Raw genomic sequence first — 60,948 nt, 5'->3', positions numbered from 1 at the left:
TGGATATTTTTACACACAACTAGTTTTATAAAAAAAATAATATCCTTATTTTGTAGTGATTCAAATAGAAATACCTAAAGATATTTGAAATTATCACCAAATGTTATTGATTTTATTAATATTCTCAACGTATAGTATAATATTTACAACTTACTAAAAAATTAGTTTTGTCGGCATCATTAATTTTCAAATTAACAAATAGTTATTAATCAAGAATTTAATATTGGACATAAAAAAATAATTATAATAAATAACAATTCAGTTGTTATAAATTATAACACTCAGATAAATACATCTAATGAAATTAATGTAAACTTCTTTAGTTTTTATTTATTGTAGACACACATAAAGAAATATAGTCATAAATAATAGTGTAAGAGAAGAAAATTTTCAGACATTAAGGCTTAAAAATACTTATAATTTAACATCAGTAACACAACTTTAATATAATAATAATAATAAATGATTATATATGCTAATCATTGTCAAACATTTTAATGAATTGCTAGAGCAATATATTTTTACATAGTCAATTAAAAATTAGAATAATTATATAAATGGTGTTATATACCATAAAAATTCAAAAAATTATAATATAAAATATCACAGATATTATCAGTTATTTAGTCTTCTCAACATATTTGAAGTCATCAGGTTATTTGAATTGCTAATGAAGATTGTGAAGTTGTATAATTGTATCATATACATCTTTATTTAACAAGCAGCTGTTTACCAAACACTTCAATGTCTTAATGTCATCTATGGCACACAGTTTATCCCATACAATATTATGACCTAAAATTGATTTAAATAAACTAATTTTTTTGGATAAAATTGCAGATAATTCAAATTTTGGTTTCCATTGCATTAAACTCAAACAGCTGGTAAGATAATCTACAGATCCTAACACCAAAATTATTGACATCAGCAACTCTTCAAAGTATTGAGAACCTATAAATTTGAAGGTTTTAAAATATTATCTATTTAACTAAATTTTGGCAATTTTCAATGATATAATAGTAAATAGTATTGTACTTACGAGGTTGGCTGTTATTCAGATATTCAATAAATTTTTTTTGTAATATTTTGTAACTATTATAGACAGTGTTATAAATATGTTCTTTTCCATTTTTTTTAACACCATTTATTGGATCTTTACATTTCTTTAGATAAGTGGCTACAGTAACATTACATGTTATCTTAAATGGCTTCATTGTCATGTCTAAAATTCAAATACTGTATAAATTACCTGGTATAATTAATTATGTATCACTACTTACTTATACATTCCATTATTTTTATGGCATACATTTCATCTTGTTGAGTATTCAGATAATTATCAATTATAGGAAATAGACAGTTGACCATGAATTCTACTAAATCTTTAGGATCACAACATTTTAAAAACATGACTACGGAAACGGAAAAATCTATAAAATATGTAATTCTCAATTTATTATTCATAGCATACATATTTAAGTATTATTTGTTTATAAATTTACCAGGTTTGTGTTTATGTTGAATTAAATTTGTTGGCAAATCTGTGGTAAATGTGTAGTTGAAATGACAAGAAAGCAAGTTGATTAATTCTCTTTGGAAAATATCACAACCGACAGTTTCCTCCGAATAAAATTTCTTTTTTGCAATTATGTAGGATAAAGCAGTTATAATAACTGGGTCTAAAAACAAAATACATTATAATTAAACAATTTAAAATTTTATTTAAATAAAATTAAATATATGTATGTATTTTGAAAAATTTAAGACAAAAAATTGTTTAATTTTTTCTTAAGTTATAATAGGGCTATACATCAAATTGCGATGTTTATTAATTTTGTTAAAATTTAGCAAATTGATTTTTTTTATGCGTGTAATATTATTTATTTCTCAGCTAAGTTTTAAGACTGCAAGTAATTTCTTAAAGTCTTAATTAATCAAATTTAACATTTAAAAGAGATATTTTTTTTCTGCATAACATTAAGATTAAAGAAAAACTAATGAAATTGAAAAAAAATTCAAGTATTAACATGTACAAGCTAAACAACTGTTTTTTACAAAGACAAAGGATAGTTCAAAACAGTAATAAAGATGTGGTTAATCATTTATTTAAATAATTTGTTAATAAAACACTTTGGTTTTACATAAGCAACTGTCCAAAATCTAGAATTTTTATGGTCATATAAGTGTTTTATGTAAGACAACATATTATCATCATATTTTTGATATACAGCAATAAAAAAAATGGTAACTAATGATGATTTACTTATTCAAGAAACCCTATAAATCTCTTTATAAATTAAAGTATTGTTTATTTAATGTTACACAAAAAATACAATGTAGCAATTAATTAAGATTAAGATAATGATGTACCTATATGATGTGTTGATTCAGTCTTTCTAAATCATAATTTAGCAATTTTATGTTTTAAAAAAAAAATAATTCATTTCCTTGTTATCATTAATATTAGAACTATCAAAACATTTATAAGTAAGAATACTAATTTAAGACACTTAATAAATTCTTTTTTTTATACTTTTATTCTAAAACAAGTTATGAGAATTTTAAAATCAATTATTAATATAAATAATTTTAAGTTTTGATATTTTTTTAATTACAATTTTGAACTATTTAATTACCTTCTTCATTATTTGTACTTCTTGGTAAGCAATTTTTCCATAACAACAAAGATATAAATATAACACAACAATATTTGTTAGGCAAAAAAACCATTGAATCAAAAATAAATATTTGAAGAGTTTTCAGCATTCTTAACCTAACACAAATGTCAATAAAGTATACTGTTTGTTTTATTAATTGATCATCCTGAAAAGTGAAAATGAATACATTATATAAATATATAAATAACTTATACAATCAACAAGATTATAATAATTATTTTATTGTAACAATAAAATACTGTTAAAAATTGGTATGTTTCCATAATTTCAACTACCACAGTAAAAAAATAATAATAAAAAAGATGTTCATTTGTGAAAGAAATGTCTCATTAGTTTTGTAAAATTTTTTTCCATACATTCACAGTATTAGCATAAAATATTTTTCCATAATTATTCTATATTCTAAATGAAGTAAATTGATTTTTTAATATAATCTTTTTTATCTGTATACAATTTTATATTTTATATAAAAATGTTTTGATTCTTAATTTTGAGGTTAGTTTTTTGATATAATTCAAACACTATAACTATGGAACTTTAAATTTTAACCAAATGTTTATATTAAAATTTTCTAAACATGATAACATTTATAAAATATACTGACTCTTTATAAGATATATTTGGACATCTAAATTTTTTCAAATGTTTTATAAGGTTCATCACAAGTTTTTTATTATAGTCATTGAAAAATACAAAATATGTTAGCATTTATTTAGAAACCATTTGAAGTTTAAATTTTGTAAAAATTTATAATTTTAGTTATTTTGTTAAAATTTTAAAATATTTCTGGTGGGGGTTTGAAACTTTTTCATACATTATTATATACATAATTTATTCCATATTACTAATTGTAAAATAAAGTACTATAATTAATAGTAATTTATTTTTATGATAATATGAAAATGGGCTGATAGGTCTCTATCCAGAATTAATTTTTGTATGCAATGATTTATCATGAAATTCAAATTCAACATATTATCTATTATAATGATTTACTTGTTTTAAGACATTTTTCGTATATTTAGGTACCTACCTAGTTATTTAAACATAAACTTGCCAATGAGCTAGATTATTTTCAAAGTATATAAAAAAGTATAAATTCTGAATTCAAGGCACTAGAAAATGTTCTGTACCCGATCCTTTAATGCCTATTTTTTTTTTACTAATGATCATGCAATTTTAAGCCTTACAATTTTATTTTGACTTAAACCCTTTAGATCAGTAGAAAAACTCTAGTTATTGCTGCATCAGGTGGTAATCGAAATAATGAAAAATTACCCACTAATAATACAAATAAGTATGGAGTAAATAAACTGTTTTACGTACAATTTTATGATCAATATTCATTTGCCTCTTAAACACATTTTTTCGAATAACATTTAAAATAACTTCAATTAATGTATCACTTCTCAACATTTTTACCAATGCTAGAGTGATTGAGGTTAGTTTCATTATTTGTGGACAAAATATATTTAAATTTGTAGATGCCAATATTTTATTTTTCTCTTCATTTTTTAATTTATCATAATTTTCTCTATAGACAGACAATCCATTTATTATTGGTGGACCAATTAATTGTTCAAAAAGAAAAACACCAATTGAACTAAAATTTAAAAAAATATACATTGATATGATACATATTATATAATATTGAATAAAATATATTGTTTAAAATTACCTTGCAATTTCTTCTTCACCAAAAAATCTTAAATTTCTGAATTCTTTGGATTCTAAAATATCATTAAGTGGTTTATTTGATAATATGAATTCTCTCAAGTGAATCCTGATTTTCATATTACTTTTAACATCTATAAAAATTAAATAAATCATTATTAATTATTAATTATTTTCTAGTAATAAAATATTACATAATTATTAAAATAGAACTTTACTTAAAAATTTAATATTAAACACATTATGTAAATATTTTTCTACATATTATATAATAATAGTCTTAAAATTCTAAAATAGATGTACTCTCAATAATATGAATGATTACATGATTAATGTTGCAAATATTTAATTGAAAAGTATTAAAACCAGCAGTGATGTCATATATCTACCAGTAATCTCAAAATTGAAAAACCGTTAATTATATATAAATATTTTTATTTGATTGATAAATATGTACAATATATTAAAACTGATCTATTTACACTTTTATAACCTAATTAATGTCATTAAATAAAATTAAATGTGAATTACCTATAAAAAGAACTGAAAATATATAGAGAATTTTATTTAGTTACAATTTTGATATACTACCATACCATGAATATTAATGTTAGATGAGTTATTTATTCACAGTTTTAAATATTTAATAAAGAACTCAAATCTAGGCTGTTTTTATCGGAGTATTATTTTTCACAAAGAGACATGTTTAAATTATTTAAAAAGTGAAAAAAGGCATCAATTGTGATGAAAATTTAAAAGAAACTACCAGAATAAACAAAAACAAATTATCTCAGATGAACATTTAAAAGAACAGTTACACACATAAACACGTTAATCGCCATATGATCACAGGCGGTCATCTGAAATTCTCAAATTTTATACATTTGTGACTGCTGGCGCCCATTGTTCATCATTACTACCACGCCACATGACTGCCGGCGACCATAAATGAATTAAGTTTTATATTATTAACTTTTCTATGGTGGAGCTACAATAATGCCCCAAAATAAGGACTGTGGCATAGCAGGAATTATTAAAATTTTTTTGATATAAGTACTTATAATACATTATTTTTTTCAAATATTTAGTGTATAAAAATTTGTAAAACTTTGAAAAATATGTTTGGCGTATACCAAACACCTACTCAATGATCGCTAGCGGTCATATAGTGGTTAACATGTTAAGATGCATAAAAAAAGAGGTCTCAGATTTTATAATTAATACATATAGGTAATCAATATAAATTATACTAATGATTATTAAAATAAAATTAACAATATATCATAAGATATTTGAACAGACTGGGTAATTAATTTATAAAGAATAATACTGTAACTCAATATTATTTTTAGGTAAATCTCAACTTTCCATTTTAATTTAATTTTAATTAATTATAGAATGTATTTTATTTTTAAAATTACTTTTAGGTATCTGTAAAGAATTACTTTTTTGTGTTTTAATGGCAGGAATAGAGTGTTTTTTTTGTTGGTTATAGTTATTAATTTCTGATTTTGATATTGTTTCTTCTTTGGTTGAATTTGATTGCTTTAATTCTGGATTTATGTTTTTTACACCTAAAAAAAATTGATAATTATTATTTAAGTTTTTTAAGTGCCTAAAATACTTACCATTTAATTTTTGCACAAAAACAGAATTCTCAATAATAGTTGGGTTATTAAGTTTATTAGTTTCTTGGTTTCCATCATTTAATTCTGTTTTCCAACATATAGGAACATTGGTTGGAATTGATTGGTTAAAATTAGAATTTTTATTTTTTTCAACTAAAGAAAAAAATGTATAACAATTTGTATTTAAATATAGGAATATAAATCATATTTGTTATAATACAGCTCAAATATTATAATATATAAATGTTCCCTTAACAAGTATATAGGATTATTTAAAATATATATGTATGAGGTGTGACAATAAAATAACAACTTTTTTAATAAAAATGATTTATTTTTAAAATCTTATAATTTAATGATTGTCACCTTCAAAGTACCTTCCCTCAGCATCAACACACTGTTGCATACGTTGCTGCCATTCTTGAAAACAATGTTGTCAATCGCTTTCAGTCAGCCCTTTTAGAAGTTCTGCCATTTTCATTTTTACGTCATCAACTGTTTGAAAATGGGTTCCTTTTAATAAACTTTTAATTTTTGAGAATAAGAAGAAGTCACAAGGAGCAAGGCCTGGCGAGTACGGGGGACGTTGGAGTATAGAAATATTTTTTTCAGTTAAAAAACATTGAATTGAAAATGCACTGTGAGCTGAAGCATTGTCTTGGTGAAGAACCCAGCCATTCTTCCATAGATCTGGTTGCTTTTTTCTAACACGTTCTCTTAATATAATCAATACCTCTTTATAATAATATTGGTTGACAGTTTGCCCACTAGGAACCCATTCAATAAAAATTATTCCCTCAATATCAAAGAAAACAATGACCATTGTTTTGAATTTCGACTAGTTCATTCGTGCTTTCTTCATTCTTGGGGAAGTTGGTGTCTTCCAATGCATGGATTGCCTTATAGTTTCAGGATCATATGTAAATATCCATGTTTCGTCACACGTAATAATATTATTTATAAAAGATGGATCATCTTTGATGATTTTTAATGTGTCAGAACAAATGTCTTTGCGACTAAATTTTTGATCAATTGTCAAATTTTTAGATACCATTTTAGCACACACTTATTCATATTTAAATTTTCAACTAAAATTTTACGAACACTTTCTCTATCAATAATTACAATCTCTGCTACAGCTCTAACACTTCATCGACAATCTTGCTGAATAATTTTGTCGATTTTTTCAACATTTTCGTTTGTTGAAGATGTGGTAGGACGTTTAGAACAATCATCGTCTTCGACGTCCTCTCTTCTACTGCAAAACCGTTTGTGCCATAAAAAAATGTGAGCTCTTGACAAACATTCTTCACCATAATAACTTCACATAACATACAAAATGATTCCGTGGCAGTTTTTTTTAATTTAACAAGAAATTTAATGTTAACACGTTGTTCAATTCATATATCTAACATTTTCGGCAATATAGTCGAACTTGCACTAATAACAAGGATACTAATGTATAACAAAATCAACAGATTTCATCAGTGTCTATAGTACTTTTAGATAAGTGTTTCCTAATCATATTTCAATAATTGTTTTATAGATATCGTTAATAGTTTAGGTTATATTTAGAAAGTCTCGTTATTTTATTGTCACATCTCGTATAGTTAATTAAATAACAAAAAAATGATATTTTTTACTTTTTGGTACCTTTATGGCATATACATGCAAGAAACAAATTTTAATTTTATTAAATTGTAATAAAACTTACAAAAAATGGCTATTATTTAGATAGATAAGCAATTTTTAAAATTAAAAATTATATAATTAAAATATTATTTACCATTTTCATTTATAACGTCACTGACTAATTTCTCAGATTGTATGTTTTGATATTCATCACTATGAAAAAGTAAATCATTTTTTAATTGATCACCATCATCTAAAAAATGTAATTTGAAATTAATTTTATTATAAAAAGAAAAAGATTATAATCATCACATATTTTTTTTGATAATCAATAATAAATTCTAAGGCTAGTTAGCTAATGAACTTTTAATGTATTTTAAATATTTTTTATTAGTAATTTAAAAGTTTTGAGGTTATTTTAGATATTTAAAAATAATTTAGAAAAGAATATAACCGAAGACAATGTCACATAATAAAAACACTTTGATTGACATGATTTTGAATTTTGAAAATTAATTAACCTTCTCACAATTTTTGATAATTTTTTAACAGTAAAAAATACAATACAAAAAAAAAAATGAGTAGAAAGAAAGACTAGTTCTTATGTAAAACTAATTGTTTTAGATGTTTGGTTAAAGAATAGCTCAAAAACTATAGACAAAAAAGGTTGTTGTTAAAAACAAAAAAATACTTACTATAAAAATCTATCATATGTTGACAATTGGATATAAATAATTCATCAACGTACATTTCTTTCAATATATCTTTGATATTCTTTGGTAAAGATTCATTTTTATTAATAATGTTTTTATTTAATGATTTAATTTTATAAAATTCATTGCACATTTCAATAGACATGCAATTATCTAAAGAATTATTTTCTTCTTTTAATAAACAAGCATTTTCACAATTATTATTAGATAGATTACATTTTTCTTCCGGTAAAATAATGTTTAACACTGAAATATAAAAATAAAATAAGATAATATTATGTTGTATGTAAATAAAAAATATGTATTAGTTTTATATTAATATTTATCATTTAAGTAGTAGTGAAATTTAAAAAATAATTTAATAAGTTACAATTAAAATTTTTTTTAAGTTCATAATGTATTACGAATGTGAACAAACTGAAATAATACAATTAACTAGTTTTTTAAAAAAAATTATCTTATATTTACTGACATAATTACATTTAAATACAAAAGCATACTTTTTTCATTTTTGAAGCTATTTATTTCAGAAAATTGTTTCTTTATTGGATTCATTAATTTGTTTTCACAAAGTTCCATTTCCGCTGTAAAATCTATAATGGTTAAAATATTTACAAATCAGTAGTTATTACAATGTTAAAAGATTAATGATACTAAATATACGATAAACAATTAATTACTCATACTCTCAGTTGAAGATTTATCAGTTGAACAGTTTATTGTTTTTTCATTGTTTGAGCTATTAGCTAATTTAAGGATAGAAGTCGAAATTTGATTAACGTTGTCATCAACGTCTTCTAAAAATATACAATTATATATTTAATATATTAAAACTAAACAAAAATACAAGCATAAACATTTGATCATTTAAAAATAGTGTAAAATTATACATAGAATAAGTTGGCAAGTGATAGCTTGAAAAGTAAAAAAAAAAATTAATTAATTTTAAGTAATATACAATAATCATTTCTAAGATATTTTTTAAGTTAATGATTTAAGGCAGAAATTCCAATAGTAATTTATTAAATACTAGCCGATTCATCATGGCTTAGTCCGTGATAGGTTGTTTATTTTGCCTTTGGACGATGATATATAAATATATAGAATTTTTTATTCAAATTTTATAGTTTAATAATGTGATTGGCAAGTAAATATAAAATGGTTAATTAAAAGATATTGAAATGTTTCTAGCGGTATTAAGAATTTGGTATACAATTTTGAAAACAAATTGTAATAATTTGTAATATTGTCGTCAGAAAATTGGAACATTTAAATACAATACAACCCCTCCAGGCAAATTAAAAATTAAAAATCGAGTGATGTGGTGACATTCAGGAGAGTATTTGGAACAACTCTGTGAAATGTTTGAGTTAATTAAATCTTACTATAAAACAGTGTGAATGTATGGTATGAATAGATAATATTTTTAAATTAATTCGGATATTTTTAAAATTTTATTCTGTATAATTATAACAACTCTTATAACATAAGTGTGTTAATGGTAATCATGGTTATAAAACAATAATTTTAATAATAATATTGGATATGTGTAAAAATTCCCATTTTTCTTATTTTATTTTATTTTTTTATTACTTAACAAAAGTGATACTAAAACTTTCAACAGACTATCAGGTATAGCAGTAAAAAATTTCAGCCAAATCGGTTCAGTAATTTTCTCGGTTAGCATATAGTGCTAGTTGAATTACCTGGCTTTGCCCATGTGTAGTTTGTGCTTTCTCAAAATTTTACTTAATTTTATATTTTTATCAAGTGCTAAATAGTAACAATAGTTGAATTATAAATAAAACAAAAATATAATAATCATTAGTAGGAGTATTTGGTATAACTCAGTGTAAAAAAATTGGGAAAATATTAAATAATGTCGTCATAAAACGGGAAGATAAAAAAAAGGTTGTTCTTTTATATATATAAGGATAGTATAGATCAGTGGTCGGCAATAGGCGGCCCGCGGGCCAAATCCGGCCCGTGAAAGAAAAATAATTGGATCACAAAAAATATTTTTTTTTAATAATGCTGTTTTCCACATATAATAATACATATTTTATCTATTTTATGATGTATTTAGGGATTACGATTGTGTTTATCGTTTATTGCTATTTATAAATTTATAATAATAGTTGCGATAACATAAACATTGAATAATTATAATATTAGTTAATACTAATATCTGAGTTTTTAGTTTTTACTGGCCCTCGAAATTTTTTTTTTTTTTTTTGATTTTCTGGATCTCCATAGCATTTAATTGCCGACCCCTGGTATAGATAATTAAATTACTACATATCATATTTTATTACTTAAATTGTTATAGTTTTATCTAAGAGCATAGATTAAATGGATATTATTTGCTATTAATGCATGCCATTATTTTTGTTACATTAAAGCAAAGGACTAATTTAAAAATATTAAATATTTAATTATTTTTAAAAATTGCAGGAAAGGCAAATTTTATACTTTACTATTACAATTAATGCTTGATTTAATATTCAGTTAAAAATTAATTTTTAATTAATTCTTTGGCATTAATTGATATTATTATTATATATTAACCTAACCTTTATTTGATTAATTAATACAAAATACAGATATTTTTTTAAATATGTAATCACTTAATTTAAACACAATAGCAGGAAATAAGTTTCATTTAACTACTTACCAATCAGTAATCTATCATCATCATCATCATCATCATCATCATTGAGACTGTTATTATTTAATGAGAAAGCAATATCATCAGTAGATAGGTCAAATAAATTATTAATGAGCACATCATTTTTAGGTATATCTTGTAACATTGGACCTAAAAAAAATAAATAAATATAATAAAATAATTATTTAACTGTTATGGAACAAATGTATATAAAATTACTTATTAAACTCAGACAGTTAAATGAAATTAAATATAAATGATTAAAGAGAATTGATAAGTATACATATTGTTCAAAGTTGTACACTTCTTATACTGAAAACAGTTATATATTTTTTCTAGGTTTTCAACAGTATAGTACATATATTTAAAATAAACCATTTAGTAAAAAAAATAATTAAAATTATACATCACTTACAAATTTGATCTACTTTAAAACCAATGGTATCACTTAAATCAAAAAGGTTTTTGTATTGAGGTGGTTCAAATATTGTTTGTTTATTTGTTTCTTTTTCATTTACAATTAATGCAGGAACTAAAATAAATAATATATATATTTATTTGTTATATATTTCTTACATTTAAGTATATTAAAAATTAAATTATGTATTTAAATGCATTTATAAATAATTGTGTGTGTTTTAAAATTGAATACATGATAAATGATTAAATATTTATTTATTCAATTAATATCTTACTTATTTAAAATAATAAATAATAAACAAATAAGAAATGTATATAGTTTAAGTTATAATATATATATAACTGTTATATATATACAAGTAGACAAATAATAGAATAGAGCAAATTATTTTAATAATTTATAAAACACAAACATTTCATTTTTTTGTCAATATTAAAAAAAAAAAAAAAAAAAAAAGCTCGATTTGCTTAAAAACTGTAGGGGGTTTTTGGTAGAAAATAGAATCTAGTTGATATTCAAAAGTGAAAGGAATGAAGAATAATATTTTCAGCAAATTGTAATTAATTTAAAAAACCAATAATTAACAGTGAAAGAATCATAATATTTATGTAACATTAATTTAAAAAAAAAATATTTTTGTTATTTTGGAGAAATTTAAAAATAAAAAATATAGACTTGAAATTTTGCTAAAAATATTTAGATAAGCAATTTGTTAATATTAAATTATTTTTAAAAATTTTTTTAAGTCAAATTTATTTGTATAATTAGTAATAAAAACCTGGTTTATTTTCATCTTTTGAAATATTAGTTATTTTTGTTTGAGATAATTCATGGTTGATATTTGTATTGGCTGATGATAAAACATTTTCTGATTGAATATTATTACTTTTTACTTCAGCCATTATAAACTCTGAAAAATAAAATAAAATTGAATAAAATCCATTAAGTATTTAAAATTATGAATTACCTTTTTTAGAATCATTGTTTTCATTTATTTTATCAGTGTTATCACTTAAATGACAGATGTCAAATGGGTTTATTTCAAGGCCAGGAAAATTTTCAGTTTTTAAATCATATTTTATATCTAATTAAAAAAAAAAAAATCTTTAAAAATATTATATACATATAAAAAATAAAAATATATGATAATTTTATTAATTAAACATACCAGCAGTATTATAGTTAAAATTATCTTCAACTTCAATTTTATTTTTAGAATCAATTTTAGCATCTACTATATGAGAATTACAAAGACTGTCTAAATCAAAATAATTTTTTTTGTTATTTGTTGCATAATCTGAAAAATGAATAATAGTTAAATTTATAATTTATTTGCATATCATTTTGTATTTTATTAGTTAAATTGGATGATTTACCTACAAAAAATAGTTTCAGATTATTAAAATTATTTTTATATATTAAAAACATTATAATAAAAAATTATTTCTAATTAACATACCACTAACATGTTACAATACACAATCATTTTTGAACAAAAAAATCACATAAAAGTAATAAATGAAAAAGGGGGAAAGTATGTAATTGTATTTTGCTGTTAGTTCAAAGATGAATAGTAAGTCACTGATAATGGATATGTTACGTTAAACTTTAATGATAATTCATTCTGTACAAAAACAACTCTGAGTGAAGAAAGTTTGTCAACCTATATTATAGTGTACTATATCAAACAATATATTTATTAACTGTTATATTTATTTTACTATTAGCAATATAGGAAGTTAAATTAATGTTTATCAAATTTATATATTTATTGTATTATTGATATTTAATTATTATGGAAGTATAAATAATAAATATATATAATTTATTATTGTTATTAACTTATCTTGGAACAATATGACAAGTTTAAAGTATAAAAGGGCAATTGCATAAAATAAATCTAAATTTTTGTAACTCTTATGATGACATTGTGTAAATAAAAAATAATTTAATACATAAAAGTTTTTGTATTTTTTGTACTTTATACATTCATATTTTAAAAACTTAAAAACAAACGCAGTTACAATGTTAATACTTAAGTTATCGATGAATATATTATTATTCTAAATGAGACTTACTTATTTTGTTTTTATTAAAATTGACATAATTTTCATTAAAAGATTCATGATTAAATGACATATTATTTTTTGAATTATTTAGCAAAGAGACATTATCAGCTAAAAAATAAAAAAAGTTATGTACAATGATTATTTTATACATACATAAATTTTACAGAACTATTTTGAAAAGAAATAATAATTTATTTATATAATTTTTATTAAAGTTGACATTAACTCACTTATTTTGTTTTTATTATGATGGATATAATTTTGTTCACAAGGTTTATGATTAACTGGTTTACTATTTGTTGTACTATTTGACATAGAAATATTATCAACTAAAAAATAAAATAATATGCAATCATCATCTTTTTTTTTAATGTAAACACAATAAAAATGTGTATTTTGAAAGGAATAACTTACTGATTTTGTTTTTATCTAAGTTTATACTGTTTTCAAAATCAATTGGTTTATTATTTGTTGTACTATTTGATATATTAGCATCATCATCTAAAAATTAATTATATACAATAATTTTTTGGTGTAAAAATAAATTAAATATCATTTGTTTACAAAGAGATAACTTACTTATTTTGTTTTTATTAAAATAAACATAATTTTCGTCACAAGGTATTAAGTTGACTAATTTTGTTGTTGTAGTAGTATTTAACGTAGAAGCATCATCAACTAAAAAAATAAAAACAATTAAACACAATATTTTTTTTATTTATATACAAATGTGTACATAGCTAATTTTAAAGGAATAACTTACTTATTTTATTTTTATTTAAGTTGACCTGATTGTCATCATAATCTTTAGAATTGATTGATTTATTTTTTGTAGTATTATTTGATGTAGTATCATTAACTGAAAAGTATTGTTATATACAATTTCTTATGTAAAAATATAAACAATGCTATTTAGAAAGAAATAACTTACCAATTTTGTTTTTATTTAAGTTATCATCATTTTCAAAATTAATTGGTTTATTTTTTGTAGTACTATTTGATATATTTGCATCATCAACTAAAAATTAAATATTAACATAATTATGCACAATAATTTATTTGAAATATTGATTACAGTTTTGTTTTTCATTTAAAATAAACATAACTTTTATCATATGGTTTAAAATTGTCTAGATTATTTATTGTTATATTATTTTATATTATAAAAACATTAACAGCTATTAAAATAAGTATAATTTTTAGAGTAATTTAAATTAAATACTAAATAACATGAAATATAGCTATTTTGTTATAAAAATACAGGAAAACATATTTGAAATCTATGAACCAATGAAATTATTCAAAATAAATTTCAATCTAAGAATAAATCTATATCATGAAAATTAAATAAAAATATTTGTCATACTGTTATATTTTCTTATTAATTATTTATAATTTATATCCAACTAGCTAACCAGGTTGTGACTGTTATAATACGTTAAATTAAAATTAATAAATATAAATATATAATATTATTTAAGTGTCTATAAATATTATACCTACATAATTCTGTGGATTACATTAGGTATTTTATTCTACGCAGTCATACATTTCATTACAATCAGTTATAAACAAAAAAAATTTAAATGATAGATGAGCGCCCATCTCATAAAAACACTCCCTTCAAAATAAAAAATGCCCACAAGGGAGCGATAGTGCCCACATTGGGAATCATTGGGTTAACCTATCTTTTACCAACACAAATAAATTCAATGATTTCCCTACATTTGAGCATGCAACATCATATAACGCAAACCTGTTATATGCTTAATTTATATATTATACAAAGGTAAATTATCTTTAATTAAGATATGAACTATCCTATATTTTAAGTTAGACTAAATCATACAAATGAGCAAAATAAAAATAAAAATTGGTTGCGTAATGTTAGAGTGCATTGCACACAAACCTGTTGTACATTTAATTTATATATATAAATATATATGATGAACTTTTAATTTAAGAAATGTGATATTAAATATGATATTCTAAAAATAATTACTTACTTATTTTATTTTTATTAGAGTTGATATCATTTTCATCACATGGGTTAAGAAAAATCGGATATTTTGTTTTTGTATTATTTGAAGTAGAAGCATTATCAACTAAAAATAAATACAGTTAAATACAGATTATTTTGTGTTAAAAATATATACTTTATTCAGGAAAAGAATGATCTTGGTAAGTGACCAATTTTGGTTGAAGAATGTCAGGCAAAAACTGTTTGTTATTCACAATTAGCTAACCATTAAAATGTTCTGTAGTGGATCAATGATCACTTTTTTGCACAAGTCAGTTATCTTACATTTTTTTTTTAAACATTCCTGAATACAGTATACTTAGCTGTTTTTAAAATAATAACTTACTTATATTTTTCTTATTATAATTGTCAGATTTTTCATAAAAAGGTTTATTTTTCATTATATTATTCGATGTTGAAGCACTATTGTCTAAAATATAAATAAGTTATGTATAAAAGAACAATTAATATATTAATAATTTTTAATAACTGTTTGCCTTACTTTTTAATATATGTATATTATCTATTGGTTTAACTTTAGAAGACTGAATATTAAATTTGACATTTTTGTTATTTTTTGCTAGCAATTTATTATCTGAAGACAATAATACTATAGTAAATGATTAACAATATTAAAATATAACTATTAAGATTATTACCATTAGTATAATCACAATATTCAGTAAGGTATTCAACACCCACATAAACATCTTTAAGCATATTTAAAATATTAGGTTTGATGTGATCTTTTATTTTTAAATTAATACATTTTTCATTTTTTTTATTAATTGAAATTGAATCAAAAATTGCTGTATATTCTTTTGATTGAATAATATTTTTATGCTCTTTGGTAATAAGTGTCCTTAAAATATTGGCTTCTAAATGTTTTTGATGCAATATTTTTTGACGTATTTTTTTAGCATTATTATTAAATGCAAAATGTTTAATTTTTGAAGTTAATATCTTATTATCATTATAGTTGAAACTAGAAAAATTTTTACAATAGCATTTTGAATCAAGATCTGGAACAAAAAAATTAAACAACCTAAAAAGAAATTTATTGAGACCATCGTAATAGTTATACAAATTTGTGTAGTATCTGTTCATTATCAATTTAAAAATAGAATAATGTTATACATATTATTATAGGTCTTACTTTTAATTATTTTTGAACAACCATCTTTTTTAGGATTTAAATTGTCATCTTTGAGTAAACAACTATGATTTATTTTACTATTAAAAGAGTTAGAATTTATTTTTACTTTGTCTTTAATTACTGAATGAAAATACTGATCATTGATTGAATTAGATTCAATCTGATTTAGAGGAATATGGCAAGGGATATTTTCTTCTTTCAACACATTATTTTCAGACATTGGGTGATTTTCTATAGATTGATCTAAAAATAAATTGTATTTTTAGTTTTGTAAATGATAATTTTTTTTTTTAAACAAATTTTGTATTTATTTAAATGCATAAAATAATTACTAACCTGAATTACTATTATCTAACTCGAAAGTCTGAGAACTATTTAGTTCAGTTATTTTTTCTGAAATACTAGTTGGAGAGTTAGAATCCAAATAATTAATTAAGTTATCATTTAAATTAGTATAACTATCAACTAGTATGTTCTCTTCAGGTTCATCAAAAATACTCATTAAGCTATTTTCAACAATATCTAAATGAGAAATATTAATTAAGACATATAATATACTTTCTACAACAAAAAAAAAAAGAGGCTGTGCCCGCTTCAGTTGTCTATTTTATTCATTAATAATAAAACAAAACTATGTACTAGATTTTTACTACAGTATAGTGAGCTATGGTTATACGTACACACATTTATATAAATATATATAATATAGTGGGTATAAATGTATACAACAATAAAAAGATATCTACATAATATGACATCCGGCAGGTGTATCCTGTTAAAATACGAATTATATGTGGGAGGTTGACCAACCAAAAATCATGTATGCCTAATCATAAATATAGTAAAGTAAAGCACTACAGCAGCCTAGAGAAGCTGGTTTTTAGATTGGCAGGATTTTTTCAGATATGGCATCACCAAGCTCGAAGCAACAACTCACAAGCTAACACCACATATTACTCTTGTTATTTTATTTTGAAACTTAGTCATATACTTAGTACATATACAACAATATTCACTGAACCTGTAGCACATAGTATTTTGCAATAACAGAAATTATAAAATTTATTATGTAAAATATAAATTATGAAACTAACCAGTCATCGGTATTGGTGTTAACATTTCGCTAACATTAAGCTTATATTAGGAACAACTTGCTTCAATAAAAATAGATGGTTTTGAAACTTTATATATCTTTTATCCAAATAATATTATACTAAAATAACCAAAAAGCAAGTACAAAAATATCAATTTGTGGTTATTATGATTCGTTGAATTTCGAAATACCACGATTATGTTAGTGTACTGCTAGCACAATAAATGTCATTATTGTTTTCATATAACTTTTATACACAACAATTTGAAAAAAATTGTGAACAAATGTTCACATGGTTAAGTGAAGCTGAGGATGATTACACATTAAGTGATTCTGATGATACTGATGCAGATTTGTATTTTTGTATCCAAAAGTGATGAATATATATATTTTTTTCCTATCAAAAATTATTTATTAATAATTTTTTGCATGGAAAACTTGAAGAATGAAAACTGTTATTAGTAATCATATATTTATAGGATATAACTAGATAAATATTTTAACCTTTGTTTTACTATTTTAAGTTGGTTCACAACATTTCACAACATCAAAAAAATGATTATGTCAGTGTATCACTAACAAGATACCTATTATAATATAAAACATACCGATACCAGTGACAGGTTAAGAAAAACTTTTTTCTTCATATTTTTTATTTTATAACAAATTATTATAATATATGGATGAGTAACACATTTTTTTCAAATTCGTATATTATAATTTATAACTAATTTTAAATTAAATATGGAAAATATGTCTTTACACAAATATTTTATATTTTCCTCTATAAATTCAAAATTAATCTAATAAAATAAAAAATTAACTGTAATAAAAATAGAGTACTAAGATTTGTTTTGTTACACGTAGAAAAAAAAGTCAACACAAGCAGGTACATTATTTTAAGATATAGTATAAGTAACAAAACATAGTTAAATTTTTAATTAAACATAATTAGTTTTCATGATTAAAAACCAAAACTTACTAGTGGTTTTAAATGGTGATGGTGTATAATTGTCTGATTTATTAATATTATCCATATCTTGTTTTGGTAAAAAATCAGAACAAATTGATGAATTATAGTTTATATTACATATATTGTCAATATTAGTATCAAAAGTGCACACATTATTTTTGTTTACTGAAAAATAAAATATTGTACCATATACTTATAATTTATGGTTATGAAATAAATTAAATAATATTATACAAAAGTAAAATACTTACATTCATAATCTGTGGAGAGTACTTTAGATACCACTTCATTTTCTTTATGTGACTCTACATAAGAAACATTAGATTTATAAATATTTATATTTATAATAACATTTTTATTTTATATTTTTAAGGCAAGGTAATTATTGCTAAAATTAGTGTTATAATCAGAACTAGGTTTGATCTATGTTATTTGTTGATATTTTTTTTTTAATTTACTTTTATTACAAGTAGAAATGAAAACAAATTTAAAATAATTTATGTATATTATACATTTCATTATTTTATGTTTATTGGAAAAATTTACAGTCTATACTTTAATCACAATGAGTAAATACAATAATGTACAATATACTAACGAATAACATAGAGAAAAACCAGATGATGAAGGAATCCATTTCAATAAATGGAAATCAAAAATCAATATAAGACCTTTCAGAATAGAATTTATTTATTTCATTATACTACTAGTTAATTTAAGAGATAATAGTACCAAATTTCTAATTATAAAGATAGTGAGACAATATTATTTATTTTCATTTAGGGTTAAAATATTAGTATAAGTCTATGTATTTGGTACACTTCTAAAACCAAATTGTGTAAGAAATATTAGATTTATTCAATTTATTCATTTATTTATACAATAATTTACAATATTAAAAAGTATAAGTACAGGCTGAAATAAAAACAAGCTAACAGCTGTTAATAAATATCTAACATGGCAATACAAACAATTTATGAGAACATATAGTTTACTTTACTATTGTATTTTGAGATTTGACAGGACATCAAAACTTAATATATTCTGATTGTAAAATAGAATTTAATTAATTAATTAAAAACCAAAAAACCATAATAATTTACTACCTTGAGATTCTGTTTTTATTGTTTGATCTTCATTATTTAATTGCCTTATAAATGATTCAGTAACAACAATAATTTCATCATCCTCGGTGATTGTATGCACATATTCATTTGCTGATTGACCTATACAGGTAAAAATAATATGTTTGGTTATTAATTATTTTAAATTTTAAGCAAAAGTAATGAATTAGTTTTAAAAAAAATATTAATATTTAAAAATTTTTGAGGCTTGCTGCTTAAGAAAATGATAAGTCTGTTGACTTACATGAATTTATGTTATTATATTTAACTAGATTAATAACCTAGGTTTAATCAATAGCTTTTATTTCATCGTAATAAATTAATAATATTATTGTAAAACTACATTTATAATTAAATTTTAATAGAATATTGAACATAAAAATACCTGTGTCTTTCAATGATTTATTGGTTGTACTGTCATTATGAGAAATGCTTTTACACACTTTAGAATCATAAACCATTTTATCTAATCTTGACGATTCTCGATTACTTTCCTCAAATGCATTCAAAGCTAAAACATAAAAAGTACGAAATAACGAAAATATATTTCAAAATTATTCTCTATTCAATATGTATTGAAGTTTGTATGTCCATCACCCCTAGAAATGTTTATTATGTAAAGAAGTTATAAATAAAAACTTAGTATTAAAAATACTTTTCGAATAACTCAAATAGAATTGTAAAAACTTACATTTAATATTAGACTTATTGTTAAAACAATATGATTTTTTGTTAAAATAAGTTCTCATTTCCGTATCTAAAACATAATAATTATTAAATAAAAAAATGAAAACATTTAAAACTCATTTTATATTACTTTTGTTAAATGTAGAACATAAATTATCAGAATTAGAAATATAAGGGGATATTTCTTCAACTTCATCTGAAATATAATAAAAATAAATAAATAAATTAATTAACATAAAAATAAATAAAATAATTAGTTATTTACTTTTTATAACATCATTTAACTGAAAATCATCAATTCCTGTATCAGAATCTGATTCAAATAATGAAGGAGTATTTTTCTTGTACTCGGTATTTAGTTGTTTTCCAGGATATAAACAAGAAATATCATTACTAAAAACTATAATACAAAAAATAAATATATTAATTAAATATAATTATTTATATGCATGCTAATAAAAAATGAATAATTTTCAATATTTTCATTTTTAATTAAAATATGATAAAAATTACTAGACTTCACTAATATAATCTTTGTGAAAGTCCAGGTTATTTACGATACATGAAAAAATGTTTAATATAATGAAATAAATCTATACATACAAAAGTATTTGACATTAATTAATTAAACATAATGTATAAAAAATAATAAGAAAATACATGAATTTATATTTTAACATCATTATAACTGTACAATAGCTAACTCAAATGAAATTAAAAATCATTTAATAGACTGTTATTAGATAAAACTAATAAGAAATTGTTTACTGTATCTGGTAGGAATTCACTATTCACTCATATTTCAAATAACAGATAACAATGAATTTTTAAAGTATAAGATAAATTATAATATGACGCCCAAAACTTTTATCTTCGATAGGCTATTTTATTAACCTTTGAGAATAATCATAACTATTAGTAAAAACTTATACTAGACCTGTTTTTCTTATCCTTAATTAACTATTAATTTAACAAATTAGATATATTTTGATAAAAATCAACAAGTTATTTAGTTTAATAATGCTTTTAATATTGCATGTAGCAAGTTGATATTAGATTGTAAGATTTTCATATTTTTATATTTGAATAAATCAAATTCTTGCATTCGGATAAAAAAATCTAATATTAAGCTTCACATAAGATCATATCTTTTAAAATAAATCGAAAATACATTATCATAAAAAAATTGTATTTATAAGCATTAGTTTTAAAATATAAGAGAATTTTATAACTGTTGATGTTATCCATTTTTTACTCTAATGGAAGTCATAACAAAATTCATTCAGCAATTCCAATTTTACGTGTTCTACTTAAATGTTAAGGTGAAACATTAGCATAATAGGGGGATAGTATGAGTGATATATTACCCTCAGAATTTTTTTTTTTTACATACTATGTTGACTTAGAAATACTAAAAATATTACTAGGTATAAATAAAAAAATATAATGTACTAATTAAAATAAATTATCAAACTTAAAAGTAAGATTTTGGTATATTCTTTTATAGTTATTTTTTAACAATACCTTAATTTTTAATTGAATTTATGAAAGTATTTTACTAATTCATAACTTACTACCAGGTACCATCATTATATCTAATATAATTCAAATGTTGAATGACCTCAAATGTTTATTTGTTAAATATTTTAAAGGTAAATGTTAATCGATTTTATTTTTTAAGTAATTTCACACCAATTTTATACACTTATCAATGATAGAATGTAAATGAAAAATTAAATACATTTATACATACCATAACCAAGTTGGAGTTTCTTTTTAGAGATTTGTCTTGAAGGTTTTCTATTTCTACAAGCTAAAAATACTATGATTAATACTTCTTCGTAATAATGTAGTAAATATTTTAGTTAGTTATAACCAGGGCTTGTGAGTTTATGCATTTGCATATTAATCTTGCTAAGTCGCACATAATGCTAGGGGACATAGAAATCCATTTTAAGGCACCATGGTTGAGTATGTGAAGTTTTATTTTACATATTCAGAGTATTTTTACCAAAATTTGAAGAAAATGCAATAATTTATATTGTTGTACTATACAAAATACATGCGACATTTTTGCAACATAAAATTATTAAAAATAATTCATATAGATGGCATAAAGCGAGTATGAATATATAAGTAGCCCACATTAAGCAATTAGTGAGAAACATATTATATGAAATGATCGTATCCTCTTGATACTAGACTGGCTGGATATCTATTTAAAGATCTTAATAATGAATATTTTTGCAATTACATTTAAACAAATAAAATATAACTTACAAATATGAACGAAAATTTTTTTATTTCAAAAATTACTTGCAATTTTTTCTTTTATTAATCTGCATATTTCTGAATTTTTAAAACATATTTTACTAGTTTTTATTGTATAAAAGCATACTTATTTAGGCATTTCTAGGGTATAAATTCATGAGCCCTGGTTTAAACAGAGCTAAATAATAATACAATGGTTGCTGCTTATTGTGATCAAATTCTTATGGGAGTATTCAGATTACCAAGACCAGAAATCATTATAATGGGTGACTCAAAATTCAGATAGAAAATAGCGTAAAAATATTTATTTTTTTTGTCTTTTGTCATTAATATGCTGTAACTTAAGGGAAGTATTCATAACGTTAGCTTACTTAAACCTCAACAAAAAAGCTTCATCAGTTGCCTTAATTCTGCTTCCATTTTTACGTTTTCTATCTTCTGATTTGGTGCTCTCATTTATTTCATTATGAGATTTCAGTAACTTATTTAATGTTTATTGGAATGGTCAATTTTTGTACTGCTAACCTTTGGTTCTTATTCTAGGGAAGCTTAAATTCGGCTAGGATACATTTTTTTTCTCTAATTGAAAAGCACACTTCTTTTACTAACTATAATTACAATACACTGAACAGACAAAAACAAACTACGATTAACATATCGGTGTTTATGAAAACATAATGGTTTCAAACATAAACATGTATCATCACCCATTGCATGAGTTAGATTAAATTAGATTAGGTTTGTAAACTAATAATTATTGTTCATAATCGTATTTTCTGTATAATTTCAATTTTTAAAACGACTATTTCGAATCACTATAACTGATAAACTGAACATAATAAGCGGAAAAAAAAAATGCGCTGGTAATGGCTGTTTATTACGTTCATGTAATTTTTAATCACTATAAGAGGCTAATTCTTTTAACCAGTAAACACTATAAATAACAACCACTGTAATAATAATATATATATACATCAATATTTTAATACCTTTCTTTCGTTTACTACCAATATTGTCAGTTCTGGAACCTTTATGTTCTTTGGCAGTTGTTTCTATTAATTCATTGCTATCTATATAAATAAAACAAATATTAGTGAAAAGTTATATTGTTAATATGAATAGTAATAAGAATTGTATTAGGTTGATATATATTTTTATTACAATTAATTAACTTACTAGTTAGTTGTTTATTTAATTTGTTTCTTGTCATATAACCATTGGTTGATGATAGGACTGCACTATTTATATCTACTTGAGAATGTTTAATAGGTTTTTTTTTTTTATCTAAAATATTAGCAAATACTTAATTATTAATCATTAGAAAACGTAAATTATTTATAAGAAAGATATATACAAAAACACAGACAATTAAGATTGTTATATTTATACTAATTTAAGTAATATTATTTAATAATTCAAAGACAAATATGCAATAAAATATTTAATCAATATCTAAAAATTTACATTTTAATGTGAAGTAATAATGTAATATTTAGTTTATTATCTATACTTAGATAAATTTTAAAGCATAAATTATTGATGCGACTTGAAGGTATTAAAATATATTATTCAATTAGAAAATAGACAGTGTTTATTTTTTAAATTGTTATCAATAATATATTAAATGTACCTATAAATGCATAACATAAATAAATGTTTACTTAGTTAATAATAATATATTACTTACAATAAATGTCATCAGTTACATAATTATTTGATGTTAAAAATGTCCTTTTTCCATTTTTATTTTGAATGTATGATGTTGACTCACAACTTGTTGACAATTTACCTTTACATGGTAAAATAATAAAAAAAGTAAAATAAATAAGCAACATTTAATGAAAAAATTTATTTTATTATACATTTCACAATATTGGTTTTAAATACAAAACTTGTATAGTAATGTTTTCACGTTAAAGGTAAGTACACTTACTATTACTTGGGCTCATGATTGAAGTTTAAATTTCACACCAGCACTAAATGAAAATAAAATTTTTGTAATGAAAAGTCCAATTTAGTTTCATGCGGTTATTACAATCACAGCTGAGAAATATAACACCGACAAGAAAGTCAGAAGAAAAGCATGCGTTTAAATACCGAAATCCACATGTTCGTCCAAAATAAAGATAAACGTAAGAAAACGTTTAACCAATTATCTTAATTTGCAAGTATTAACAGGTCAAAACCATTAAAGGCGAAGATGTAATGGCCAAAATTTGTTAAGCGTTTTTATGGAGAATATTATAATAACTAACAAAGATGAAAAATTACAAATTTGAATGTTAATTTAGGCAAATAATGATGTAATTCATAACTATACTGTAACACAAGCCTAACAAATAACAATCAAAGACCTGAAAGACCGGACTTATTTCGTTAGTTCTCATTCTATTCTACTGCTGCTATCACAGTATCAAACATTTACACCGGTGGTGGCGGTAATCAGTGATTAAAATTTAAAAGAAAACGAGACAACAAAAATAAACGACAATCGAGTCACGAGGCCCAAATAAAAGAGAGATAAGATGAGGCTATAATAGAGTGAGCGCGAAAGAGATGAACAAGCGGTACAATGTAAAAGTGTCGGAAAGGGTTTGCCAACTTAATCGACAGGTACGAAATATCAAATTCTGATTATCTTGATAAATTTTAAACGATTGGGTTGTTTGGAATAATTTTGACTAAAACGAACCATAGGTTTTAATCACAAAGCATAATTTATGGTCTTAGCAATAATTTTTGGTCATAATGATTTTTGGCACCAAATCGCTGATTCCGGTTTTGCGCCAGAGACAACTTGCAGACTTGAAATCTTGAAGGTCTGTCGTGGATCATGGTCATAGACGACAGACAAATACAATTAATGTCCATGTATGTGTGAACCTTAGATCACATTATACTGCAATACTGCATGAACTAAGGTGTGGAAATATTACGTCAATATCAAACATGAACATAATAATAATAAATAATAATATGAAAAAAATATTAAAATAAATAATAACCACAGCCACCTCGGGAAATTTAAAACTATTGTACGGGACATGCACTGTAGCGCCCCGTTCTACGTTCTTTTGTCACCGCAATTCGCGTCTGAGATTTATGTTTTGCGTAGCATTTAAGCACTGTAGTACTATAGAACTATAGAAGGCGCTAGTCAGTTTCGTTTTCGATCCGGACCAGTGTTGACGTGCTATGGTCCTATTTTTCCGATACGACCATCATCACTACTACCACCACGATTCATACGTGGAACTCGATTGATGACCGCAGCAGCAACCCTTTTTTGAGTCGCAATCCCGCGCGGCTTGTCATCCGGTGGTAGATCGACTCAGTGTGCCTCCAAAACGCTTTCACAGTGTGCTAGTGTGATATTTTAGAGGTCTCGATCTCATCCGTCACACTTAGGAGAACATTACGATATCCCCCGAGGGAGTCTTCAGGAGGAGCTGGTCGTCTGTCGTCTGCGAGGACGAAACCGTGTGACGGCTTGCGCGGGGTGCTTTGTACGGATGGTGGCTGAAAACGACGAAATGTCGTGCAATATGGTTGTGTGAAAAGTGGCGTGAACGACAATCGCAGACTGCCGGATTCGGTCGTTTAGAGACGTGGGGGTAGAAAATAATGAAAATTTGTTCTGGCCCGGCATATATCAAACACCGTCCCAGGTAAGCTACCCGATGTTTGTTCTATCTAGATGTGCAAAGTATTGTTTTGATATACTTACCATTATTATTGTTTTCACCCTTCCCCCGCCGTCGGCCCATTTACCTCCCGCTACCTCCCGTTCGTCTATGACACGCGGTGACGATGGCGTGTTGTACACTGCCCACCACCGCTGCTTCCTCGTCGTATAGTGGTAGGCGACAATGTAATGATACTAAATACCAATAGTAGGAGTAATAGTAGTAGCAGCAACGGTTGTAGTAAGTACTAAATAACTAGTATTACAACTATAGCGAATGTTGTCGGTGGCTAGTGTATACGTTGTCGGTCGTCGCTACGGAATAAATGTGTTTACCGAAGAGTGAAAAAATAACAGAACGAGGTCAATATGGAAAGGCCATCGTCGACGTGTTACCTGACCGTTGTGTTTTATTTTGGTTTTATCTCATTATTTCTGTCTGGTATGTTTGCTCTAATATTTTCAGTTTTTCCTTGCTACCACATATCCTTTTGTTTGTCCACGTTGTGACGTGAACAGACGTGAGGTGAGTTGATGACGCGTGTCATAATCCGAGCAAGTGTTGAACCACTTGGCACCTGCCACCGTCCTTCCACTCGGCAACAATATATAATTAAAAACCTCGTTGATTGTTATTTTCTATGTATACTGTACACTATTGACGTCAATAATAATGCTTATCTTTAATTTTTTTTATCAGATGATTACAATCTGTGGCGTAATTTGGTCGTGTTTGTTTTAGTGGGATTAGGTGATGAAATTATTTAAAATTTTACTTATTATCCCTTACAATTTGTTTTGTATGTATCATGAGCCTCACATATACATCTCAAATCAATAATTGTGATAAGCATAATATAAATAGGTACATATAAAATGTATGCACACATGGAAATAAATATTTAAATATTAACATACAATTGATATAATTATACATTCAACTACATTTCTGATGAGTGTCGTTGCTTTGTTGTTCAATATTTTTGTACAATGATACAGTTTAATATATTTGTGTAATGTGTAATATTATCTTACTTTTGTATGGCTAACTTGGAATATAAGTATTTTTGTATAATTTTTATTAAAACATTATAATGTTGAATTGAATTAATATGTAAATATGGTGTACACTGTACTTGCTAGTCTTTTAGAAAAAGTAGTCCACATCACCCTTCATAATTATGGCACTGAATAAAATACAAGAACACACAATTTGGTGCATACCTACATTTTCCCGATTTATGTACATATCAGTTAATACATTTTAAGTATATTCCATTATTTAACAGTATGACAATTGATGTTGGTAGATATTCAATTACTTATACATAATATTTATTTTTATTTTTGGTTGATACAAGATATTTATATTCAAAAGTTAAAATAGTTTGTTCTTATTTGTTTTATTTGAAATAATCATGTAGATAGTATATGTAATGGCTTTAAAATGATTTTAAATCCATTACTAATTTTTGTTAATAGTTTGAATTGTTTTGTTTATCAGTAACAATAAAAGTATCTATAAACACATTCTGTCTTCTTCTGTTTCTTATCTTCATAAACGCAAGAAGAAAATTTATTTAATTTAATTTCCCATTTTTTTTTTTTCTTTGTTTTGTACAATAATAATTTTGTAATTTTATTGAATTTTGATGTTTTCATAAGATTCTGTGAAATATCGGTGTAAGAACTACTGATATAAAACATTGCCACTTAAGTACCATGAGGTGGTTAAGTGGTTAAGTAAATTCAATATCATATATATATATATTATATTTCTGACTTATCTGATCAGTTAGATTGTCTTTATTATTACCTATTTACTTTAAGTGCTGTTTATAGTCTAGTCATCACTCAGTAACCATTATTGATCTGAATATCTATTGTTCGATAATTAAAATATACATAAAGCTCGAGCTATCTTCAATGCTTTTATTTGATGATTACAAAACACTATATTTAAGTTTTTTTTATAAATTAATTAAATTAAAAAACCTGAATATTTTCATTTTAAGAAATTGTTATATGCTGGTATTAGTATAAATATAAAAGTTTTCCTGATTAATTTCAAGATAGTTAACCAGATTCAGTAGGTACATTGAAATACAATTTTTTAGTATTTATTATCTTTCTTATATTTTAATGATTACCTATCTATAGATACTTTTTGGTTGCATTTATTTCAATTAGTACCTATGTCTTACAATAATTAGCTTTTACATACAATATTTTCATCATTACTTTATTAAATTTGTTACTTTAATACACATACTTATATACTATTTACTTTCAATAGACTTATTCTATCAGTATGTTAGTATGACATTTGAGAAATCACTGATCAGACATTTAAATTATTTTTTTAACAACTGTCTGTAGCCCTCCTCTTAATTTTATGAAAATTTAAAAATAAATTTAATGTTAACATATTATGTAAGATGAAAGTTACTATGTATTAAAATTGTAATTTTATGGGAAGATTGCAGTAAATCTAAAATATTATATTTCTTGCAGAGATTTAGTATACTAAGCATATGAGGGATTCTAGTTAAGCTTTCAAATAATTTTGGTTTCACTGCTGAAAAATTTAGTTTCCAAATTAACCAGTATTCGATTTTGGAGTATTTCTCATCTTGTCTTGAAGAATAATAACTGAAAAATGTTCTTTTATTCTATATATATAAGTTATACTGGAGTCTTTATATTTATGAAAAATATATTTAATTATTAAAATCCTCCTATGATATCTTTGTAATAAGTAATGACAAGGAAATACAAACATAATTAAATTGTGAGGGATAATAATATATTAGGTGGGGACCATCATTGCCACTATGATGTAGTTTTCATGTTGTGCAGCAATTGTGCCATGTTTCTGTAAGCATATATTCATTATCTTCACAACTAAGTAGGTACTGAAATTAGTATTTAAAAATGTATTAATCTCATTAGTTAAAATATAACTTTATGATTTCTTTTCTGATGACTTTTTTGATACTTTTTGTGTATAGAGAACTAAGAAAAATTATATTAAATATAAGTTTTAGAAAATGATTGATTAGTAATATGTCTTAAGTAGTATCTGAATAATAACTTAGCTCTAATTGTCATAATTTTTTGAGTTTGTCACAAAAAATATTTAGTAAATAATTTCTAATTTCTGCACTTACCTATATAAACTTTATTATATTTATATAAAATAATTTCTTTTTTCCTTTTTTTCTACACAATGAGGTGTCTACATGTGTGTAAAAGTTATAAATTAAATTATGATGAAGTAGATATTAAGTTGTAATTAGTAAGGAAGTTTTCAGTTTTAATAGAAGTAGGTATCAAGTTACTTATTTTTCTATACCTAAGTATTCATTTAATATAGTAGGGTAGATAGGTCCTACTTATATATATGCCAACCCATGTTAGGTAATAGTTTATGTATTATATAATAAATTATGATATTTACCTTTATTGTAATAAAAATGACATGTAATGTTTAAACTGTTAAAATTAAATGTTTGCCATGAAAATAAAAATAATAACTAATAATAAGATATTAGATAAAATTCATGGAACCTATCATGTTTTATAAATAAAAAAAAAAAATGTTTGTCTAAACCCTAGTTAAATGTTTTTTTTTTTTTTTCATTTCCCATTTAATAAAATATGTAAATATTAGTTTTAATTATCATTTAATAGTTTCTTTTATTTTGTAATGGAACAAATTACAAGAATAACTCGTGTCTATATTTGGTATACAGTTTTACTCTTAGATTATTTATATATTCAACTTATTGAATGGCATTTGTATTATTAGACATCTAAAAAAAGGGGGTTTATTACAGCCCACTAACTTAGTATGTGTTATTTCTTACAATTTTGAATTTTAGTATAAATATTCATATCATTATAAAAAATAAAATTGTAAATATTGGGATAATTCTAAATTATAAATAGTACTTACATATATTAATAATTAAATCTATTTAATTTTTTTTATAGAGTGACATGTACAGCAGTCAATCGCAAGGTTTGTGTTCAGAACGGTTGGTGGCTGATGAAAGTGTCGCACTTGTCACGCATCACAAAAAACGCAAGCTGGACCAACTACATAACGCCGCTTGCGGCCCTGAAAACTACCATCATAATAAATACAAATTGAGTTCACTTCACCATCATTACGAACCAATTGTCGAGTTGGTGCCATATGAACCAATTAAGTACCGCAAACATCATGGTACATCTATTGCACCATCTAACATTAAGACCAGTCCATCATCTGCACATAATCAGAACTTCATACGGGCATCAACCATAAAATTATTAGACACATACCAACGCTGTGGACAAAAGGTAAAAATAATATTAAATGAACTACAATTTTTATTGATTTTAAATCGTTAAAGTAAAGTTCAATATTATTCATTTTTTATATTTTTATATCATAGTTCAGTTTGTTTTTTTTTCTACCTATATACTTCTAATAATGTAAATATTTAACCAAGTGAAAATTAGTATGATCTATTGATTAATTATTATTAATATGTTTTTTTAATTTTAAAATACTCTTAATAATTGCATTGTATTACTAATATTCATTCTTAAAGGTTCTATTTTGATTTTTTATTATGTATTTAGTATCTAATTGATCTTAACATTGTTATACAACTATGTTATTAATTAGTGTTATTTTAAAAATAAAAGATTAATAAATTGTTTAGCGGAAGTCGTGTGAAGGCGGCGTAACAAATGGTGTTGAGTCAAGTTTTGGAGTTGGAGGAGCAAATACTGCATCAACTGTTACTACCACCACCACTACCACAACGGGGCAACAAGGGAAACAGGGCGCTGATGGTGATTATCAGTTGGTCCAGCACGAAGTATTATACTCAATGACGAATCAATATGAAGTTTTAGAGTTTTTAGGTCGAGGAACTTTTGGTCAGGTAAATCCAAAATCAATTCAACAGTTGTATTGTTACAAAATATTAATTATATTATATTTTAGGTTGTAAAATGCTGGAAAAAAGGTACAAATGAAATTGTTGCAATTAAAATATTAAAGAACCATCCATCATATGCTAGACAAGGTCAGATTGAAGTGAGTAATCTTCATTTCTATAATTGTATCTAAATATTATAACAATTTAAAATAAATTTTCTTCCAAGGTATATTTGTTTTATTTTGTAGTTAAATAAACAGGGTGATTCTTTTAATAAAAAACACTCAATATTTTGAAATCTATTAATGATCTTAGAATTTTGTATTTTATTTACATAATTTCCAATCAAAATAAAATTATATTTTTAATTTCATATTTTGCAATAAAATATTTTTTAGAGTATTTCAATACATAAGAATTCAAATTCAAACGAGTAGGTTATGAGTTTTAAGTATTTAAAATAAAGGTTATTGGAATGGAGGATATGGGAATATCCCACAAAATTTTAGTCTACTACTCTGCTTACTTAAATTTAAATTGCTTATAAAGATATGGTTCATAAACTGCTTGTCTAAATTATATTTTTTATGTATCGCAATACTTCAAAAAGTAAAATACTTATAAAATAAAAATGAAAAAAAAAAATTATTATTTTGACTGGATATTATATAAATAAAATAATTTCAAAAACAGTAACATATTTTAAAATAATGACTGTTGTTTAATAAAATAATCAACCAGTATAATTGATATAGATGCATGATATGATTAAAATAATTAAATATTTAATGTAACCAAATACAAAATTACATTTTTAAAGAATTAATCACAAAACTATTTCTAAACACGTCTTTTCTTCTCTAAATTCATAAAGTAAAATTGATGTAAGAATCAGTAGTGCTAAATAATCTTATTTAACACTTTTTTGAGATAGATTATAAAATTAGATAAGATATTATTAAATTCTAACATTTAGGTAGTTAAGATAACAAATTTTGGTAAAACACAAATGTTAAGTGTTTATAATTTTGACATAAAAACACTAAATTACATCTACATTTATCTAAATGACAAACTTCTTAATTTTAATTATAATTAATATATTATGCTACTTATAGCTTTTTACTATTAAATATGGTATTATTTTATAGTTCTTCATGAGGTAATATTGCATATTTTATTAATATTAATCTAATATTCTTTGATGATTATAATATTTTAATGTCAATAATTATCATGAGTTAACTATTAGTATAATTTATCCCAGTGTGTTCTATTACTATTTCCAACATGTAAATACCAGTTACTAATTAATATAAAGTATATGTGTTAATTAAAATAAATAAATTATTAAGTAATATTTAAATTTGTAGAATATAACTATTTTAAATAATTTTTAGTTAGATAAAAAATAATGATAGATAATAAATAAAATAAAATATTATACATTAATTTGTATATTTTATTATTATTTATATAATTACTTATACTAATAACTAATTTCACTCTCAATACTTTACTACATAAAAGATTAAGGTATAGAAATATGCAAGGGAGTACGAAATATTAATTGAAAATTTTAGTTCAAGTTATAATTATTTAGTTTAGTAATTTTAATGTAGTAATTCAACTATTAAATTTCTTATTTAACTGTAATTCAATTAATATTTCGGATAATAATATAAATTGAAATTTTAATACAATTTATATTTATTTTTTAGGTAAGCATTTTGTCTAGGTTGAGTCAAGAAAATGCAGACGAATACAACTTTGTTCGTGCTTATGAATGTTTTCAACACAAAAATCATACTTGTTTGGTGTTTGAAATGTTGGAGCAAAATTTATATGATTTCCTGAAACAAAACAAATTTAGTCCACTACCATTAAAATTTATTCGACCAATATTACAACAAGTATTGACTGCTTTGTTAAAATTAAAGGTAATTTTTTATTTATTTTATATGTCTTGTTAAACAGCTAGTCTTTAATTTATAAATATCTGTTTTCTACCAAAATGGTGACCCACAGTCATTAATATCATGGCCTTTTTTTGCAAAAAAAAAAACTTAATAATTATTTAAAATAGCTTTTGAGGATTTCTCAACCTTATTGATCAAAATCTGAATGGTAAACATATCAATATATGAATTATTGTATCACAGATATTAATCATAAACTATTACTTACATCTTATCTTACTACTATTAATTACATAGCTAGTGTATTTTTCTATGTATATGCTATTATACATATAGTTGGATTTATATTTTATAATATACTGTGTATTCAAGTATTAGTATAACATATTATGGTTGTGTGAAAGTTAATAGAATCAGAGTTAAAAATCATTGTTTATATTTATTATGAATTGTTAACAATGTTAACATCATTAGTTTAATGTTGGAAGATAAATTATAAAATTAAATTAAATGAAAAGTATGTTTAAACAGCTGAGGGTGAGTTGCGGTCCGACTTGTCGTTTCTGGTGTTAACCGGTGAATTACAGCCTAGTAGTATTTTGGGTATAGGTTAGTTGCAGCCCGATAATATCTTAACTACAGGTGAGTAGCGACCCGAGTAATTATCATTACCTAAGTTATATATATATAACTATAAATGAAAGATTCACTATATATGGAAAGTTATATTTTTATATATTATAAATCAGTAATTTCCAACCTTTTTGCTACTACAGACCACTTTGAGAACTTTCAATACGTCATGGATCACCTCAATGAGAATTTTTTTTCACACATTTTAAAATTTAGATTATAAATAAATAAAAACAATGAAATTCCTTACAACAGTCTTTAACGTTTATAATTTATAATGTTTTACTAAAGCTTAAATTAACAATTTAACGCAAATTACTATTCTAAAAAACTGTACATTTTAATATTATATTTATTTAAGGTTGTATTATTATCATTATATTATATTATTAATACAATTTTAAATTTAAATTAATATATTAGTGGTATACATTTATACTTAAACTTAACTTAAAAATTTGTTATCTTTTGTTAGATTTGATAAAACAGAACTAAAATAACTACGACAACACACGCATGTCGGCACAGTGACTTGGTAGCATACTAGCATATTATTATATTATATTATATTAATTATAATATTTGTCATGATATTTATGCTGAGATCTTACAATTATACACCCACCCGGACTTGGCTATTAACCCATATATTTCAGACATGAATCAATTGCTACAAATAATCTTACATCCCACTGCCACATATATATTATTGTATGGCTGCAATTCGTACATACCTCTCATTAACACGGGCTACAATTATTCTTATGTATCTCTCATAAGTCTGGGCTGCAACTCACCAACACCGGTTTAAACAGTATACAATATAAATAGTAATGATTACAAGCATCACAAATTTAACATCAAAAGTAAACATAAATCATAAAATAATAATATTACATATAAAGTATAAAAATTGAACACATTCAACATTTATTGTTTGAAAAAGAGATTATCTGACAAACTTAAAGCTAGTTAAATTCCTATGAGGCATGAATGTATTTTTGAATTTATTCTTTATATTTTATTAGTATTAAACTAATTATATTTTTGTGAAGTTTTTAGTTATTCACACTTTATATGTATAATATACACTCTGTTATGTTCATCTAAAATAACTAATTAATTTTTTGGCAATAATTATAACATAATCTTTAGCGGAAAACGGCCATGTTGTTAATGGGCAAAAATTATTTTGGTCAATAAAAGTTATGCTCATTAATTTTGAATTTTACATTAAGTAAATTATTTCATAATTTATTCTTCATTCATTATTATTTCTAGTGCAGGATTAAATATTATTTTTTATCTCACAGGATTTAGGTCTTATTCATGCAGATTTGAAACCAGAAAATATAATGTTAGTTGATCCTATCCGTCAACCTTACCGAGTTAAAGTTATTGACTTTGGTAGTGCATCTCATAAAAGTAAAGCTGTATGCAATACTTATTTACAAAGCCGATATTATAGAGCTCCTGAGATCATACTTGGTAAATATATTAATAATTATTTTATACTTAGTTAAATTATAAATGTTAATTGACATATATATTAATGTGTTTATATATAATAGGTTTACCATTTTGTGAAGCTATCGACATGTGGAGTTTAGGTTGTGTAGTAGCAGAGCTATTTTTGGGTTGGCCATTGTATCCAGGTTCATCAGAATATGATCAAATACGTTACATATGCCAAACACAAAATTTACCAAATTTAGACATGTTAACAAATGCATCAAAAACCTCCAAGTTTTTTTATAGGGATGTTACATATCAAAACAATTGGAGACTAAAGGTAAGTTAACTAATAACATTAGTTTTTGATTTTATTAAAATTATTATAAAACTTTTTAACAGATAATGGAAGAACATGAAGCTGAAACTGGAATTAAATCTAAAGAAGCAAGAAAATACATATTTAACTGTTTAGATGATATTGGACAAGTTAATGTGCCAACCGATTTGGAAGGTGGTGAGCTTTTAGCTGAAAAAGCAGATAGACGAGAATTTATTGATCTTCTCAAAAGAATGTTATCTATGGATCCGGTAATTATGACAACATCTAAATTTTAATACCTTTTAATTTTGATATAATTTATGTAATTGTGCACATTATTATAAAGTTGTAAAATATTTTATTTAAATTATTATTTTCTACAGGCTAATAGAATACATCCTAATACTGCTCTTCTACATCCATTTGTTACGTTAGCACATTTGGTTGATTTTGCTAGATGTGATAATGTGAAAGCAAGTGTACAAATGATGGAAGTTTGTCGACGAGCCTTACCTGATCATCATTCAAGTTCTGGACAAGCTGTACTAGTGCCAGCTACTAATGCCAATGTCACTCTTGCTTTTAATAATCAGGTATTATAAGTACACTTAAATTGTTTAATTAATTTTATTTAAAACCATAAAATAAATTATTCTCATTGACTTAATTTATGTTTTGTAGTATCAGTTATATAATAGTCGATCAATGGCTCGCCAATATAGTGGTAGCTCAAATCAACATCAAGCACATCTATCAATACTTTGTTCTGCTGGTCCTGGAGCTTATCAAACTGGAACTTCACCTCCAAAACATGTTGCTGTTATGCCACCTCCGCCCCATCCATCACAATTACAAATACAGCATTCAACTAGTTTGATTACTCAACAAGTAATTGTTATTTGTAAATTGTCATATTATAAATTACGATAAGTAATAATAGAAACAAATCATAAATACTTATTTAAAGTAAAGAAAAATACTGTTTCTTTAATTTGGTTTATTCTTAAATATAATAAGAATTCTTGGCAATTGTAGGGTCATCCACACTAATATTTGTTTTTAACTTAAAAATTATTAAAAATGTCGGTTGCCTATAACAATATAAAAATTCATCAATCTAGATGTAAAGGTCGTAGCACTGAGCTGGTTATTAGTTATGTTGCTGATAAAAAACATAATTATTATGATATGTATGAAATAAAACATAAAACAGTTTTAACTAAACCAGTGTTTTTTTTTGGTTTTTAGTATTTAAAATTTACCAGTATTTGGTATTTTTTTGTAAAAAAAAATATTAATTGATTATTCAGTAAATCATTTAATTAATATATGAAAAATTTTTAAATACTTATAATTTAGCCTGGTGGTGGTCAACAGCAATATGTGCCTGTATCTATGGTTGATGGAAGTCGCCAAATGATTGCTACTTGGCCAGCTCCTCCTGGACCTCATCATCGTCAAATGACTATTGTTCCACCCCCTGGAGCAGGAGCAGCTTCAACAGCATGGCATTCTGCATCTGCTGCTGCAGCTGCAGCTGATTGGGCTGTTCCTAGGCCTCTAATTGTTGATTCGGCTACTGCAATATTACAAGTACTATTTTTTTTTTTATATTTATATAATATAATCAGCAATTATTTTATTAATATAAATTTATTATAGGATCAACGACAAGTTGCATTTACAACAGCTGACGTTTATGATGGTCTTTTGGAAAGCCCCACAATGGTTGGTACAATTTGGGGGAGTTCTAATAATAATGGAAAATCACGTTCAACAAAACACATGGCTCCACCTCAATCTCATCATCATCATTCAAATTATCAACAAGCACCACCTGCACATCATCACCATCATCATCATAGGCAAGACAAAAAAGATACTGTTATAAATCAACTTAGCCCAGTAAAAAAACGAGTTAAAGAAGGAACTCCTCCCCAAGGTTTGATCCACTTTTCATTTAAATATTTTTCAATTGAAAAATTATCTTACGTTAATTTAATTTATCTTACGTTTATTTGCAGAATATGATGGAAGAATTAATAGAGGAAACTTATTATCTTCTACTTCAGACAATATTCCAAATTGGCACCAACCTTCTCCTTCTTATAAACAACTGGTTATTAATTTATTATTTGAATTAACTTTAAAATATTAATATAATCATATATTATAATACTATTATGAATATTTATTCTGTAGATTAACAATAGACATCACACTATAACTATTCATGACACACCATCTCCTGCTGTTTCGGTCATCACAATATCGGACAGTGAAGATGAAGCTTCAACTAAAGGGTATATATTATTTATAAATTATTTTTTATAAAATGTTTTTCCTAAACATTATATTTTCTTGTATTAGTGTTCAGTTGAATATCAAAACTAACCGTAGTAACAACCGCAAAAATGTAATTTCATGTGTAACTGTTGGTGAGAGTGATAATGAGGAACTATTACCATCAAAACCTTTGACTTACCATCAAAAACAACTTCAAAGTTTACGATCAACTCCAGTAATTTACCAATCTCCATCCAAAAGTTCTAATATACAAGTAAGAATATTATTCAATTGTTGTATTATGAATAAAATACCATTTAAATTTAACAAAATTGAAAAAAAATTTAATGTTTTTTAAATTTGTTTTATACTCAAATTGATTTTTGATTTATCTTACTTAATTTGTAGAGCCTTGCTGTCTACTGTATTCTGTAATTAACAATTATTAAAAAAGTAATCTTAATTAATATTTAATTTCTTAAACTTGATTTTTCAGAATGGTGAATATATTGCTTGCCGCAATAATTCTCCAGGTATAGAGTTAAATGGTGGTCAATATTCTCAACATTCTTCAATTACTAATAATTCTCAGCAATCTATTTATATACCACAATCACAATTGCCCAGTGAAATAAAACATGAACCCCATTATAGGTAAATATTATTATACAAATTTATTTTATATTATTTGTAAGGTTATTTTAGGTGTATATTAAATTATATAATATTTAAAACTACTTACTATTACCATATCAATTTTTAATATACATAGATTTCAGTAGTACTGAGTGAAGATTGAAGATATATGTACTTCTCACTTATAGTTATTACTTATTAAAACCAATAATAGAGTTATTCCTTATATCTATATCTCACTTTTTCTGGCACACTATTATAGAAACCTAATTATCAGAGTAACATAAACAAAGTGTTATTAAGAAATATGGTTTTTGGCCTCTAAATTAAATGTTCCTTACAGAAAAATAGTTAAAAATGCTTTATTTTGTAGATCAATGTTATATTTGCTTAAATTGTAATTAACATTATACATTTTAATGTTATGTAATTTATCCATTTTATCCTTTTTTCCTTCAGGAAATCAATTGTGTTCCCAGTTTTTAGTTCTCATCTTAGATTTTCAATTTATATTATAAATTATAATATATATGTATATATAGCAGATTTAATAAATATTTGAATCAAAATAATAACCAAGTGATATTTCAAACAATGTTAACAACATTTTATTTCACTTTAAAATTCATAATAAGCCTTAAATTAGATTGTTTATTTATCTTATTTATATTTATAGTTCTTCTCATAGTGGCAATACTATGTCTCAGTCTCAACTAAAAAGGATTGTATCAAAAGGACAACATACACATCAAAGTCAAGATTGTAATATTTTTAACGCTTTGGGAACAAGCAAACCAGAGCCACCACAAGCTATTGAATACTACTGTAGTGGGACCAACTGCAAAGATCCTTACCATTATGTAACTCCTCATGATCAGCATATAGTTTATGCTAGGTAATACAAATACAATATTAAAGGAATTTATTAAACTTAATTAATAATTTATTAATTTATTTCAGTGACAAACGTTTGTCATATGCAATACCTTCAGCACATAAACGCAACATTTCCAATCCTATGGATTATCAATTACAGCCTCCAGTTGCTCATTCTAGTAGAGATTCACATATTATTAGTGCTTCAAAAACAGCATGGACTCAACAAACAATACCAGTACATCAAGCTTATAGGTAAAGTGCTAATTTGAATAGTTAATTATACTAAGTTTCATCACATTATATTATATTATAAGTCTTGACATAAGCACCTACCTAATCATGAAAAAAAATATTTATAATTAAGATTTAGATTTTAGAGCCATTTTTTATTTAATTTAATGGTCTATTATGTAATTAATATATTTCACTTAAATAACTGCAGCTAAGTTCTATTTAAGCGGTAGTATCAGTTTTAGGTTGGACACAATAATTATAGTACAAAACAATTAAATTAGTATGTGCTTAATATGTTTTTATGGTAATCTGTACTTGGTATTTTTTTTTTTTAACAATATTTTAGTGTTTTTTTTAGAATTTTATATTACCAAAAATCCAAACTTTTTTCATGAATCATACTTGTATAGAATTGCTATATTTATATTCTGACAATAATTTTCTAATTTATTTGTATTTTGTTTTATATATAGAAGTCATGTAGCTGATTATACAGCTGCCCATATTTCTCCACAAGCCTTAGGAGCTAATCGTGGTCTGTCTCCTTTGGCTGGTCAACCTTTATATCATCAAAGTGATATTTACCGCCGACAAGCAGTTTATGTAACTACTGGTCAACCACCAACTGCTGCTGCTTATTTACCATCTCCACAAGTTCCTCCCACTGCTTTTACTACAGGGTAATTTATAATTGAGTGAAAAAAAAAAACTCAGATGATATTTATATGGTGCTTTTCTATTTTTCAGACCTATTCCACCTCCTGCACATCATGCAAGTGCAAGACCTTTACTTACTACCCATGCTACACATCCATTACCAGCTCACATGCAACCAACTGCTGTATATGGCTATTTAAGTCCAGCAAAAACTCATCATCAATATCAACCCCTTTGGTTCACTGAGTAGGAATTATCACAGAGGTATATATTTAACATTTTAAATGTCATTTACATGTTGTATATTAATTATATTTCTAGGTCTGATAGTGAATTAATGGCACCACTACTTACCAACACAGATCAACTAGTCATTAAAGTCAGACCTCTGTACATGTTAACAACTGATTTTGTACACACATAAAGTAATGTACTCTAATTATTATGTAAATATATTATATTAAGATACATATGGAACTATTTTTTTTTTTCAAATTGTAATTTTAAAATAGCATTCGTTCTGTTTAACGAAAACCAAAACGTGACATTTCAGACTAAAATATTACTAATTGTTTAAATAAATTTAATTCACTTAGATATCTGATTTAATATTATATATATATTATATAAAAACATTTTCTACAATTTGATCATTTTTTTATGCTACTTTTGGTATTAATTACTAAAAAAAAAAATGTTTGATATTCTCTAAAAAAACATTAAGCTTTTATCTAAGTTAAAAAATAAATTAATAATAATCATTTAATTAAAAATAATATACCATTACTTAATCTTCATATTCTTTATAATATTTAAGTAAAACGTTAATAATTACTTATTCGACAATTATTGTTTTATATTTATTATTACTTTGGGTATAATATTAGAAAAAATATATTCATAAAATATATTTTTATTATATAGTAGCTAAATATATTACATTATCCTATACATTATATTTTTATCATGTAGTTGTTATATGTATTTGTATTGTTTTTAATTACACAACATTATTATTGGATGTATATATGATTATATCATAATTTTCATATATATTTTTATGTTTTGTTTAAAGTGACAATAATTATTGTTTGTAATTTTTTGATTAAAATATAATAGTTTTATAATATGAGTGATATTATAGGTTTAGACATCCTTAATAATTTTTTTGAAATAATTTTAGTCTGAATTAATATCAAAATATGTCACTATTAGATTTAAGCTCAATGATTAGAGATTACTAATATATTATTACATATATATATATATATATATCTAAATGTTTACTTCAATTAGCCACATTTTTATTTTTAATTATTATTTTTATGGTTGTGGAGTTAAATTAATAATATCACATTAATAACTTACTAATCAAAACAATTAAACAAAGTAACAGTTTTAAATTTTATTCATTAGTTTATTTATTTTTTTAATTTTTAATTTAATATTTACACTTAATGGTTTAAAAACTATCTAACAAACTTAAATCTTAAGTTATTAAAATATTACCTAAACTCACTAATTGGCTCATTTAAATGTATTATTTGGATTTGTTGAAATTAAAATAAACAAAATACATTTTTTTTGTATTTTTAATTAATTATTATAAAATTTCAATAATATATTTAGAGTAATTTTTATAGTTTGATTTAATTTATTGGAATGATTATTGAAATATTAGTATTTTTTATATAAACAAAAATAAGTTCAAAGTAAACCCTCACGAAGTAATAATAATTGATTTGTACATTATATAATTTAGTGTTTAGTACTAACCATGATCATTGTCAATTTGATGTAATTTTAAATTACAATACCATTATTGCCAATTATAAATTATAAAATTTACACTTTCATGTATTTATTTTTCATGGTTTAAAGTTCATAATTTAAACTGCATGCATAATTGTAGTTTATTTAAGATATTACAGAATTTTCCACTTAAACATTTTTAAGCTAGCTATACATACTTTAAATTTCTATATGTATTTTGGTGTTAGTATATTTGTATATAGAAAAATATATTTTTAAACATAGATTTTAATGTCAAAAGCTATTTTTATTATTCAAATTGGCTGCGTTCTATAATTCAATTTATTTATTTAATAAATAATAAAATATTATATAAAAGTGGCCAATTATTATTTAGTCACAACATTATTAACCATCTATTTAATTAATTTTTAAATATTCCGAATTTTCCTAGTGAAAAATTATTTAATGATATTTAATTTAGGGAAAATTTTTTGGTGATAGTATTTGAAACAATTTGCCTTATGGTTATGAGTTAGATTTTTTTTTTTACAATATTATTTAATGATTGAAATTAAAATTGATCATAAAATAATTAATATATTCTAATACATTTTCATTCTGATTTTTATTATTATTATTGATATAATATGCACTTTTTAAAATTGTTATGATTACTTAAAATTTTACAACCTTATATACAAAATAAATATAATTTAGTGGTTTGATAATTTTATTCAATATTTTTTATCGAAAAGTACAAAACATAACATTATTTTAGCCTGAATTTATTTCAATCATAACAATAATAAAACAATAATAATCAATATATTATATATTTATTTAAATATTGCATAGTTTTAATATTGAATTACATTACATTAATTGTTAATATAGATTATAGATGCTCCTTTGTGATTTATAGACGATAATAGCCATACATAGTAATTTATTAATCATAAGCTATTTATTAGAGTTTAATCTTATATTTTACAGGGACTTTTCAACCTATTTTTTTATTTCGAGTTTAACAAATAATGACAGTATAACATAATTATACTGAATTAATATATTATATATATGTTTGTATTACAAAATTAGTCATGCACTCTTATGCAAAATTATATATATTTATATTAAAACCATTTTTAGAAGAGATTAGCTTTATATGACTTAGCTCCATTATATTTATGTATAATGCTCATTATTTAGTTTGTTAATTGAAATTAATTAAATAACAAGTTGTAAAATATATTATTATATAATATTATGATTATCCTTGGACCATAAAATAATAAATCACATTTTTATAATAATCATAATGTTAAAACTTAAAAGCACTTGGCTAACTACATTTTTTATAAGTGTTAATGTGATATAATTTAAATTAAAACAATTTAAGCACCATAAAGTATACATGATAATATATTGTATATGTATTTTTACAATAAGTTAATTATTTGGGTCAATCATTAACTAAACAAATCAATAAAAAAATTTTAAAAGTTCCTTTCTTAGGGTGTTGGTACAAATACAAATAATACACAAGTAAAATAACCAAAATAATGGTGTCTATTATTATTATTTTATTTTTTATTTATCAGATCCTATTTATGCTATGTATGATAGTTGATAAATAAACAGTTTAGCTTTAATTAGAGACATTAAATTAAATTAAAATTTACTAACTTATATTAAGACAAAAATATTAATTTTAATAGTTTTAATAGAATTTACTCTAACCTAATATTATCAGTAATTATTTCTGATTTCATGTGTTTTGAATGTTTGAAATTAAAGTTTAAATATAATTAGCTGTACATAAATAATATACTATTTTTTTCTTGTTATTTAACTATTAAGGTTATAGATTTATAGAATGTAGATTGCATTTATTTTTTTTTTAATAATGAATGGTTAGCTCAATGGGTTTATTATTATTATTTTTATTTGTTTAATATTCTTTGGATTAATTTTACATGTTTTGTTAGATTATTATGCATACTATTTGTACATAAAACATATATATGTATGTGTTTGTATTATATATATTATATTTCATTGATAGGTTTACCTTTGTCATTTTTGCGATGCATACATATATATGTATATACAAACAATGTATGCTAATAATGTGATGATTTACAATCTTAACACTACTATTTTGTTTATTTGGTTTTATTATTATTATTATTATTATTATTTAATTGGCATCATTGATGTTTATTATGAATGTATAACATTAAATCAAATATAATAAACCATGCAAGATCACACTTCACTCCACCTCATTTTACCCATTTATTTATCATATTTGTTGACATGACAATCTTTCTATTTTCCATCATAATATTATTTCTTTTAATTGTTTTCAGGATATATTTTTCCATTTCTCTAATTCTATTATGTATTATATATTTGTATAGTCAAGAGTCTTATTATTATTACTTACTTACTTTTTGCAACCCTATTTCTATAAACGTACATATTAATCTTATTCATATTTGCGTGTATTATCAAGTGTAAGAGTATTAAAATATTTTTTTTTCTTTGGTTAAATAAAAAGCAAAATGACGATCTTATGAAATTTACTGTGAAAAACAGGTATAAAGACATTTATAAAAATTTAGTTTCATGATATATTATTATTAACTATAATATATTTTATTTAGACCAGAGTTGTTTTTCTTTTTTCTACTTTTTTTATTGATTCATACAATCATCAAAATTAAAAAAAAATACATATTAATTTATAGTTATAAAAAATGCATGTAACAATACTGATGTACAACTACTGTGATATTTGTCGATAAGTAAAATTTTTACCTCTGATTGTTTAAAGTGTGGCCGCGCTAAGTGTATAAGACTGCAGCACCTTATTCTTTTAAACATATAATCATATTAATTTTTATTTTTACCTTATTCTCACAGTACTGATTTTATTCATTTTACATTATGCTTATTATTTTTTATAATTATTATTGAAAGGTGTAAAAGTTAGTGAACTTAAATGTAGTATTAATATATTGTCACTCTTGGGTTGACCATATTTTGTACTGAATTAACTCTTAACTTACATTTTTGTTTATGTATTATATTCTATTTAGTCATATTATAGAATTATTATACTTAATCCTCAATGTTGCTTTTATATATTATTGTTTATTTATTATCATTGATATTATTGTATTTTAATCAAATATTGTCATCTGCGTAATTTGGTTTTGTGGTATTAACCTATTGGAACAAAAAAAAAAAAAAAAAAAATATACATATATATATGCACTAAAATTTTATATTATATTTAAATTACCTTGTGTATAATAATACTTAATTGTATTTTCCCTGTGTTCAAAAATTCAACTTTCCTTTTAATCTGTATAATAAAAACATATATATGAATTCCTTTCTATAGATCTTGAATATATTATCATTATAATATATCATAATTATTATTGTGAACATTAATTCTCTGTTTATAGAAAACTATGACATTACTTTAACAATAATACTTCTCCAATAAAAAATATCTAATTTTTTACTCTGCGTGGCTTAGGTAAGTTTAAAAGTAAAAGCACTTTGATAAAATTGAATAATTCGTTCTTAATTATTGTATGCTAGTTTTTTTAATATAAATAAAAAAATAAACATTGAAGTATATTATTACACAATTTTTTCTCTCTCCCCCCTCAAACTACCTTTTAAAATATAATATCAAAAAATAATTCTTATACAATCAAAGATAGAAATTTATTTTAGTTTAATGATTAATTTTAGCTTAAAACCAAAGTTTTTATGGTATAGCCTATTTAACAAGTATAAGGACAGTAAAAATGCTGTTATACTATCTTATATACACTTTTATCACTTCTGAAGATATAAATAACATAATATTTAATTACATACTATGAATATTTTATTCAAATTCTTGTAATAACTTATATTACTATTTATTATATACAGTTGTATTGATAACTATTTATTCATATATTTAGTATAAATTCTTTAAAAAAAAAGACATTTATTCTGTGAATAATTATGAATCTGAGTTGTCTTCTTCAATGAGCTTTTCATGAACAGCGCCTAAGGCCTACAATTGAAAAAAATATATTCTTATTAAAATATCTATAATATAATATGTATATTAGCACAATATATATTGTGTACTTCAATTACTTAGGAGCTAAATTTAAATTAATATTTTTTTAATTTATAAGTAGACTAAATACTTGAGTTCAGAGCTCAAATATGCCTACACTTAAGTTATTTTTTATTTTAATTCATGAAATATATATTTGTTCTTAATAAATAAAACAGATCATCATTCTATGATCTTTTGTTGAAAAAATTAAAGTTTATGGAATATAGTTAGGACAAAAATTAAGGAAAAAATTATTAAATAATAAGTATTAATGTATAATCTTTGATGCAACACATTACGAAATATAGTTGGTACTAAAATTATGTCAGTCATCTTTAGAAAATAAAAATTTGATGACATAACTTATGAGTAATATAGATTATAGAGTGACAGCAGTGGCAGACTGACACTTTTTGACTTTTGTTTTTGTAAAAAAAAAAAAAAATATATTTAAAGGAGTTACACACAAAATGCCATACCAGTACAACATGTAAACCTTACAATAAATACAAAAAAATATACTATACTGTTTTTTTTATTTTATAACATATTGATGGTTAGAATATATCAATAAAAGTTGCACTCTTCATAATTATTTTTATTATTGATTGCTTGCACACATTTTTAGGCAATATTAAACATAATTTACTGCCTACCAACTTTTTATTTATATCTAATACACAAGCTTTCATCTACTGAGTGTTATTTAATATAAATTATTTTTGTTTTTTGCAATACCATCATATTGTCATGATTAATAAGAAAATATCTAGGAATAATTGCTTAAGACTTACTTAACTGGTTGAATACTAGATTAAATCATTTCACATAGATATTTTTTCTCAGGTTTAGAACAAAAACCAGTTTAATACTTATGTCATGGAAAACAAAATTCAGAAAATTTAAGAAGAAAATATTTATTTATCAAATAAAGTAATGAACAAATTTTTGTAGACTACATATAAATGTGTTAATAAACTTCATATTAAACAAATTGACGCTTTTGATAAAAATATAGAAATTACATACTTTTATGCAACAATATAAAAAGAATCTATCTGTGTAATATTTTTACACATCTTTTGTATGATAGGAAGAAAAATAAATTTAATTGAAAATATTACTTATTTTTTTCAACTGAAAATTTATGCATAGATGCTTGCGCAGTGTTTTATTAATTAATTATCTGCAGTTAAAATCACACACAAACTCACCTTAAAATATTTCACTGTCTTTACTTTCAATTCTAATGTAGCATCCTCGTCGCATAGAATAATTGTTTTTGGATGTTGTTGAAATGCAGAAACAGTCCACATGTGATTGATGCCTTCCTCAATGGCTTTATGCAGAGCGAACGCCTTGTGTGATCCCGTGATCAATATCATGACCTGTAGTAAGTATAAAATACGTTGACTGTTTAAACGATATATGTGTAAATGTGTGATATGTATATCAAATAGGTACATCGAGAAATAGTTAACTCCTATAAAAGTAGGTAATCTTTTGCATAGACATAGCGTTAAGTCTCTTAACAGTTGGATCCTTTATAAACTTTTTTTTTTTAATTATGACACATTATTAAATTTTAGTTTTTAAAACGCACAAACAAAAATTATTATTAATTATGCAACACTATTTTTAAACTCTTTTTACAGTATGATACAAACATTTTTTATAATTAGTTGAAAATTAAAAGCTTTTTATCATTTTGGCTTGATACATATTACGTAATATAAAGTTCATAATGTAGCCATTAGTATTTAAAAAAAAAATCATGATACTACCCGTGATTTATGAGTAATTACATTCCCTCTAAAGTCTAGTGATCCGCGATGATTGATACAAGGTGGAAGCTGAGTTCCCAAAATATCAAAATAAGTCATTCCAAACTGTTAATCTAGGAATTAATATTTCGTCTCTACGGCTATATTACGGAAGGTTTAACATTTATGCTTATGTAAATAATCAAATAGAGGAAAATATATAATACGAAAGTTTTTAACATTGTAATTAAAAGAATAATCATCTTCATTTTGTTTACTGAAAATAAGAAATCGAAAGACCCATACGGATGTGTTGTTAAAGTCGTAAAAACATAAACCTAATGCAAATGGTATATTCACGTTTCAATTTTTCTCTGTTATTTTTAAAATTCAAAGATAAACTTATTATTTGACTAAGCATAAAGGGACTTTTGATGATATTTTAAGTACAAAGCAAGTTATGACTTATGAGTAGATATAAATATTTAAAATGATCATAGCTTGATTCAAAATTAAAATATCAATAATATCTTTCAGATACTCTGCTAGAATTTAGATTATATAAAATTTTTATTATAATTAATAAGCCAATTCACTAAAATTTTAAAAAGAACAGCATAGTGGATTATTGTGAACGTAAAATTTGCCATAATTTCTCCGTTTGTAAAACGGAGACACACCACGGTTGCGGCGTCTTCTAAAATATCAAATATACCAGCGAGTTAATTTTTCTAATATTTACCTACGGGTAACAGTGTAGTATAGGTACTTACCGTTTCAGCTTTCATAACCGTTCCTACGCCAACCGTTAGTGCCCGTTTGGGAACTTTATCAATGTCGTTGTCGAAAAACCTTGCATTTGCCTCCAATGTCTCTCTGGCCAAAGTTTTCACTCGAGTCTTGGACACCAATGACGAGCCAGGCTCGTTGAACGCTATATGACCGTCCGGGCCGATGCCTTTTCAATAAGTACGAAATCCGAACCGAATAAAACAATAAAAATGTTATTATAGATAATATTGACAAGAACTAGAAAAATAAATTAATATTAGGTATATGTTTTACGTTAATTATTATAATGGCTCAATGGTGCAATGAAGGTATTATTATTTTTTAGAGCTCATACCAATATTTTACACTAATATACCGTTTATAAGTGGTGGTGGCTTCTAGGGGAAAATTTGTGTATAAATGGTATTTTATAAGACTTAATATCGTGTAAACATCATATTCTTTGTGACGGGTAGATATTTATATATTTACAAAATTACCATCATAATATATATGCCATAATGATTTACTATAATATATAGATAAAATTAATTTACTACATGTTCAAACCACTTCTGAATATACTCTAATACTCGGACAAGTACCTCCTATAAACAAGTGAACTCCACCAGCCTCTTCTATCAGCCGTTCGTAATGCATGCATTCTGCGTGCAAATCTGCAGCGTTGCCATCCAGGATATGTGCATTATTTGGATCTATATCGACGTGCGTGAAAAAATTTGTCATCATATAATGATGATAGCTCTCCACGTGATCTCTTGGTATTCCTGTACACATACATTACGTCTTTACAAACATCATCATGTAAGGATTAGGTAATCAAATATTGGAGATAGGAAAGCTATGAAGGCCAATCCGAAAAATATCAAAGTCGTTATATATCAAAATGTTTAAAATAATTTTAGTATTTATCTTGTATTCATATATTTTGTATAAATTGTAATTTTTATAATTCTTTTAATTTCTTACCCACGTATTCATCCATATTAAAAGTCTTGACGTACTTGAACGAAATATCTCCGGCCTTATAATATTTGATCAAGTACTTGTACATACCCAATGGCGTTCCACCTACATTTAGACATATTTACTTATTTTTAGTTACCTACTGTTACCGTTAAAGAATTGAAAATGTTTCGTAATAAACTAATAAGTAATAACTAATAATAACAATATAGAAAAACTAAGTAAAAGTATGTAGTAAAACACACCCGTTGGTAATCCTAAAACAAAATATCTGTCGGGTCCTGGGTTGAAATGTTTTATCCTCTTTACTACATATTTGGCAGCCCATTCTGAAACTTTGTTTGCATCATCCATTATAATCAGCCTCATTTTCACTAGAAATTAAAGTATTATAATAGTATGATATGATAAATATTTTTTTATGTAGAAATAAAAAATATAATTGGCAATTGTTAATATTTACTACCTTTTATTATAATATGACATACTCGTATTGTGGCTAGTTCCTAGATCATAGGTATATACAAATACAATTATACAAGTTTATAGGTACTTATAAAGTTAAACGTTCGTTTGTTACCTACCTATATATTATTACATAAATAATTTCTATTTTTGTATTATTAATATTATTATTAATTATTAATTCCCGTGGTGTAATAATCCTATTTAATTATGAATAATTAAAATTTATCCATAATAGGATATTTTTATTTCGAACTGTTCAATCGTTAACGTAATGAGTGTTTAATAATAAAGTTTATTTATAATACTGCTATGATAATTTATTTATTTCAGTAGAAAATTAAGTAACTTATCCTATAATAGTAAGATAGAACTTTTTTTTTTTTAAACACGTACATTTATAAAAATGTTATTTTTATATTATAGCATTATTTATTATTACATCATATTGTTGTTAACTTACGAGTTATGATTTATTATAAATTGATTATACTTAATAGGCACTTGACGTAGTTATAGTAGAACGATATGAACGATAAATTAATTTACCTAAAATATTGTATCATTAACACTTTGTAAATATATCTCTACTTATAGTAGAGATATAAAAAATAAACGCACCATGCACATAATGGTGAAAAGTTTCAAGTTCTTAGAATTAGTATTTATTGAATTATTAACTAAAAACGTAAGAGGAAAAATAGTAATTTTTCATTTCAATAACCAATTTCATCAAATATTGTACTATACAAATATCCATAAAAAAAAAAAAAATGTCTCCATTATATTTTGGACTTTTATAAATAAAAACAGTTTATATAGAATGTATAGTTGAAACCTATTCAATTTTTATATGCTTATTATATGCTTTCCGATTATTTTAAAAAGTATTGGGATCTTTTTTATGCCCTTCCCATAAGTACTAATTTAACTTTATTTTTTACCAGAAACTACCTACAAAAAATTAGAGATTAAAACATTTTTTCTACTCCTAAAGGTGACGTCACACTCAAAAAAACATATTATAAAATCACTAAAAGCGCTAATCACTCAGTTCATAATTCATATTACTTGATTATGTTTTTTAAGTTTCACAGTTACAATATTAGTAATAATAAATACTATAATATTTAAATGACCTTTATACACACAATATTTTCAGGAGTTATCATTTTCTTTCACTTTATACGTAGGTACCTATTAACCTTTAATGAACAGATACCTATTTAAATATATTTTTATGCAGTATAACATTCATATATTATTGATTGTTTTCTTTTCGAATATTGGATCGTAATAAAAGTAACAAGAGAAACGTTTACAGTTCCTAAGCATCGATATTATAATACTAATAATTCCTGCATTATTATTTATTATATAGTATTTGGGATTTGGTTATACTAGTATACATGTTGTCCACTAATCCATCATTTCACATATTATTATATATTACCACTAATATAATCATTATAATAGATTTATATTGTATAGTATACAATATAAACCTTAAATTACTTAAATACTTTACATCCAAATACATACGCTTTTTTTTTTTATACGACTGTACATGAAGTACATTATCTATTGCGTAGGTATAAACAAGCGTGCGTCTATTATCTTCCACAGTTCCACCATGTTACATAACACATTTAACATTCGACAAAGGTTAATATACTCATGAAAGATGGGTACTTCGAAAAGTTTTACCAATTATTGTGTTGTACTGCTATCGTTTTTATTAGGCATTTATCTATATCTATACTTGTATGATGGTGTATTGGTGTTAAATGAAATTCACATACGGATACGACATACGATGATTATTAAAATATAGCCGTCAATCATCACAATTGTCAATAAAAACGCTTTGAGTTGGTAATTTACCTAATCAAGTTAAATCGTCTTGAATACCTAATTGCAGAGTTCAGCTGCATACTTGCATGTATACAATACGTCATGTATATTATTTATATAATAAAAAGGTTAACTCTGCATTATACTATATGATCTGATACAACGCCAAAGGTATAAAATTGTACATGAAAAGCGCAGTCACATAATACACTTAATCCATAAAACTCAATTATCATTAGGTATAGGTACCTAATATATAGATAGCTGCGATAGTTTTGTGATTTAATATACAGTCATTTATTTTACCATCGGCTGAATAGTAAACGTTTAATATAATGTATATTAAATCGTGGAACACGAAAAATATTTATACTTAGGTCAATAAGTTATAGGTAACCATCTAAAAATATTATTGGGAAAAACTTACCGCCGGTAAACTATACTCGGTATACTCGCACGTCTGGTGTAACTGGCCGGACGCAAACACAGTCGCCGGTCGAAACAAAACGCGATAAATATTAATATAATATTATTAATATTATTATTATTATTATTGCATGCCGACAGAACACGACGAGAACGAAAAACACTACAATAATATTATAGTATAGCACACTTCGGGCGTGCCGTTCATAATATTATACGCGTACATGCGACTGATTATTTTATTATATTATATTATACCGTGCAAGTACCTACATGCCGCACGCGTTATTATTGTTTTTGTTTTCGTCGTTGCAAGTGTGATATATCGCGACATTGATTAGTGATTACGGTAATACGGTAGTATAATAATCATAGTAAATTTGTGTAATTAAAAATTAAATCACAATTACATTGTTATTTCATAATATAGTCTCAAGTCAGTTGTACTACACTATTACGTCGCAACCGGCTTCCATAAACGGCGCAACAGCCGAACGACCGTCGTTGTTTGCAAATTGCAACGATAAACTTGTTTTCGTATTTTCCTTTAATATAGTTATTGGATATCTACTTTGTTATTTGTAGTTATTTATTATTGCGATATTGGTATTGAATTTATTATTAAATCGTCGTTCGCATTCATCAAGTTTTTGTCTTACACTATCAGTAATAATATTTATTTATTTGAATAAACGCCAACGAGGGCCAAACAAAGTGCAGTAATGCAATCTTATCGCATACCATTAATATGCTAAAATAGATATTTTTAAGATAATACTAATTAGGCTAAATAGAAATGTAATAGTAAATTAAGTTTAGAAAATTAAACATAATTTAATGAAGAACCTAGATACTTAACAATCTAATTATACAATAAAATATAATAAATGAACATTGGTTGATAAAAAAAAAAAAAAAAAAAAAAAAAAAACAAGGGTTCGATTAATATACATTTTTAATATTAAACAAATAAAAATTTATCACGACATTACATTCTCTGGCTATTCAATAAAGAGGATTATCGTAGCCATAAGATATTAAGATGTACGAATGTATACGATGAAATGGAATTTCAAGCGTGAGACAAAAACGAGATTGTTGCTGAGAAACATGGAAGTTAAACGATTGTAATAGTTCGAGACAAGATATTAACTCACTTACCAGTTTGGTTTGAATAAAAAACAATATCAGCTTACCTACGTTAATTAACGAGAGAATCTAAAGTAAGAGAAGTTTAAATTGAAGAAAGAGACACTAACTCATTTAAATTTATGTTGAAATGTACTCTAATGTAAGTCTGAATAGAGAAGTAAATAACGTTTTTAGGCACAGTTTATTTTTAAAACCCTTGGTGTTTCTACTTATAAGCCCGCAAAATCTCAGAGCTTTTGTACTATTGCACAAACATGTTCAATACGAGAGGAAAATAGCAAATTTGTTTGAAATAAGACTCTAGATCTCTAATAAGGTTAAAAGACATTTTGAAACACTTAGAGGTATCGTAGTTACACGTACCTACTTACATGTATTACTCGTATACGTTTGCGTGTTACTTTTTTTTCGTTTATAAAAAAACAAATATTATACCATCACGAAATTATTATTTTTTTCTCTTTTCTTTATTTGTATCTAAATTATAGTTTATATTATAGACCCATCGATAAAATTTATTTAACAACCTTCATATCGAACTATCCAAAGTTTTCAAAGTATGTATAGGTAGGTATAGGAAAATTTCAGTATGTTACCTATATAGATTTCATAAACATTCGAAATATTTTAGAAATGTATTTTTAAAAATTTGCATAAATATTTATAGGTGATAGGTATGTCAATAAAATTATATTATTATAGTCTCTAGGATTATTATTTTTCGATCGCAATGCAATAATCAAATTGATAATAATTAATGGTGATCGGTGATCGTACATTCGTACCAACGAGTTATAGTGTTATTACAATATAAATATTCATACCTGTACTAGCTGTACTATACCTAAATAAGTTAGGTTTATAATAAAATATTAAATTTAAATACCTATCACTTACAATTTATAAATTAAATTTATCAAAATATATTGTGCTTTCGAAAATTTGTCTATACACATATTATGTTGTACCAACTACCAAATATATTTTAATGGCATATAAATGGTGTATCATAATTCATAGTTACAATAAAACCAATTTCCCCAAACAGATAAAGGGGAAATAAAATTCTGTATAATCAAAATCTTTCAATAATTATAAGCGTAAGCTACTAAAAAGTAAAATTCTAATGTATTTTAGCATTTATTTTGTTTTATGAAAATATGAACTACAAAATAATCTATGCATCTACTTTTTTGTTTGAAATCAAAAATAATGCTCTGTTACTAACGGGTATGCCTATTTATTCCGATATATATATATATATATATATATAGTATATTAAAATAATATATAATATATAAATTACCTATATAAAAGTAGAAAACTATAACCACCATTAAACAATTTAAACCCATTAATTTATTAATTATTATTATTTTTATTTTATTATTTATTTATTTTTGATATATGATGGAGACCTGGTATAAAAATTGGAGGATTAAGGTAAATCAAACTAAATCAAATCACATAACTTTCACTCTTTAGCTAGGGCATTGTCCGGTAGTCACTCTCTTTGGTACTCGAATTCCGTCTACTCCAAAAGTAAAATATCTTGGCTTAATCCTTGATCGCAATTCGCAGACTCACTTGGGCCCAACATACGCGTGTAAAAAGATTACAACTAAAACTCCGACTTCATGTGCTTAAAACCTTACTATAGTTAATAACAAACACACAAATCTAAAAACAAAACTACTAATGTATAAATCCCTCATCAAACTCATTTAGACTTATGGTGTTCAATTCTGGGAAAATGCTAAAAAATCAAATCTAAATTGTATTCAGGATTTTCAAAATATTGCATTAAAAAAATCAAATCATAAATCAGAAAATCATACCCTTCACGCAAACCTCAAAATTAAAACTGTAAGAGAAGAAGCAGTAACTCATTATAAAAGATTCCATAATCGACTTGCAACTCATTTCAATCCTCTTATTCAAGCTCTGCTATCAAATGTTATCCTGGGTAATTCTCCAAGGCGTTTAAAACGAAATTGGTGTAGAGATATATTAACATAAAAAAAAAATCATTTATATATATGTGTAAAAAATAATATATAACCTCACTTAAAAGTGTCATCACTGAGTGGCTGCTTTTATTAAGATTTTCATGTATTATATTTATTTTAGCCAATACTCTTATTGTACCATTGAGGTACAGATTGTATATAATATATAATAATAAAAGAAAAAAAAATTGTTGATATGTACCTCAGTAAATAGTAGGTAACCATAAACGAAAATATTTTAATATTAAGTAGAATTTTATACTTGAGTTTAATAAAACCATTTTAACCTAACCTTACCCAGTGACGATTAATTTAAATAATTATCACATCACCGCAGACTTCGTCAGTCGTTACAATTGTCTTACGTTACTATAGTATATAATATTATGAATAGTAATCATCATTAATTAAATATTCAAATTATATTCAAGATTATTTATTTAATCAATCGTTATTAAACCTTTTGCCTATTGGAATATTATTATTATATCAATATCTCGTAATTATATGATACAGCTTATCGCAATTTTGAGCGTTCATATAGACTTCATCCGTGGTATATACTTAATACATACAGTCCACATTTGTATACTTATATAGTATAGTTGATAGGTACCTGTAGTAAACTAATCACTGTGTGATTAGTTAAATACCTACTTAGATTATTAATAATTAATTAACGGTTAAACGACGTGTCAAACGGCAATTTATTATAGAATAATTAATGTTTACGTATCGAATATTCGAATTTAACAATCAATAATCATCAACAGTTATTACCTAGTACCTACTTATTAACTATACCGCGTCGTCGTGGAGAAAACGGACCGTGAGTGTGATAATGATAAAATAATAATTACCGTTAAATCTAATATTAGTACCTTGTCATTAGGTGCCAAAGCTGAGCGTACGGCCGTAATGTTACGAACGCGTTTTCGACTTCCACTTTAGTTTGCATTCAAATAACATCCCGCCATTGGCAATCAGCTGGCGTCTGCGTCGTCATCGAAAACGGGCCACGGTGGCGATTCAGAAGCGCGTTTGAAGTTTCATAAATCAATACAGCGTTATGGCGACAAGTCTGAAGTTTCTCGGACTTACATTTTTATCGCGTCCTCCTCACACGTCGCATATTAAAAACGTGATCAACGGCAATGCGAATGAAAATGCCGGGCTTGTCACCCAGCCTTTGCGTTCACTAATAATATATTATTATTTATTACCTACCTATAATAATAGCAATAATAACGTTTTAATTTCAAACCTCTACACGTTTGGCGCTTATCGTTATCAAAGTGATTCGTAACAATGTTGTACATAATGTGCGCATGCGCAATTGTGACACAAGTCCGCTTACAAGATAATAATGTAATATTATCTTAAATCGTGGTCCGTAGTTATTAGATATTTACACACCTACTTACTACAGACACAGTTGTAGACGTATCGGTGACGTGTTGAGGTTGTGTAGTATACATTGATATGGCACTGTTAAGAGCGCTAGAGTGATATGAAAAAAAATGATTACGTTCGCGTGTTGAAAGTTGGTTCCGCAGTTTTGTAACAGTATTGTTTTTTACTCGTTTTTCTCGACCGATTTTAACTTTGGTTTTCGTTTATTAATCATTCCACTATCCCAAGTTCGTCGACCATGTCTTTGACCATGATCAAAGCTCCATGGAAAGATTATTATCTCGTTAAAGAGCTGTTGGTGGCTCTGATCGTCGTGCTCCTTACCATCGGTAAGTGCAACACAAATCCTACAGGAGCTAGTTCTTCAAAGACTAAACGCTCAGTGTTCAGTAATTTAAAATGATCGGTTTTTTTCTTTTTCAGTATTGTTTGTTTTATGGAAAAAAAGTCGTAAGACCAACCGAGATGTACTGATTACGGGGTTGTGCGATTCCGGTAAGACTGCTCTGTTTTCACACTTATTGTACAATAAACCAATACAATCTTTCACATCTCAAGTGGAAAACACAGGCGAGTTCAAAAGCAAAAAGGTATGTAGAAAGTATATATATTATGTTACCAATAGCAAAGCTATTTATGCATTTTTTTTTTTTTGTTTTAGAACTTGTTACGCATAGTTGACATTCCGGGGCATGAAAGAGTGTTTACAAAATATTGGGATGCTTACAAAATGAATTGTAAAGGTGTTATGTTTGTTGTGGATTCAGAAACTGTTCAAACTGACATATGTGATGTGGCCGAGTAAGTATGAAAAGTAATAAGAAATATATTATAAATTATACTCAAAAATAATAATTTTTTTTTCAGGTTGTTATACAGAATTTTAACTGATGCAACGATTCAGTCCAACAAGAGTAAAATTTTAATACTATGTAACAAACAAGACAAAATGATGGCCAAGGGATCAGAAGTAATCAAAACTTTGCTCGAAAAAGAACTGTACGTATTCAGAAATTGTTATATTCATTGTTAAAATTCTTACTATGTATTGTGGTTTAGGGATACATTGAGGTTAACAAAATCAAATCAGTTGGAAAGCATCGATGGCAAAAAAAATAAGACTTTGTTGGGGAAAAAGAAGAAGTGTTTTGAATTTTCGCATTGTCAGATGGCAGTAGAGTTTGCTGAAGTAATTACTTCATCTCCAGATATAATCTTAGAACCAATTAAAGACTGGTTAGAAAATATTCAGTAAAGATAAATTGTGTTGCAAACTTACAACAATACATTTATGTTTTCCATTTTTAGAATCGCTTTTGATCCTAAAAAGCTAAAATAACTTCTTAGTTATATGTATTGGTTTTCTTTTTTTATAATTTTCATGCTTATAATTTTATTTTTTATTGTTTATACAAAAGATAAAAAAAGACTTCTTATTTGTATAGGCGAATATAAAATTGTTTCTGTTATATTATTTGTTGTAAGTTGTTTACTTGTATAATACAGTATATATTTTTTTTTTACTTTTGATCAAGTGTATGTATTTATTTGTAATTAACTGTACAAAATCTTTTATAGTTGTTAAAGTCTGTATTAAGATTTTTAATTTTGTAATCAATGACGTTTAATAATAATACATAAAATGTATGAATCTCAATTCTGTAAAGTACAACATCTGTAGTCATGGCCATGTGGCATTGCAACAGTACTATTTTTATCAATATCGCAAATAACGTTAGAATCTATTATACTGCAGGGCATAGAATGTCGTTTAGTTTGATATAACTAGTTTGGTAAAAATTAAAATTTTAATTGTATGAACTATAGGCTATAGTACTTCTACTATAATAAGAAGTCTTTCGACTAGGTCCTGTATTTACACAGAATAAAACAAAATATTTAATTAATTAGTAAAGTTTAATTACAATTAATTTGTTTATAAGCAAATTAAAATGATAAATATAATTTTATGAGGTGATTAGGTGAGAATTGGATGTGTTTTAGTTCTCATGTTGCCAAATATAATGTTAATAGCTTATTGTTTTAAGTTAATTATAGAAACTGTATATTTTTCCACAACTATGACAAATAAATCGTTAAGCCATCCATCATATATAGTTAATTTTAAATGCATTATCACATGCTTAAGTAAAGAAAAAAAAACGCTCATTGGATGCGATTAACGATTAACTGGTAAAGCCGAGAGAATTATTATTATTTCAAAACTGATAGAAAAATATTAAGAATTTCATTTTAAATATGAGAAGTAGATAAAATATTGTGATTTAAAGCAATTTTTAGAATTTTAAAGTATATAAAATATTTCAAAATTTATATTTTGAGTAACTCCATAATTTAAAAAGGGGTGTGTTGTATACATTTTTAATAAATCATTCTTTGTGTAAAACAATCGAGCAGTATACCTATAATATTAAAAAAAAATAACTTATGATAGGTATTTTTTGAAGAATTTAAGTAAATAATATAGTTACTCATGGGCCATGGCGTTTGTTTAGATTCGGTCAATCAAAGTAAGTAAGCCCATCTAAATGAAAATAAGTTTATAACTTCTACAAAAACGATTTGTTAATCTCTCAAACTGTTTTACCGGAACCAATGAAGTCTTGGAATAAAATACCAACTACCCTCTTATTGTAGTTAATATTGTTAATTTTTCTGAAATAATGCGATTTATTCTTTTACAAATTGTAATTACCTGTTGTTTCAGTGAAAATGACAATATTATAAAGTACATACCTATGTATAAACATTTTGCGTCGTTTAGTAGGGTAGAGGGAAAATGTTGCGTGGGTTCCTTTTCCGTTTATGTTGATCGTTGATCAACGAGATATTTGAGATTGATCACGAGGAAAAAGTTTAAATACAATCATATAGGTACTCGAAGTCTCGAAACATAACTATACCTATAAATTATTTTTTTATTATTTTATTGCCTTCGTTTAATAAAACATAAAATCACGTCAACGTACCGAGTGTTTTTGAAAAAAGAGTAGCTAGGTCCCGTTATGGCATTATACCGAATTCGGAATTAGTAAACAAAATTAAATAAATAAAATGTATGTTATTATATATTGTGTTAATAACGAATTTTTAATTATAAAAGTTGTGTTTATTTTTGAGGGCTTTAAGTAATTATGCTTAATTTACTTAAAGGTTAATCTAGCACTGTATCTAATCCACAGGTACGGGTCCAGAGTGAATAGGTCTGTAGACTGCAGGTAAATATATCTGTATATAGTTATATCATATTACAAACATATCCTCGCATATTTTTCTATTATAAAATTAACACACGTATTAATATCTCTTATGATGTAAATAATTTTTATTGAAAAAAAATAGATAATTTATCAAAAAACTATTATAAATTAATATGATTTTAGTTTTTGAAGAAAAAAAAAGGAAGTACCTAATATGCATAGTTTTAATTTGATGGAATTCAAGTCCAATAATTGAATCCTTATATCCAAAACTTATTACTCTACTACGCGGCTTCAATACTACGATTTTAAATGCATTTATTTTAAATTTAAAGAGTAAAATGTGTTTTGTAGATTTTATTTTCAAAGGTTACGATGAAAAATTTCAATAAAATTTAGAACTTTTTTTGGCTATGACTCCATTATACTTGCCTACCTGTTGCACCGAACAAAACTATACACAATGATATTTTCAAAATACAGTATACTCTCGATTGTCCGCGGAATAGGGTGGCTTAGGATCCACGGGTAAGCGAATTCCGCAAAA

At 24.6% G+C, this 60,948-nt stretch overlaps 4 protein-coding genes across 6 annotated transcripts; 2 read left to right on the top strand and 2 right to left on the bottom strand.

Annotated features, from left to right (window-relative positions):
• Positions 1–559: 559 nt before the first annotated feature.
• On the bottom strand, positions 560–25,703 carry LOC112597029 (protein PFF0380w-like). The gene is made up of 42 exons (XM_025342937.1): positions 24,741–25,703; positions 24,495–24,596; positions 23,984–24,091; positions 23,797–23,877; positions 22,290–22,349; positions 20,802–20,936; positions 20,667–20,732; positions 20,541–20,606; positions 20,235–20,360; positions 19,832–19,951; positions 18,977–19,030; positions 18,735–18,890; positions 16,996–17,181; positions 16,660–16,902; positions 16,490–16,525; positions 16,206–16,213; positions 15,850–15,883; positions 15,490–15,588; positions 14,415–14,501; positions 14,247–14,342; positions 14,063–14,161; positions 13,898–13,984; positions 13,714–13,812; positions 13,493–13,591; positions 12,583–12,711; positions 12,382–12,498; positions 12,193–12,324; positions 11,409–11,525; positions 11,000–11,143; positions 9,006–9,122; positions 8,826–8,918; positions 8,308–8,571; positions 7,767–7,865; positions 5,981–6,133; positions 5,774–5,926; positions 4,357–4,486; positions 4,005–4,281; positions 2,637–2,823; positions 1,503–1,679; positions 1,281–1,430; positions 1,040–1,222; positions 560–951 (listed from the first exon to the last, which is right to left on the bottom strand). The coding sequence occupies exons 1-42, from the start codon at positions 24,754–24,756 to the stop codon at positions 668–670; spliced, it is 5,169 nt and encodes a 1,722-aa protein (XP_025198722.1). The 5' UTR covers positions 24,757–25,703; the 3' UTR covers positions 560–667.
• A 233-nt stretch (positions 25,704–25,936) lies between these two features.
• LOC112596914 (homeodomain-interacting protein kinase 2) lies at positions 25,937–41,043 on the top strand. 2 transcript variants are annotated; one of them, XM_025342777.1, is made up of 21 exons: positions 25,937–26,475; positions 30,489–30,839; positions 31,208–31,432; positions 31,495–31,587; positions 33,151–33,369; positions 35,295–35,469; positions 35,553–35,773; positions 35,836–36,024; positions 36,139–36,348; positions 36,437–36,643; positions 37,115–37,348; positions 37,418–37,697; positions 37,780–37,874; positions 37,958–38,058; positions 38,126–38,315; positions 38,538–38,695; positions 39,354–39,572; positions 39,638–39,808; positions 40,264–40,470; positions 40,538–40,711; positions 40,769–41,043. In XM_025342777.1, exons 2-20 carry the CDS (start codon positions 30,495–30,497, stop codon positions 40,695–40,697), a joined length of 3,699 nt encoding a protein of 1,232 aa, XP_025198562.1. In that variant the 5' UTR covers positions 25,937–26,475; positions 30,489–30,494; the 3' UTR covers positions 40,698–40,711; positions 40,769–41,043. The 2 variants fall into 2 exon arrangements, with proteins under 2 accessions (XP_025198562.1, XP_025198563.1); XM_025342778.1 differs by lacking the exon at positions 25,937–26,475 and adding an exon at positions 26,749–26,934.
• A 5,105-nt stretch (positions 41,044–46,148) lies between these two features.
• On the bottom strand, positions 46,149–53,027 carry LOC112596989 (glucosamine-6-phosphate isomerase 2). Of its 2 annotated transcripts, XM_025342882.1 has the most exons (7): positions 52,608–53,027; positions 50,107–50,235; positions 49,865–49,966; positions 49,480–49,662; positions 48,877–49,061; positions 47,555–47,728; positions 46,236–46,289 (listed from the first exon to the last, which is right to left on the bottom strand). In XM_025342882.1, exons 2-7 carry the CDS (start codon positions 50,228–50,230, stop codon positions 46,236–46,238), a joined length of 822 nt encoding a protein of 273 aa, XP_025198667.1. In that variant the 5' UTR covers positions 50,231–50,235; positions 52,608–53,027. The 2 variants fall into 2 exon arrangements, with proteins under 2 accessions (XP_025198666.1, XP_025198667.1); XM_025342881.1 differs by lacking the exon at positions 52,608–53,027 and having other exon boundaries at positions 46,149–46,289; positions 50,107–50,230.
• A 4,128-nt stretch (positions 53,028–57,155) lies between these two features.
• LOC112596952 (signal recognition particle receptor subunit beta) lies at positions 57,156–58,634 on the top strand. Its single transcript, XM_025342842.1, has 5 exons — positions 57,156–57,509; positions 57,604–57,770; positions 57,842–57,981; positions 58,048–58,179; positions 58,240–58,634. Exons 1-5 carry the CDS (start codon positions 57,419–57,421, stop codon positions 58,433–58,435), a joined length of 726 nt encoding a protein of 241 aa, XP_025198627.1. The 5' UTR covers positions 57,156–57,418; the 3' UTR covers positions 58,436–58,634.
• The last annotated feature ends 2,314 nt before the right edge of the window (positions 58,635–60,948 follow it).

The sequence above is a fragment of the Melanaphis sacchari genome, unplaced genomic scaffold (genome assembly GCF_002803265.2).
Source record: "Melanaphis sacchari strain LSU unplaced genomic scaffold, SCAv2.0 Contig36_pilon_pilon, whole genome shotgun sequence".
In the NCBI taxonomy this organism is placed as follows: Eukaryota; Metazoa; Arthropoda; class Insecta; order Hemiptera; family Aphididae; genus Melanaphis; species Melanaphis sacchari.
Note: the sequence above shows the minus strand (reverse complement) of the source record. Positions and strands in the feature narration are given on the sequence as shown.

Coding starts and splice junctions, on each gene's coding strand:
- LOC112597029 (XM_025342937.1), bottom strand. Junction 20,937..22,289: donor GAAACTCCAACTTGGTTATG/GTATGTATAAAT, acceptor TTTGTATTATAG/TTTTTAGTAATGATATTTCT. Junction 11,526..12,192: donor AAAAGATGAAAATAAACCAG/GTTTTTATTACT, acceptor TATTTATTTTAG/TTCCTGCATTAATTGTAAAT.
- LOC112596914 (XM_025342777.1), top strand. CDS start 30,495: ATGTACAGCAGTCAATCGCAAGGTTTGTGTTCAGAACGGTTGGTGGCT. Junction 35,774..35,835: donor AAAACAATTGGAGACTAAAG/GTAAGTTAACTA, acceptor ACTTTTTAACAG/ATAATGGAAGAACATGAAGC. Junction 37,698..37,779: donor AGAAGGAACTCCTCCCCAAG/GTTTGATCCACT, acceptor GTTTATTTGCAG/AATATGATGGAAGAATTAAT.
- LOC112596989 (XM_025342882.1), bottom strand. CDS start 50,230: ATGAGGCTGATTATAATGGATGATGCAAACAAAGTTTCAGAATGGGCT. Junction 49,967..50,106: donor TGTTTTAGGATTACCAACGG/GTGTGTTTTACT, acceptor GTCTAAATGTAG/GTGGAACGCCATTGGGTATG. Junction 46,290..47,554: donor AGACAGTGAAATATTTTAAG/GTGAGTTTGTGT, acceptor TTTCAATTGTAG/GCCTTAGGCGCTGTTCATGA.
- LOC112596952 (XM_025342842.1), top strand. CDS start 57,419: ATGTCTTTGACCATGATCAAAGCTCCATGGAAAGATTATTATCTCGTT. Junction 57,982..58,047: donor GACATATGTGATGTGGCCGA/GTAAGTATGAAA, acceptor TTTTTTTTTCAG/GTTGTTATACAGAATTTTAA. Junction 58,180..58,239: donor ACTTTGCTCGAAAAAGAACT/GTACGTATTCAG, acceptor ATTGTGGTTTAG/GGATACATTGAGGTTAACAA.